Below are 66,675 nucleotides of genomic sequence, written 5' to 3'. Positions count from 1 at the left end.
AAATATGTCATAAATTCATAACAAGGTAGATAGTTTTGAGGTCTCTTTGGGGAAATCATTCAGATTGTGATTTGTGAAGCTCTTTAATTTTGTCACGGTAACATTTCAAAATGCATGCCATATTTTGCTTTCAAGAGGAGATAACGAAAAAAACAAATAGCAAAAAGCCAATTTCAATGAAACTAACTAGAACCTGCATTCTTGAGATCTTGCCCACTTGATGAGCCATGTGTAGAACGTGTTGGTTCACAAGTCTTTGGTCATTTTAAGGGTGCACAAAAAGTTGGGTTGCAGACAAGATAGGTGTCCCCAGTCTAAAATGGCTGAGCTCTCAATTCTCAAATGCCTATCTATCCATCCAACAAGGCTTTAGATAGATGGATAGTGGGTGAACTCAAGTACTCAACAATCTAACTTCTCTCCGCAGCAACGTTCTTTTGCATATGCGCGCATTGCAATAGTGTTTAGGACAAGATAGATATATATATATATATATATATATATATATATTATCCAATATATGTATCATCGCTCTTGAAACATATAAATCTCACTAACATGTAAATTTCACGTAGTTGTAAAAAAAATAATGCAAACCTCGAATGTGTGAAATAAATATTACTGCTTTTGGGGAACCTATAATATTGTCACTTTCATATCTTATTCCTAGTTTCAGTTTTCCAAATCAGTCAATTTGTGCATGATTTTGTTGAGTGTGAATTTTGCTTTCCAGATTCTCCATCTACTTCGGCTTGAATCCAGGGAATGGTAGGATACTAAAAAAAGTTAGCTGTGGACCATTTACAAGAGGCCAAAGTCATATGAATATGACATTACAATTTTTTGGTGTTATTTATAGGACCGACCTTGTGGTTGGGTGAAACAAAAATAGGGAAAGAAAATAGACTAATAATCAAACTGAAACTTTAATCATATGCTTATTGGACAGGTGTGGGGTTAAGAACTATTTACACTCAAAATCAAACTGCTTTAATCAATCTAAACATAAAAATTCTTGGGCCACATAAAATGACACAATATTAGCCACAATTCTCTAATATGACGAGTTATGATTGGTAAAGAAGTGATAATGTGTCTATGTAAGAACACTCTTTTACAAACCATAACTCGTTGGGCAAGTTATGGCTAATATTATACGACTTTATATGGTATCAGAATTACTCTTCTAATAATAATTAGATTCCTGTTAATTCAGAAGTGATGCTTTTCAGTCTTTTGCCTCTCAAAAGTTTTTTTTGGGCAACTAAACTTTTGCGTAAATATCTCTCGAAGGATTTGCTAGTTTGGATTTTCATCATCAGGTGCGGAGTGCAATAGATTACAGTCAGAAAAGTCGAGTGTGCAAAACAACTTGGTTTGACCAAATAACACTGTGCATGAAAACTGTAAACCTCAAACTCAAGACCAACTGTTTTCTTAAAAAAAAAAAAAAAAATTATATATTCCATTTATTTTATTTCCTCACTTTACAATATATCTAGCATTAATAGAACTATATCTTTAGTTATTTAATTAAAATAATATAAGAAATTCATTAAAAAGAAATGTGAACACAACCAATATAACCACATTGCTATTTGATAAAATAGCACTAAAAATAACAATATAACCTTTTAGAGCACTTTCATCAGGTGTGTCAAATGCCAAAAAATTTAGCACATCGTTACAGTACCGTCTCAAATATGAGACGGTACGGACATCAATGCTATAATTTTTTTCTTATTTTATTCACTTTTCTCTCTCCTCCCAACACATCTCTCTCTCTCTCTCTCCTCTCTGGTCTCCATCTCTCCGTTGCCTGTTGCTCCCTATTTCTTTCTCAGTTTCATTTTTTTTTTTTTATCTCTCCATCTCTCTGTCTCTGTGCCTCTTTTTTTTTTTTTTTTTTTTTTTTTTTTTTTTTTTTTTTTTTTTCCTAAGAAGGCGATTTCGATCTGAAGCAGAGCTCGCCGATTGAAGCTCGTCAATCTGAACCTCTGCTCGCCGATCTGAAGCTCTGCTCGCCCAGGGGTAGTCGCCAATCTTTGCTCGTCGTCCTCTACAGTAGTCGTTCTTTGTTCGTCGTCCTCCACAGTCACCGTTCTTTGCTCGTCGTCCTCCACAGCTCTCGCCGCCGATCTTGTCGCGGATGGTTGGTTGAGTTTGGTCATTGATTGATCTGTTGGGTTGGGGTTTTGTTGAAGATTTTGAGTTTTTTTTTTTTTGGTTGAGGTTTTTGAATTTGGAATTTGTTGGAGGATCCGGTGATTGTGGTTGTAGTTTGTGGCGGTGGTGGTAGCAGTGGTTGTTGTTGTGACGGTGGTTGTAGCGGTGGCTGTTGGACCCGGTGGCGACTGAGCTGTGCATTTGTATATTTGCTGGGTTTTGGGTAAATATATTATTTTAATGTGTAGGAAATATTATTTTAATGTATAGAATTGAAGTATAGAACATCTGATAAATGGTATGTTGTAAAATGATGTGCTAAAATGATAAAGTGGGTTTTTAGTGTGTCATAATGGCATTTTTTTTGAAAGAGTTGATGGGAATGCTCTTAGAGTGCTAAAAAGTGATATTGTTATTTTTAGATAGAGTAAATGTGTAAAAGTTATTTAGTTAGTGTAAAAGGCTCTACTTTTAAATGTGTAAAGCAATAAAATTGTAGGAGAGTAATTTTTCAACGTAGAATAAACCCTGCTTAATAGCTTGGCTGAATAAGGATTTGATGCCCGGACTATACTACGATAGAAAGACTACAAAAAAACACAAAATCTTAGTTCACAAGTCTCAGATCTAGGTGGGTTGATCTTAAACTTTCCCATCCTTTGAATTACAAGAGAAGAGACTATCAATTAAGCCAATTGAAATCTTCAATTATTGATTCCTAATCCTAACCAACTTTTGGAGCCAAAATATTGGTTTCTTAAGAAGACCACACTATGTTTTTGTGTCTCAGTCTCTTTATGCCAAATTTATTTGTATAGAAACTAAGAAGTATGTACAATCCAAAACCCCCAACCTGTATGTCTTAAATGTTAGGAAGACTCCTTGATGTGTTGGGAGGGAATTTTTTGTTTAATTTTTTATAAAAAAAATAATTGGTTTTAGATATAATTTTGATAGTTGTATTTATTTTGAAACTTAAAATATACCTATCAATAAATAAAATACACAATTACACATAAATAGTAATTAATTAATTAATTGTTGTATTCTTGACGTGACCTATCCAAATATCATGAATTACCAAGTTATGCTTTGAATTGTGTTAGTTTTTAGATCCATTCTTCTAAGTATAGAAATATTTAAAGAAAATTATTCAAATTTAAGTTTTTAGTTTAAATAACTTGAATAGAGTATGAATAACAGTTTTTTTTTTTAATTTTATTTTTATTGATGAAATTTATGAATGGATTTAAACTTTAATAATTTGATTTATAATGATTAGATATAAGATGTAATTTTAAATTCATAAAATTGTTTTTGTTTTTGCAAAATCTCCAAAGCTCAAACCATGCATTATTAAATTTATATAAAACAATTTAAACTACTAAATGTTTTTCAAATCCGAATGCAAGCTATAAATATTTTTTTAACAAACTTTTTTTAATAAGTAAAAATATGATTATACATTCAAATGAGATATCAAATGTAGAATGCATTTGAACTGCTCCTAAAGAATTAGGAACCGACTTGCTTCAGTATATATGTGCACACGACAAGATTATGACATATATACGGTAAAATATGTCATAACTTTAAGGGGTCTAATACACGAGTACGGACTTCATCTATGGCCAAATTAAAATAAGAACATGAAGTGACACTAACTAAAGCAGTTTCTCAAAAAAAAAAAAAAACTAAAGCAGTTGTCCACTCAAACAAAAATCTCTGCAAAAGTAGTTTAATAATATGACTTGGGAGTTCGAAACTAAAGACGGCAAACTAAAGTTACTAAAAGTAAAGAACGACAGTAGCCTATTCTGATATTCTGAATACCAGTCTAATCCATGATTTTTTATTTTATTTTTTTTTTTCTGATGAATAATTATATAGATTGCCGGCAAAAGAGAAGCCGAAGATAATACACTTGATCTTATTTTAAATTCAGGTCCAAAAAAGAGAAGCTGAAGATAAGCCCATACCAGTGATATTATGAGCTTGAAAATTAACCTATTAAACCAAAATAAAATAAAAAATCCTGGTAGAGATAAGACTTGATCTTGGAGAAGATCTGTTCAGGGTCTAATTTATAAAAGTGTTACCTGCCCAGCCATCTTATTCCAGGCATGTATTTTAGACTTTTCAGTGTTTCTTGACTGAATACTGATACAATTTTCCCCCTTTTGACTGTAAATTAGTATGCAAGTAAAGCCATTTGGAGCTTACACATGTTTGACGAAATGCTCCAATCATTTTGAAGACCAACTCAGTAGCTCTCCCTGATTTCAACAATACCAATTTCATTTCAACTATAATTTGTAACAATGCATTAGTGAATAAGTCAATAAGGAGAGTGACATCCCTTAATTAAAGGAAGCCAATACATTTCTTTCTTCTTTTTCTTCTTTCTATTTTATTTTATTTTATTTTATTTTTTGAGAAGAAGTTCCGAGCATATTATAATTTTGGATTTTTAGAATAGGTTCTCTCAACTCAAACCTATCTTTTGCCATTATGTAAGTGCACAAAAATGGACCAAAGTAGATCAAAATGGGCCAAAGTAGACGAAAATAGACCAAAGTATACCAAGATGGATAGAATTGGATTAAATTGAACCGAATGGATTGAAGTTGATAGAATAGGACTAAAGTTGACCGAATAGGATGAAAGTGGACCGAATAGGGAGAATGGTTTGAATAGGACCAAAATGGACAAAATGGACCAAATAAGAGGACCAAATTGGATTGAAGTGGTCAGAATAGATTGAATAGAAACAATGTGGACTAAATAGGACCAAAGTGGACTGAATAGGACCAAATAATAATGCATGGGACCGATTAGAATTAAAGTAGACTAAATAGAACCGAAGTAGACTGAATACGACCAAATAAATCAAATATGACAGAATAAAACCAAAGTGAATTGAATAGGACTAAAATCAATCGAATAGGACCAAAATGGATCGAAGTGTACTGAATAAGACCAAAGTGGACAGAATAAGACCAAATAGGATTGAATAGAACCAAAATGGATTGAATAAAACTGAATAAGACCGAATGGACCAAATATAGATTTTTTGCATAATTAGATAGGAATGCTCTAAACCACAAATATATATCAAATAATGTCACATGTGGCTGAAAATTAGATGAAACTGAATTATTTAAATGGGGGGGGGGGGGGCGGAAGATTATCACATATATATTTTATATATGGGCTTGAGAATTTAACTTTTGGGAAATTTCAGATTGTAAATTCAATTATTGAATAATTGAGTTCTTCTACGTTAAATCTCATTCTCTCTAAGATAAAAGAAATCTCTCCTAGTACAACATGTGAGATAGAAGATTCAAACTCATGATAAAAATGCTGAGGCACATAAATGTGAGCGATCGCAACCTCGGCTTGCCAACGTTTTTCTCAAACTGGGCCTAACCCGTGCGAATGGGTGGGATCGTGATGGTCAAAATGTCGAATTCACTGTAAAATGTACTCCCCCCTAGATTGATTGTTTTACATGGAGTCGCCACTTATTTAATTTAAATGGAAAAAATAAGAAAGTAAATTACATTACTTTGTTTCCTAGTTACATTCTAAAAAAAATGTAAAATTGCATACACAAGAGCCTAGTCTTGAACCCTTGATTTTGGTTCGGAGGCTAATTTACGAGGTGGGAAGGGATTAAGAATCCATCTCGCCCGGTAAAACCGATCTCCTAGGTTGTGGTGGCCAATATCATGTCATGTCAAAGAAATACAAAATAATATATCATATAAACATGTTAATTTGCTAGAACTGTAAACAAATATGTGTTGGGAATTTGACATAAACCAAAACAAAAAGTGAAATTTGTTAGATATCAATGTAAATGTAAAGAAAGCATGAAGGTAATGACATGTTCACCAAGAAATTAATGAAAACAAAGAATTCCTAGCCTAGACATGTTCATCTAATAACGTGAAGGAAAAAAAAGTCGTTATGTTATTTGTCATCAACATAATTGCAAAAGAAAGTTTATTTTTAGTCCTACTAATCATCCCAGAAATCATGAGAAGAACAAAGAAAATCACCTAGACAGGTTCATCAAAGTATTTAAGCGAAAACCATAATGTTAATTAGACCTGTTCATCTAAGCATTTAAAAAAAAGAGAAACAACTACCTAGACAAGTTCAACTAAGCATGTTATGAAAAGCAAATAATAACTTAGAAGTGTTCATCCAAGCATGTGAAGGAAAACAAAGAATTTTCATCCTATTTATCATTAAAAAGTAAAGAAAAATTTCTTAGACATGTTCATCTAAAGAAAATCAAAATACTTAGACATATTCGTTTAAGCATTTAGAAAAAACAAAACAACTATCTAGACATGTTCATCTAAGCATTCAAAAGAAAGTTGTGCATTAGCCTAGAAGTGTTCATCTAAGCATTCAAGAGAAAGTTGTGCATTAGCCTAGAAGTGTTCATCTAAGCATGTAAAAGGAATATCAATGAGATATATAGGCATTTTCATCCAAGCATATCATGAAAGAAACAAATAATGACTTGAAAGCATTTATTCAAGCATGTGTAGAAGCTTAAAGAACACAATTAACTACTTACCAACATAGATCATAAATTAAAGGGGATAGTGATCACTTAAAGAGCTAGGGAGAAAGCAGGGAAGTATTAAACTACAACCAAAGTAAGAACAATGGTTGCACAACAGCTTTTCTTTTATGCTTTCTCCCTAACTCTCCAGAGGGAATCCCTGTCCAGAAAATGGAAGAGGTCTTCTCTACTTATAGGGGAATGGATGACTTAGCTTTAAAGCTAAGTTATTAGCTTTCTTCTGAAACTAAGGGAGGAGATAAACCTGTTTAAATAAGTTGGAACGGATTTGGTGTAAAAGGTGTTAGTTTTTAGACCCCTTAAAACACAATTGGATTAACCTAGGTAATTAGCCAAGTTGTTACTTAGTCCAAATTCCAAATCTAGGTTATCACAATCAAACAATCATATCATGTAAAATAGCGGAAAAATAAATAACACAACGATATGATAACCCAGGAAAACCAAACCGGTAAAAAACCTGGGGAGAATTTAACCTAGCTATCCTCAAGGTAAAAAGCAAATCCACTAGAAAGAATCAAAATTCATACAATAAGACTTACAAGCCCCCACGCTCGACTTCTTATTGCTACCCACCAGTAGAACTTACTGGCATGACCACGTGCAAGCTCCGAATCCACGGACTCCTTCTTTCTTTGGCCTTTACAAAACACAAACACCCCCGTTTGTGACTTTGAGATCCCACTCAAAGGTTTAGCAACACAAACTCTCCTGTTTGTGACTCTAAGACCACCCTTGAAGGTTTAGATCATCAGCACCTTTGATAACTAGAGAAGACAACAACTTCTACAATACCGGATCTTGAGATTCTTCAAGGAATAATACTGGTAGAAAACATAAGAGAGCTTTTTAGGAACAAAACCCTAAATACAAAAGAGGCACACTCTTTTCTCTCTGAAAAGCCACATAAAAACGTGCTTAGGGTTTCCTTTATATACTGTGAGAAGTAGATTAGAAACCCTAATCCTTAATGGGCTTGAACTGCTGTTTGGGTTTAATTAAAATTCTGCAGATACAACTTTCGATCGATCGAGCCTGTCTTTCGATCGATCGAACCAGATAGATTGTGAAATCTTCTTCTGCAGCTTGTATGTTCTTGAATCTTGACTTGAATCACCTTGAGCATTGTCTAATAATACCTATAGACTCTAAGATCTATATCTAGACAAGTTTGTGTTCAAGATTTGCCAATTGTTCTAAACATTTAGAACCTAACAAAAGGCTCTATTTTTGTATTAAATAAAGGGCTCTATTTGTTTAACTTAAAATGTTAATTTATTCTTAAGGTATATTTATATTTATATTTTTAAATAATATAAATTAATATAAACAAAATAATAATTTAAAAAAAAAAACCCTCCAGCTGCTAGCATCAGCTTCTCAAGCCTCAACTATTAAGAATCATACTTAAGTGGTTCTCTCTGTCTCTGCCGTGCTCACATTCTCTTGGTTATTTACAATACTATGATTTCCAAATACTCAATTGTACCTAAAACTATTTAGTGCAGTTTGGTGTACACACCTTCTCTTATATAAGAATGAGTTCCACGTGTAAATATTGCACATCGAATTCATAATTATGTAAAAGAAACGCATAGTATATTAAGGGTCTGTTTGGATTGAGCTTATTTTTGCTGAAACTGAAAACTGAAATTGAAAATACTGTAACAAAATAATTTTTAAATGTGTGAATAGTATAGTGGGACCCATTTTTAATGAAAAAGTAACTAAAAAGTGGAATTTGTGGGTCCGTGAACAGTGCACGGATGCACTGTTTACAGTTGACTTGGTCAAATAGTGCGGCTGAAAAAAAGAAAAAAGAAAAAAAAAAGAGCTGAATTGTGATTACAAAACGCAAACGCGCATTTCAGCCAAATCCAAACAGTCACTAAGTGTATAAAATAATTTATGTAAGCTTCTCAATAGCTACACACTCAACTTTTCGTTAAAGGGTTTCTCACATTAGGTAATATGGTATAAGGAAGACACCCCACATGAGGCAATAATAATTGGGTTAACTTTGATCCAATTTGTTTTCTGAAATATTGTTGAGCTAGTTTAAATGTGTAAAGCAATAAAATTGTAGGAGAGTAATTTTTCAGCGTAGAATAAACCATGCTTAATAGCTCGGCTGAATAAGGATTTGATGCCCAGACTATACTTCAATAGAAAGACTACAAAAAAACACAAAATCTTAGTTCACAAGTCTCAGACTTGGGTAGGTTGATCTTAAAATTTTCCATCCTTTGAATTACAAGAGAGGAGACTGTCAATTAAGCCAATTGAAATCTTCAATTATTGATTCCTAATCCTAAACAACATTTGGAGACAAAATATTGGTTTCTTAAGAAGACCACACTATGTTTTTGTGTCTCAATCTCTTTATGCCAAACTGATTTGGATAGAAACTAAGAAGTATGTACAATCCAAAATCCCCAACATGTATGTCTTACATGTTAGGAAGACTCCTTGATGTGTTGGGAGGGAATTTTTTGTTTATAAAAAAAAAAAAAATTGGTTTTAGATATAATTTTGATAGTTGTATATATTTTGAAACTTAAAATATACCTATCAATAAATAAAATACACAATTACACATAAATAGTAATTAATTAATTAATTGTTGTCTTCTTGACGTGACCTATCCAAATATCATGAATTACCGAGTTATGCTTTGCATTGTGTTAGTTTTTAGATCTATTCTTCTTAGTATAGAAATATTTAAAGAAAATGATTCAAATTTAAGTTTTTAGTTTAAATAACTTGAATAGAGTATGAATAACAGTTTTTTTTTTAATTTTTTTTATTGATGAAATTTATGAATGGATTTAAACTTTAATAATTTGATTTATACTGATTAGATATAAGATGTAATTTTAAATTCATAAAATTGTTTCTGTTTTTGCAAAATCTCCAAAGCTCAAACCATGCATTGTTAAAATTATATAAAACAATTTATACTACTAATTTTTTTTCAAATCCGAATGCAAGCTATAAATATCTTTTTAACAAATTTTTTTTAATAAGTAAAAATATGATTATACATTCAAATGAGATATCAAATGTAGAATGCATTTGAACTTCCCCTAAAGAATTAGGAACTGACTTGCTTTAGAATTTATGTGCACACGACAAGATTATGACACATATGGTAAAATATGTCATAACTTTAACGGGTGTAATACACGAGTACGGACTTCATCTATGGCCAAATTAAAATAAGACCATGAAATGACACTAAAAAAAAAAAAAAAAAAAAAAAACCTAAAGCAGTTGTCCACTCAAACAAAAATCTTAGCAAAAGTAGTTTAATAATATGACTTGGGAGTTCAAAACTAAAGACGGCAAACCAAAGTTACTAAAAGTAAAGAATGACAGTAGTCTATTCTGAACACCAGTCTGATCCATGTTTTTTTTTTTTTTCCTGACTAATAATTATATAGATTGACGGCAAAAGAGAAGTAGAAAATAATACACTTGAGTCGGTTTAGATATCATTTAGTTGAAACTAATTATTACTAAAAGAATGGTAGATTTTTATTTTTATTTTATTTTTTATTTTTTCCTGATGAATAATTATATAGATTGACGGCAAAAGAGAAGTCGAAACTAATACACTTAAGTTGGTTTAAATATGCCAAATGCCTTGTAACTAAATTGACACTTTTCCATGTACAAAGTGCTTGGAGGTCTAGAAAAAAAAAAGATTCAAATTGCAGGGTTAGTAGCATGTTATAATTATTTCTAAAAAAAAAAAAGTTGGTTTAAATATCATTTATTTTATTGAAACTAAAAATTTATTATTAAAAAAATTGTAGATAAAAATAAAAATGACAAACAAATATCTTGGCAAAAGTAGTTTAATAATATAACTTGGGAGTTTGAAACTAAAGACGGCAAACCAAAGTTACTAAAAGTAAAGAATGACAGTAGCCAGTCTAATCCATGAATTTTTATTTTTTTTTAATGAATAATTATATAGATGGACGGCAAAAGAGAAGTAGAAAATAATACATTAGAGTCGGTTTAGATATCATTTATTCTGTTGAAATTGATTATTATTAAAAGAATGGTAGATTTTTTTTTTTTTGATGAATAATTATATAGATTGACGGCAAAAGAGAAGTAAAAAATAATACACTTGAGTTGGTTTAGATATCACTTATTTTATAAAAACTAAAAATTTATTTATTATTAAAAGAATTGTAGATAAAGATAAAAATGACAAACAAAAATCTTGGCAAAAGTAGTTTAATAATATGACTTGGGAGTTCAAAACTAAAGACGGCAAACCAAAGTTACTAAAAGTAAAGAATGATAGTAGCCTATTTTGAACACCAGTCTAATCCATGATTTTTTTTTCTTCTTCTGATAAATAATTTTATAAATTGATGGCAAAAGAGAAGTCGAAGATAATACACTTGAAGCTATTTGGATATCACTTATTTTGTTAAAACTGAAAACTTATTATTGAAAGTACTATAAATAAAGGTAAAAACGACTAAAAAAATCTTGGCAAAAGTAGTTTAATAATATGACGTGGGAGTTCGAAACTAAAAAACTAAAGTTATAAGGGCCCGTTTGATAAAAGAGTTTAAATAATGTTGTTTGAGTGTTTTTGATATACGTGTGGGTGAAAAAACGTGTAATGTTGTTTAAAATGTGAAAATGTGTATTAGAACTTACTTGCCAAACAAGGCCCTAAAAGTAAAGAATGACAACAGCTTATTCTGAACACTAGCCTAATCCATGTTTTTTTTTTTTTTTATATGAATAATTATATAAATTAACTGCAAAAGAGAAGTAGAAGATAATGCATTTGGGTCATATTGTTTATTTTGTTAAAATTGAAAATTTATTGCTAAAAGAACTATATAAATATAAAAGTTAGTTGAAATAGTACAATGTAACCCATAAATAGTATTAAAAAGTATAGTGGACCAATGAATAATAGTAAAAATAAATAAAATAGTGAAATAATTTATAATTTTTATTGCTTTCCAAAAGCACACGTGATCTTATTTTGGTTTCATGTCCAAACTTTTTTGTATTTTTTTTTCTCCTATTTTAGGTTGAGTAATAAAGTATTTATTAAAAAAAAAAAAAAAACAGAAGCTGAAGATAAGCCCATTCCAACTACAAAACAAGGCCCAACCAGTGATATCATGAGCTTGAAAATTAAAATCCCTATTAACCAAAATAAAATAAAAAATCCTGGCAGAGATAAGACTTGATCTTGGAGAAGATCTATTCAGGGTCTAATTTATAAAAGTGTTACCTGCCCAGCCATCTTATTCCAGGCATGTATTTTAGACTTTTCAGTGTTTCTTTGACTGAATACTGATACAATTTTCCTCCTATTTGACTGTAAATTAGTATGCAAGTAAAGCCATTTGGAGCTTACACATGTTTGACGAAATGCTCCAATCATTTTGAAGACCAACTCAGTAGCTCTTCCTCATTTCAACAATACCAATTTCATTTCAACTATAATTTGTAACAATGCATTAGTGAATAAGTCAATAGGAGAGTGACATCCCTTAATTAAAGGAAGCCTACATTTCTTTCTTCTTTTTCTTCTTTCTATTTTATTTTTGGAGAAGAAGTTCCAAGCATATTATAATTTTGGATTTAGAATAGGTTCTCTCAACTCAAACCTATCTTTTGCCATTATGTAAGTGCACAAAAATGGACCGAAGTGGATCAAAATGGACCAAAGTAGACCAAAATAGACCAAAGTATACCAAGATGGACAGAATTTGATTAAATTGAACCGAATGGATTAAAGTTGACAGAATAGGACTAAAGTAGACCGAATAGGATGAAAGTGGAACGAATAGGAAGAATGCTCCGAATAGGACCGAATTGAACAAAATGGACCAAATAAGAGGACTAAATTGGATCGAAGTGGATAGAATAGATTGAATAGAAACAATGTGGACCGAATAGGACCAAAGTGGACTGAATAGGACCAAATTGGACCAAATAATAACGAATGGGTCTAAATAGAATTAAAGTAGACTGAATAGAACTGAAGTGGATTGAATATGACCAAATAGACCGAATATGATAGAATAAAACCAAAGTGGACCGAATAGGACTAAAATGGACCGAATAGGACCAGAATGGATCGAAGTGTACTGAATAAGACCAAAATGGACAGAATAAGACCAAATAGGATTGAATAGAACCGAAATGGATTGAATAAAACTGAATAAGACCGAATGGACTGAATATAGTTTTTTTTGCATAATTAGATAGGAATGCTCTAAACCACAAATATATATCAAATAATGTCACATGTGGCTGATAATTAGATGAAACTGAATTATTTAAATGAAGGGGGGGGGGGGGGAAGGAGATTATCACACATATATATATTTTATATATGGGCTTGAGAATTTAACTTTTGAGAAATTTTAGATTGTAAATTTAATTATTGAATAATTGAGTTCTTCTACGTTAAATCTCATTTTCTCTAAGATAAAAGAAATCTCTCCTAGTACAATATGTGAGATAGAAGATTCAAACTCATGATAAAAATGTTGAGGCACATAAGTGTGAGCGACCACAACCCTGGCCTGCCAACGTTTTTCTTAAACTGTGCCTAACCCCCACGAACGGGTGGGATTGTGATGCTCAAAATGTTGAATTCACTGTAAAATGTACTCCCCCCTAGATTGAGGGTTTTGCATGGAGTCGCCACTTATCTAATTTAAATAGAATAATATGAAAACCTTCACTATAAAAAAAAAATGCTTTTGTTGTATTAATGTATATGACAATTTACATCAATTTTGTAACAAAATTTACAATGCTTTTTTATCCTAGATACAATCTAAGAAAGTAAATTACAATATTGCTTTGTTTCTTAGTTACATTTAAAAAAAAAAAATGTAAAATTGCATATATAAGAGCCTAGTCTAGAACCCTTGATTTTGGTTTGGAGGCTAATTTATGAGATGGGAAGGGATTAAGAACCGATCTCTCCTGGTAAAACTAATCTCCTAGGTTGAGGTGGCCAATATCATGTCATGTCAAACAAATACAAATAATATATCATATAAACATGTTAATTTGCAAGAATTGTAAACAAATATGTGTTGGGAATTTAACAAAACCAAAACAAAAAGTGAAATTTGTTAGATACCAATGTAAATGTAAAGAAAGAATGAAGGTAATGACATGTTCATCCAAGAAATTAATGTAAACAAAGAATTTCTAGCCTAGACATGTTCATCTAATCATGTGAAGGAAAACAAAGTCGTTATGTTATTTGTCATCAACATAATTGCAAAAGAAAGTTTATTTTTAGGCCTACTAATCATCCCAGAAATCATGAGAAGAACAAAGAAAATCACCTACACATGTTCATCATAGTATTTAAGCGAAAACCATAATGTTAGTTAAACCTGTTCATCTAAGCATTCAAAAAAAAAGAGAAACAACTACCTAGACATGTTCATCTAAGCATGTTATGAAAAGCAAATAATAACTTAGAAGCGTTAATCCAAGCATGTGAAGGAAAACAAAGAATTTTCATCCTATTTATCATTAAAAAGTAAAGAAAAATCCCTTAGACATGTTCATCTAGAGAAAATCAAAATACTTAGACATGTTCGTTTAAGCATTTAGAAAAAACAAAGCAACTACCTAGACATGTTCATCTAAGCATTCAAAAGAAAGTTGTGCATTAGTCTAGAAGTGTTCAACTAAGCATTCAAGAGAAAGTTGTGCATTAGCCTAGAAGTGTTCATCTAAGCATGTAAAAGGAATATCAATGAGATATATAGGCATATTCATCCAAACATATCATGAAAGAAACAAATAATGACTTGAAAGCATTTATTCATGCATGTGCAGAAACTTAAAGAACACAATTAACTACTTACCAACATAGAGCATAAATTAAAGGGGATAGTGATCACTTAAAGGGCCAGGGAGAAAGCAGGGAAGTACTAAACTACAACCAAAGTAAGAACAATGGTTGCACAACAGCTTTTCTTTTATGCTCTCTCCCTAACTCTCCAAAGGGAATCCCCATCCAGAAAATGAAGAGGTCTTCTCTATTTATAGGGGAATGGATGACTTAGCTTTAAAGCTAAGTTATTAGCTTTCTTCTGAAACTAAGGGAGGAGATAAATTTGTTTAAATAAGTTGGAACGGATTTGGTGTAAAAGGCTCTATTTTTGTATTAAATAAAGGGCTCTATTTGTTTAACTTAAAATGTTAATTTATTCTTAAGGTATATTCATATTTATATTTTTAAATAAAATAAATTAATATAAACAAAATAATAATTAAAAAAAAAACCCTCCAGCTGCTAGCATCATCAGCTTCTCAAGCCTCAACTATTATGAATCATACTTAAGTGGTTCTCTCTGTCTCCGCCGTGCTCACCTTCTCTTGGTTATTTACAATACTATGATTTCCAAATACTCAATTGTACCTAAAACTATTTAGTGCAGTTTGGTGTACACACCTTCTCTTATATAAGAATGAGTTCCATATGTAAATCTTGCACATCGAATTCATAATTATGTAAAAGAAACGCGTAGTACACTGTATAAAATAATTTATGTAAGCTTCTCAATAGTTACACCCTCACCTTTTCGTTAATAGGGTTTCTCACATTAGGTAATATGGTATAAGGTAGACACCCCACATGAGGCAATAAAAATTGGGTTAACTTTGATCCAATTTGTTTTCTGAAATATTGTTGAGCTAGTTTAAATGTGTAAAGCAATAAAATTGTAGGAGAGTACGTAATTTTTCAGCGTAGAATAAACCATGCTTAGTAGCTCGGCTGAATAAGGATTTGATGCCCGGACTATACTTCAATAGAAAGACTACAAAAAAACACAAAATCTTAGTTCACAAGTCTCAGACTTGGGTAGGTTGATCTTAAAAGTTTCCATCCTTTGAATTACAAGAGAAGAGACTATCAATTAAGCCAATTGAAATCTTCAATTATTGATTCCTAATCCTAACCAACATTTGGAGACAAAATATTGGTTTCTTAAGAAGACCACACTATGTTTTTGTGTTTCAATCTCTTTATGCCAAATTGGTTTGGATAGAAACTAAGAAGAATGTACAATCCAAAATCCCCAACATGTATGTCTCACATATAGGAAGACTCTTTGATGACTTGGGAGGGAATTTTTGTTTATTTTTTAATAAAAAAAAAATGGTTTTAGATATAATTTTAATAGTTGTATTTATTTTGAAACTTAAAATAAACCTATCAATAAATAAAATACACAATTACACATAAATATATATTAATTATTTATTTATTTTTAGAAATTGATTAATTAAGTAATTGTTGTATTCTTGACGTGCCCTATCCAAATATCATGAATTACCAAATTATGCTCTACATTGGGTCTGTTTGGATTGAGCTTATTTTTACTGAAACTAAAAACACTATAGCAAAATAATTTTTAAATGTGTGAATAGTGTCGTGGGACCCATTTTTAATAAAAAAGTTGCTGAAAAATGGAATTTGTGGGTCCGTGAACAGTGCACGGGTGCACTGTTCACGGTTGACTTGGTCAAATAGTACGGCTGAAAATTTGCGTTTCTCAACAGCCTTGCTTTTCCTCCAGCTTCAGTGTGCGCGTGGGTCCCAGCTTCAGCAAAACGCAAACACAGATTGAAAACGCTGGATTAAGTTGAATCCAAATGCTCACATTGTGTCAGTTTTTAGATCCATTCTTCTTAGTACGTATAGAAATATTTAAAGAAAATGATTCAAATTTAAGTTTTTAGTTTAAATAACTTGGATAGAGTATGAATAACAGTTTTTTTTTTTTTTTTAATTGATGAAATTTAAGAATGGATTTGAACTTTAATAATTTGATTTATAATGATTAGATATAAGATGCAATTTTAAATTCATAAAATTGTTTTTGTTTTTGCAAAATCTCCAAAGCTCAAACCATGCATTGTTAAATTTATATAAAACAATTTTTACTACTAATTGTTTTTCAAATCCGATTGCAAGCAATAAATATTATTTTAACAAACTTTTTTTAATAAGTTAAAATATGATTATACATTCAGATGAGATATCAAATGTAGAATGGACTTGAACTGCTCCTAAAGAATTAGGAGTTGGCTTGCTTTAGTATTTATGTGCACATGACTTGTCATGATTATGACATGTGGTAAAATATGTCATAATTTAGATGGGTCTAATAAACGAGTACGAACTTAATCTGTACGTTTTTAGATCCCTTAAAATATAAGTGAATTAACCTAGATATTTAGCCAAGTGATTACTTAGGTAAATTATTCAAAACTAAGGTAACACAAGTATATCATATCATGTAAACAATGCGTAAAATAAAGAATACAACGATATGATAACCCAGAAAAACCAAACCGGTAAAAAATCTGGGGAGGATTTAACCTAACTATCCTCAAGGTAAAACAGATCCACTATGAAAGAATTGAAATTTTACAATAACGACTTAGACCACTAAAATCTTATTGCTAGACCACTAACATCTTATTGCTACCTCGAGTAGAAAACTTACTACTATGACCACGTGACAGTTCTGAGTCCACAGACTACTTCTTTCTTGGATTCACAGCAACCACAAGTACTCCCACTTGTGTTTTTCTTTAAGCTCTTTATGCAACAACTGAAGCAATCACCAAGCTTTCAACATCAATCTTGATCTTGATAACCCTAAGTATTTATGAAGGCAAACACCTCTAGATCTCACAATAGATTCACACACACAGCATCAACAACCTAAAAACGTGGCTAGGGTTTTTCCTTTTATACTTAAGGCAAAACATAAAACCCTACATGTCATATGGGCTTGGGCTGAGTTGGAAAATTTTGCAGAAAAACATTCTGCACGAGTTTCGATTGATCGAGTCTAATTTTTGATCGATCAAGCCTTGTAGAAAGTGAACAGTAATTTTCTACAATTACTTGATTCCAACTTCGCAATAAATATACTTTGAGCAGCCTAAATCTAGACTCTAAGTGTTGATCTTGGTTTGCCAATATTACATATTGAAGTTCTAAAACATTTAGATCCTAAATCCTTAGAACCTAACAAACTCCCCATTTGGCAATCTATGACAAAACACATAATAAAACAAAATGCTCAAAGTTACAAAAACAACCCATTACAATAAAATTGCCCAACCAAAAACAATTCAACCTAACTACTATCTATCAGTTGCAAGTGTAGACAGTAGCATGACTGAATCAACCTGTATATTCTTGAAACACTTCAACAAACACATAAACGCATGTGTGGAAAATACAAGTAAAACAAAATAAATTCTTGATTTCACAAAACATAAAATAAAAGACATATATCATGAATAACCTTATGCTATAAATCAATAGCCAATATAGCACAATGTGAAATAAGAAACAGAAATAAAAAAATAATGTTTCCCCTTAACATATACATCACATAAAAATAAATACATCAAGACAAATACATCATGAGCCAAGAAAAATAAATACAAGATGAAGCACCTAGATACAATCTAAAGCTCCAAAGCTCCAAAAACTCAAAAATCTCCCCCTATCTCCATCCATATGTACTCTCCCCCTTTTTGTGACGAATTGCCAAAGGGCAATCAAGACTTATCATCAAAAGGAGGCAGTGGAGGTGTCCGCCTAAAGCTCGCCAAATCCGCACGCAGGGCCTGAAGCTCTGTGAGTACATCCACCAAATCTAACCATGAGCCGCCTGAACGGTCATAACAGTGTCCAACATACTCCAAATACTAGAATCACCCGAAGTAGAAGGTGGAGGATCAACAACGGCCATCGGATCAACATACTCCTCAGCTGTGGGATCACTTGAAGAAGAAGGAGGAGGAGGTGCAACACTTGAAGAGGACTCAACACAAGGACGTTTAGAGCTAGCTCTCATCTGAGTAGCTCTCTACCGAAGGAAGGTGGCATCTATGGGAGCTATAATATGTACGGGCTCAGATGCAGGAAATTCATCTAATCCTAGATGTAACAAAATCCGATGAATAAAAATAGGGAAGAAAAGACCATCTGCAGTAAAACTACTTCTATGAACCTCAACCAAGGAATGAATGAAAAGAGTGGGAAAACTCATAGAAGCATCTGTCACAAGGGTATATTAAAATGCACATCTCTCTATAGGAATGGTGTGCAAGTGAGATGGGCCAAATGGAATGATAGGAAATCCGGGAAAAAAAATTAATAAATCTCGATCAACTCATGAGAAGTAATCTGAGGATCAGTACTCCACTAAATGGAAGTACCAGTGAGATATGACATAATGTCATCAAGAGGAGGGGGATCATCATAAGGGTACACAAGCTGCTATACCTTAGGCACCCTAAAAGCAGAGACCACTATCGAAGGAGTAATGACGTACTTTTCACCCCATATCCAACTCTTCACAAACTGAGTGTTGGAATCATTGGAGTGGACAGAGCGGTTCGAGTAGAACTCTCTAATCAAGGTAGCCAGAGGAGGATGATCAATATCCAACAAAGGTAATTTGCCCCTATGCTCAAAGTTCCTCCTAATTTTCGGATCTAGCTCATCTAACACTACCTTCCTCTCAGCCCAAACTGATCTAAAGATGTTCAGCTTCTTATAGGTTTCTTGGTTTTTCTTAGTTTGAAACCTATCGCAATCAAAGGTTGGAGTAGAAGAGGAGGTAGATGTCCTATGGGCTCTAGTCTTCCTAACCATGATGCTAAGGGTTGGAAAGAATAGACAGAAAAGAAACCAAAGAAAACCAAAGGCATACTGCATCAGACAAGGTTAGAGAGAAAAAAAAAATAGAAAATATGACTCTATATGATGCATGAACAGAATAAACAAATGATGCATACTCTAATGCATTGAGAACAATCCAATTATACTTTAAAAACCAAGAATTGACTTGAACATAGAGTTTATAACAAAAAACCCCAAATTTTGAAAACCCACTTTCAAAAATTTAACCAAATTGAGTAATTGATCATTACACTGGATAGAAATCATCATATAATGACATAATCAATCAATTTCACAAGTCAATTTTACCAAATTAAGTCCAATTGAACAAAATCCCCAAATTCGTGTAGTTTCAAGCCCTAGAATTTCAAATTGATCTCAAATCACCAAATTAATCGAATTAAAGCAATGGAAACATGTTTACATCATCTTAGAACAAAAACCCATTGATCAATTTGGACAGAAACTAACTCAAAAATCAAAAACCCCAAAAATCATTAAGTCCGAAAATTACACCTAAAATGCATGAAAAATGCATGAAATATGTGAATAAAATGAAAAAGAAGGGGTAGAAATGTCTTACCGGCACAAGAAGATAAAAACCTTGAGAGAATTTAGGAAAAAAACAGCAAAAAAATGCTAAGATTGGATCGGTCAAGCAAGAGAAGTCAAAGAACTTTTGAAAAAGGTATGAACAGTGTGATGAACATGTGAGAGAAAAACCTTTTTTAAAAACTCATTAACCGATTTTTGATTGGTCGAAAAATAGATTCGATCGATCGAAAATCACATTCGATCAATCCAACATCAATTGAGCAGTGATCGAGCCAGGTAGATTCAAACCAAGTTTTTTATCGCAATTTCAATCGGTCGAACAACAGGATCAATCGATCAAAAATCTGGAAAAATCAATTTTTTGAAAAACAGAGCATTTTAATGTAGAAACTCCTCAAAGCACAATGTTTTATGAATGGAGTGCATGGGTATGAGATGAAAAGTTTTTCAAAAACCCTTGAATTTAACCTAGATCTTCCAAAAACAAGATTATCAATCAATTTGTCCTCAAATCTCAAACTTTAAACACATTTTGCATTAAAATCAAGGAACTTTTAATTTTAGATGGCCATAACAAGATCACACACAATATAATGTACTAAGTTTAGCAAATAGTAACTTGTGTAGTGTGTGCAACTAGAATAGCTTGAGATACATGTGAGGTGATAAGTAAATAGTGATCAATCACAATTTCTACAAAATTCATCACATAAGTTTGAAAGTGACTATCACCTAAAGAGTTGTATCATATAACTCCCACATCTCCTAGAAAATAAGCTTGCAATCATGTAAGTTTTTTGATTTGCCTCATAATGTACACACCAATTTTATTTGATTTGAAACTTATTAAGATAGTCCAGATAATGTACACACCAATTTTTATTTCAATTTGAATTTTATTTTAAGCCGAGGCTACACCTTATGTTCTTTTTGTACATGTGCTACATTTTCTCGAGTACAAAATCATATGATATGCACTAAGGTGTTCATGATTGGCTAGTAAACAGTGGTGAGATGGTTATTTATGCCTTTCTCTTAGGATTTTTTAGTCCTTACAATCAAAAGCATGTGACTTCAAAATCAAGATCATGTGATAAAAAACTATAAACAACTCCCACACAACATGCACTACAAAGCTCAAACTAATAAAGTGCAATAAAATAAGCTCATCCAAACTAAACAAAGTACATAAACATGTTATGTAAAGATAATATGACCAACCTTGATTTCAAATCCAAGAAAAATAATGTAAAACACATTTTTCTTTCCTTTTCCTCCTTTTTTTTTGTTTTTTATTTTTTATTTTTGAAAATAATAACAAAAACAGCCTAGCATGAAATGCATAAATGTTATGCAATGCAAATCCTAGAAACAAAGAAAACAAAAAACAACAAAGAAGAATGGTCACAAAGAATAGAAAGATGAAGCACAAGGAACATGTCAGAAAGACTCAATTAGGTCGAGCCTTTTGCATCTAAAACTTTTTAGATGCAACTTTTGCATTTAGATGCAACTTTTGCATTGGAGTTATTATTCATATTAGAATGATGAGCAACTCCAAGATTGGAATAAAAGTTTAAAACCTTTACCAACTCACCAATAAGTACCATGGGATATTGTGCTTAAGGTACAGGTATTTTTGACTTATTTGCTCGCTTAACAGCTTGCAACTTGAAATAGTTTGGACAAATGTGCCTAGACATTCCACAAAAATGACAAACCCATGCAGGTCTAGCATGCAACTTATCCTTAGGAAGGGTGGAATTCTTAAACTTAGACTCTTTAAGATCAACCATAATCTTCCTAAGTGGTGTAACTTCTACTGATTTGATAATCTCACTCATGGAAGGCTTAAAAGAAAAAACAAAGTTTGTGGAATGAGTCTTAGGCACAAAGATGCTATCTTCAAAACCTAGACCAGTTTTGTTTAAGGGAGACTTCTGAATACTCAACATGTGTTCAAGTTTGGAACTAGCAGACCTATTTTTTGTTCTCTAGCAACAGATAATTCAAGTTCCAAATTTTTAACTTTATCAAGCAATAACATGTTCTCAGTCTTCACCTTATCAAGCAATTCATTAGCATCAAACAATTTCAAGAAAAAATTTTTCTTATCAAGTTTAAAAGAAGCAATTTTCTATAAACCTAAATCAACATTCATAGCATCCTTTGTAGCAACCTTACAAAGCTTATTATAGGCTTCTTGCAAATCATCATTCTCAGAGAGTTCTCCATTAGAAGGGTTCTCATTAGCCACAACACTTTCATCAACTACAACAGTAGCTGTGAAAGCAATGAAGTTTTCATCCTCATCACTACCAGACTTATGATCAGAAACTTCATCATCACTAAGGGTTACAGCTATAACCTTACCATTTGATATCAAAAATGTAGGACATTCTGATTTACATGATCATACCCTTGACAGCCAAAACATTGTTGACCCATAAAATTATTAGAGGTGTGACTTACTTTCTCTTTAGATTTTTCAGTATTGTTTACTTTAGTGGGATCATTCCTCCTAAAATTTCTAGGTTCAGCATTGTTTTTACCTCTTACCCTTATGTTGTTGTTCCTAAGAAAGTTTCTAAAATTCTTGGTAAGATATGCAATCTCTGTAGTAGAGAGTTCATCATCAAATCCATTCCCATTAACATCATCAACTGACTTGAGAGTCATTGATTTGGATTTGTTTTCCTTGGATAGGTCTAACTCATAGGACTGGAGAGATCCTACAAGTTTATCAACAGGGATGAAGTCCATATCCTTGCTTTCAGTTATGACAGTCACTTTGGGTCTGAAGTCCTCAGTCAAAGATCTAAGTATTTTCCTAACAATCTTGGGTTGATCATAGATTTCACCCAAATTATAAGCAGAGTTAACAATATCATTCAGTTTAGCATAGAATTCATCAAAACATTCATCATTAGACATTCTAATACTTTCAAACCTAGTAGTTAACTGCTGCAATTGTTAATCTTAACTGCCTTTGTGCATTCATGCACAGTTTGGAGAATATTCCATGTAGTATGAGCAACCTCCACATTAGAGATTCTCTTGAATTCCTCCATAGAAACAGTATTATAAATAGCATTCATAACTTTGCTATTAAAAGTGACTGCTTCTTTCTCAGAAGTTTGCCACTCGCTAATTGGAGTAGTGGACTTTTCCCATTCGTATTTAGTGGAATTCCAGACTCTCTCATCAATAAATTTCAGGAATGTTTTCATCCTTACTTTCTAGTAGGCATAATTGTTCCCATCAAAATGAGGTGGGATCACAAGAGAGTGACCGTGTTCCATGACAACAGGGGTCAAAGATCAACTCTTAGATCAAAGGATCTAAATACTAGAGCTAACCCGCTCCGATATCACTTGTCCGTTTTTAGACCCCTTAAAACACAAGTTGATTAACCTAGATATTTAGCCAAGTGATTACTTAGGTAAATTATTCAAAACTAGATTAACACAAGTATATCATATCATGTAAACAATGCGGAAAATAAAGAACACAACGATATGATAATACAGGAAAACCAAACCGGTAAAAAACCTGGGGAGGATTTAACCTAGCTATCCTCAAGGTAAAACAGATCCACTATGAAAGAATTGAAGTTTTACAATAACGACTTAGACCATTAACATTCTATTGCAACCTCGAGTAGAAAACTTATTACCACGGCCATGTGACAGCTCCGAGTCCATGGACTACTTCCTTCTTGGATTCACAGCTACCACAAGTACTTCCACTTGTGTTTTTCTTTAAGTTCTTTATGCAGCAACTGAAGCGATGACCAAGTTCTTGACATCAATCTTGATTTTAATAACCCTAAGTGTGTATGAAGGCAAACACCTCTAGATCTCACAAGAGATTCACACACACTGCATCAACAACCTGAAAACGTGGCTAGAGTTTTTTCTTTTATACTTAAAGCAAAACATAAAACCCTACACGTCATATAGGCTTGGGCTGAGTTGGAAAATTTTGTATAAAAACATTCTGCACGAGCTTCGATCGATCGAGTCTAATTTTCGATCGATTGAGCCTTGCAGAAAGTGAACAGTAATTTTCTGCAATTACTCGATTCTAACTTCACAATAAACATACTATGAGCAGTCTAAATCTAGACTCTAAGTTTTGATCATGATTTGCCAATATTACATATTGAAGTTCTAAAACATTTAGATCTAAATCCTTAGAGCCCAACATAATCTATGACCAAATTAAAATTAGACCATGAAGTGACACTAATTAAAGCAGTTGTCCACTCAAACAAAAATCTTAGCAAAAGTGGTTTAATAATATGACTTGGGAGTTCGAAACTAAAGTCGTCAAACTAAAGTTACTGAAGTAAAGAACACTAAAAGACCGACAGTAGCCTTATTTTGAACACCAGTCTAATCCATGATTTTTTTTTTTTTTTGATGAATAATTACATAGATTGAAGGCAAAAGAGAAGCTGAAGAGAAGCCCATTCCAATTACAAAACACGGCCCAACCAGTGATATTATGAGCTTGAAAATTAAAATCCCTATTAACCAAAATAAAATAAAAAATTCTGGCAGAGATAAGACTTGATCTTGGAGAAGATCTGTTCAGGGTCTAATTTATAAAAGTGTTACCTGCCCAGCCATCTTATTCCAGGCATGTATTTTAGACTTTTCAGTGTTTCTTTGACTGAATACTGATACAATTTCCCCCTTTTTGACTGTAAATTAGTATGCAAGTAAAGCCATTTGGAGCTTACACATGTTTGACGAAATGCTCCAATCATTTTGAAGACCAACTCAGTAGCTCTCCCTCATTTCAACAATACCAATTTCATTTCAACTATAATTTGTAACAATGCATTAGTGAATAAATCAATAAGGAGAGTGACATCCCTTAATTAAAGGAAGCCTACATTTCTTTCTTCTTTTTCTTCTTTCTATTTTATTTTATTTTATTTTTTGAGAAGAAGTTCCGAGCATATTATAATTTTGGATTTAGAATATGTTTACTCAACTCAAACCTGTCTTTTGTCATTATGTAAGTGCACAAAAATGGACCGAAGTGGATCAAAATGGGCCAAAGTAGACCAAAATAGACCAAAGTATACCAAAATGGATAAAATTGGATTAAATTGAACCGAATGGATTGAAGTTGACAAAATAGGACTAAAATAGATCGAATAGGATGAAAGTGGACCAAATAGGGAGAATGTTCTGAATAGGACTGAAGTGAACCGAATAAGACCAAAATGGACATAATGGACTGAATAAGAGGACCAAATTGGACTGAAGTGGATAGAATAGATCGAATAGAAACAATTTGGACCGAATAGGACCAAAGTGGACTGAATAGGACCAAATTGGACCAAATAGTAACGAATGGGACCGAATAGAATCAAAGTGGACTGAATAGAACCGAAGTGGACTGAATACGATCAAATAGATTGAATATGACAGAATAAAACCAAATTGGAACGAATAGGACTAAATTGGACCGAATAGGACCAGAATGGATCAAAGTGTATTGAATAGGACCAAAGTGGATAGAACAAGACCAGATAGGACTAAATAGAACCAAAGTGGATTGAATAAAATTGAATAAGACTGAATGGACCGAATATAGATTTTTTGCATAATTTGATAGGAATGCTCTAAACCACAAATATATATCAAATAATGTCACTTGTGGCTAAAAATTAGAGGAAACTGAATTATTTAAATGGGAGGAGATATTATCCATATATTTTATATAAGGGCATGAGAATTTAACTTTTGGAAAATTTCAGATTGTGAATTTAATTATTGAATAATTGAGTTCTTCTACGTTAAACCTCATTCTCTCTAAGATAAAAGAAATCTCTCCTAGTACAATATGTGAGATAGAAGATTCAAACTCATGATAAAAATGTTGAGGAACATAAGCAGAGATAGGAGTTGAGGGGTGAGGCTGAGAGGTGAGGGCTGCAAAGGGGGGGGGGGGGGGGGGAATTAAAAAAAAAAAAAAAGGCTTATAGGTATATCTGACAACTTTTGCTCCTTCCACAATTATAATTAGATTTTTATTTTTTATTTTTTATTTTTTTTTAAATTTCTTTAATGTATTTCTCGTTCATATGTTAAAATTTTATTATACTTATAATCAATATCAATACACTAATTTTTAATATCAAAAAACGCATTCAAAAAAGAAAGAAACTGTTTCATATTTTATCAGTGTTTTAAGGTTGAAAACATATTATAAAAATTAAAGGAAAATAGGGAAATTGACAAATTAAGTTAGAGTTTTAAAAAAGGAAAAAAAAAAATTCTTTATGTATAATTTTATTAATTCATCAAATTTGTGTAATAAGTATTAAAAAAGAAGAAGAAGAAGGATAATCATAACAAATAAAGCTTTTCATTCATAATTGAAATTTTGACTTAATCGCAAAATTTTTTTGGCTTCATTAATATATACCCACCCAAATGACTTTTTATATTTTATATTCATCTCAAACAATCTATATATATGTTCAAGTACATATGCATATATACTTGTGTATAAAATTTTGTTTCCATAAAGTCAAATCATGGCTCTACTAAGAATGAATGCTTTTAGGAAAGGGTTATTTGACTAAAGAATACTTACACAAGTCATTGCCTTCTATTAGTTTTGGGGGGTAAAGGTACGTACAGGTAGAACTCATTAATTAGCCTATATTCTTTTCTTAAACTGTGCACCATTAGCATCGCGTGTGTTCCCATTTAAGCTAACATATTCCTTGTTTTCTTTTTTTTCTTTTTGTCCCCCTCTGGCCCTCTCACACTTTTTTTTAAGGTAAGGTTCTACCCTTTTTTTTTTTTTGGGTGTGATATAGACTAAAGAAAAAGCTAAATTCTTGTTCAAAGGATGACAAAGAGCCCATGCTAGCCACGGTTTTTCCCTGTTGAAGTAGTTTGTTACACAAGAAATGTTACTGCACAGTAACTCGAGCAATTTTTTTAATTTTTTTTGGGTGTGGTACAGACAAGAGAAAAAGCTAAATTCTTGTTCAAAAGATGACAAAGAGCCCATGCTAGCCACGGTTTTTCCTTGTTGAAGTAGTTCATTACACAAGAAATGTTACTACACAGCAACTCGAGTAATTTTTGAAAAATTATAACTTGAAATGATTGGTACGATAGTGGTCTGAGATGGGTATGATACGGGTATGTCACCCTAAATGAAGTATCCATATTTCCTAGGTTGGCTTAGAGAGGCGTAGACAAAGAGGGAAACCATTTGTGTGTGTGTGTATGAGAGAGAGAGAGAGAGAGAGAGAGAGAGAGCTTTTATAATCACTAATTTCTATAATGTTGACATGGTTAGTGTTAGAGATATATATTAGATATATTAGCTCAATGTAATAGGCCCAAGCTCATTCCTGCTTGTACTAGTAGTCTAGGGTTTAGTAGCCTATATATACTCATGTTAGGGTTCATTGTAACACAGGAGGTTATTGTACTACACTCTCAGATAATAAAGATGTAGCCCTTAAGGGATTCCTCCGTGGATGTAGGCCGTAAGGCTGAACCACGTAACTCTCGTGTTCTCAATGTTCCTCCTCTATGCTTCCTCTTCCGCATCTACTCTAACATACACAACATGATATAACACATCAATATACAGACTATTCAGTCTTTCTCACACTTTATATTCTTAACATGGTATCAGAGCCAAACTTCGTTCTTGGCATCAAACAAAACATCTCTAGCAAGCAAAGAAGATTCTCACGTGCATACCACCATTTGAAATCACACATGTTTCTCTGCTGGATCTAGAATCCATGGCATCTCGCAGCCACCGTGGCGCAGTGCTGTGTCCAAGATCCACAAACTCAAGCAAAGCTGGGACTTAACTTATCAGATATATGCACATCAAGCCTTCGCCTGATGAAACCAACAAGACATACATGCTCCACGGCATATCGCGACCAAAACCCAGAAACCCGACCTCCAACGGTAGCTGCACGCGCCCCCACGCGCCGACAACAGCTACTTGGAACACTCACACGCGCCGCCTCATATTCCTGACTTCTAGATCGTGTTCTTGGTACACGCGCCGCCATGACGGCCTCCTCGTCCACCGATCTACAGAACCTGAGATTCCGGCCCTCATCCGACATTACACGCGCCACCACGCGCCTCCCTAGTTTCTAGCTTCTCCTCCACGCGCCGATGGAACAGCCACGCGCCTAAACTGATGCTGCTGTCACCTGATGACGACATCACTCCACATCAGCATGACACATCATCAGACACGCAAGCCCTAGTACACGTCAGTGACACGTCATCAGTCACGTCAGCAGTGTCGTCTCGTCAGCACCATGTCACCTAGCTGACCGTTGACCCGGACCGACCCGACCCGAACCACCCGGATCTGACCCGTGAGCACTTTGACTGTTGACTTTGACTCTGGACCAGTTGACTTTGACTTTTGTGTTGACCTTTGACCAAAAGTCAAAATTTCCAAAAGGGCCTATCTTACTCAGTTTTTCGCGTAGATTCCGATTTTGGCCTCCGTTTCTTCATTTGAAACTCCGAAATTGGACAATTGGCACATTCTTCATTGTGGTTTCTTCAAAGGCATTCTTTAAGGCATCTCCAAGTGATCTTCTCATACTTATCCAACCTCAAGTCTTCATCGAGCTTCCGCCTTGAGTTTGAGGGAGGGTGTTAGAGATATATATTAGACATATTAGCTCAATGTAATAGGCCCAAGCCCATTCCTGCTTGTACTAATAGTTTAGGGTTTAGTCGCCTATATATATTCATATTAGGGTTCATTGTAACACAGGAGGTTATTGTACTACACTCTCAGATAATAAAGATGTAGCCCTTAAGGGATTCCTTCGTGGATGTAGGCTGTAAGGTTGAACCACGTAACCCTCGTGTTCTCAATGTTCCTCCTCTATGCTTCCTCTTCCGCATCTACTCTAGCATACACAACATGATATAACACATCTCTATGCTAATATTTAACAGTTAGTATTGGTCACTAATAATGATTTAGGTTTGGCTTTTTTTTTTTTTTTTAATCAAATGAGGATACCCAAACTTTTTTGAATATGTGACTATTTTATCGAATGTATGCAGTCTTCATGTTCACTCTTGTTGAAATTTGAGAAAAATATAGTTAGGCTATAGTGTCATTAGGAGCTGGATTGCCTAGAAGGTTGCACCCATTATCGGACATCCAGAAGACTTTTACTCTCAACTATGCACATCTCTTATCATCAGGTTTTTACTTACTGAAACAGTTTATAGTTTGACCATTACGTTCTCCAAATACAATACGTCAAAGCCAACCTTAAGGTAGTTCATTGTAGGAAAGCAAATCTTAGTGGTTCAAATCAAAAGTGGTCTACTCATAACTCCTTAAACTCCCCAAAAATAATGAAGAAAAATGATTCAATTCCAAGTCTCCTTTCAGACTCATAAGTCATATACATATATAAGTATGGGAAAGGCCTCGAATGGGGTGGGTGAAGCTAAACACGAATGGGTCAGCTATTGGCAATCCTGGTCTAGCTGTGTATGGAGGCATTATCAGAGATGAGAATGGTCACTGGGTAGCGGGGTTTTCTAGGAAAATTGGAATTACTAATAATTTTGTTGCTGAATTGTGGGCCTCCAGGATGGATTAATTATGTGTTGTAGTCTAATCCTGTTTTCTCTAGAAGTTGAAGTTGATGCAAAAACTATTGATGATTGTCTTAGGTAACTCAACTTATGTGAATAATGTGGTTTCTCCTATTTTGGATGATTGCAGGCAGTTGGTTTCCTGCTTTTATTGGATTCATTTTAAGCACTATTATCGTGAAACTAAATGGTATGCGGACAGCCTTTCAAGAATGGGAGCTAGTTAGGATTTAGATCTAAGTCTTTTGATAGTCCGCCTGTGAACTTGCTTAATGTTTATGAGGAGAAACTCAACGGAATGTACTTAAAAAGGCTTTGTTTTGAACCTGTTGTTGTTTTTTAAGCCTCATTAATGATTCGTCAATTTCCAAAAAAGAAGACGTATATATGACTAATATCAATCTGGTCCCCTTTTGAACTAGAAACAAATTAAGCGCACCACATCATGACACACATGATCAGTCTATACATCACAAACAAGTCCAGTTGTCGTGTTCCGTGATGACTTGAATAAATTAAAAGAGAGAGCGAAGAGTATAAGCCATGACATGAGAAAGAAAGGAAAAATAAGCTTTTGTACTTGTCATTTAATAAATTTATATTGTAAATAGTATTGTTTTTATTTATAAGTATTTTATAATTTATCATTTTTATAGAAAATACTAATCTTGATTCTTGATACAATTTTTTTTTTAAAATACTAAAAAATATATATTTATTAGAATATCTAAAAAAAATTGGTTACTAGCAATATAAAATTTATAGCAGAAAATTTAGATGAAGATATTTCGAATAGAGAATAAGTTAAGAGATAATGAAATAATGCAACTTAAAGATAATATAAAAAATAGTTATAAATTTTTTTCAATTATAAAATTTAATGATTTTGATATATAGAATATTGAATTTTTTTTTCCAAACTTTGTTAAAGTTGCTTTTGCATAATTTTTTTTTTCAAAATTAAAATTGATAAAATCCTACTTAAATTCCATTATATAACAAGAGGATGTGAATTAGTCTTATTATCATTCAAAAGAGAGATGTTAGAAAAACTGAAATACAAATGTGAAATGGCCTTTAGTTACTAGTTAGTAATTTTGTATATAAAAAAAGCAAGAATATATAGATTTTAAATTAAAAAACTATAATATGAAAAGTTAAAATAAATGTTATATAAATATTATTAAATTATTAAAAATCTGACTTATAGTTGTCGTACTTCAAATTTATTAAAGTAGGCCAGATATGGCCCCATCGGTACTGTATGGTGTATAGTACTCTAGCTGCCTATTCATTTCTCAGATATCAATTCTTTACTTTAAAGTATGACCCCTATTCATATCACGTGTTCTTCCTTCCCCTTTATTTTATTTTTATGAGAATCTCTCTCTCATTTAGGTTCTAGTTCTTTGTTTTTTCTTTTTCTTTTTACTATTTTGGAAAAGTAAAAGGTTTAAATTCTTGTTCAAAAGACGATGGATTTGGAGAGAGAACACTCATTAGGGGAAATGAAATGGAATATAAATTTAATTAAACTCCAAGTCTTTGGTGGACCCGGTTTTACTGCACAATCTCAAATTTCATTATAAATAGTTGCTCAAATCACCAACATATGATGCACTAAATAAACTATTAGGTATATATCAAGTGTGTAGAGACATTTTTTCTTGTAAGTAGAACCGTCTTTCTGTAAGTGGCTAGAAATATTGATCCAAAGTAATATGTGCTCTCTCAAATTATTACATTGATGGTTTCTAGGTGGCTTAATTTGTAAAATTTCTTATAATGAGTAAGAAGACTTGTAAGACTTCTAAACAAACTAGAAATATAATGTAATAGAAATCATTTAGTCTACTAAAAGACTAACATGAAAACTAATTTAAATAAAATCAATTAAGAATGTAATTTATGTTGCTTTCCCAATTATACTATTAGAGATTGACATTATTGTCTTCTTGATTGCAGGTGAACCCTAATCTATCAGGATTGGTCTCATTGAATCCTGGGAGGATTGCCGTTGAATGTGTTAAAGTGGCTTCAAAAATAGAAATGCTGGAGGCTCCTGCGACAACAAAAGACATGATGGAAACAGAAATAAAAATATCGTCGCTGCCCTCGCCTCTTAAGGTACTCGGATGCATAAATTTTTTGATAGAAAGCTTCAAAATATATCATTAACCAGCTGGATTAATAACATCATTAGAGAGACTTTCCTGCAGAAACGCAGGAGCCTCTTATAACCAAACTGCATAGCTACAATCAGATCTAGCCATACATAATGATTTAGCATTTCGAGCTAATGAAAATCTCTCTCAGCCAAAAAAGTTATTATTATTTTTTTTATTATAAAATATAGGGTGTTGATTTAGTAGGAGACTGATCATTTTTAGTATAAAATGATGGTACAAAGAAATCCATTGTTGCAAACTGGCTCCACGACGGTAATCCTAATTTCTTTTTCCATTTTCACCTTCAGTGTTCGGAGTCGATGAAAGACTTTTTACACTGGGTAAGGGTTGATGAAAACCGGGTAGATATTGAAGTTCATTCAGGTTGGATAGATAAACAGTACACACAATGCGAAGATTTCATTATCCACCCCGAATTGAAAGACTTCAAAGGTTATAAAAGTTTGTATCCGAGTGCCGTCAAAGGTCAATGGGGAGATGTCCTTGACATATGTCATAACGAAATGTTTTTAACTACAGTCCCAATCACCAATTCCTTGGACACGGTATTCCACCTAGCAACCTCTGATGACCGAGATGATATTTTTGAACAACTTCTACAACTATTACCTCAGGAAAGTTTACGCATAGCAAGTGCTTTAAGAAGGAAAAACAAGAAAGGAAATAATCTTCTCCACATTGCAGCATCAGTGGGGAGTGTGTCGCTATGTCGCTGCATCATTGGCATCTCAAAATCAATGATAAATACTTATAACAATGAAGGTGAGTCCCCTCTCTTCGTAGCAGCACTTCATGGTCACAAAGACGCTTTCCTTTACCTCCATTCTGAATGCGGCCCTAAAGAACACTACTGTATAAGAAGAAATGGTGACACCATTCTCCACTGTGTTATCGCTGAAGAACACTATGGTGAGCATTTTGATGCTTTTAAAAAAATAATAATAATAAGCATTTTAATGCTTTAAGACTTAAGCAACACACACGCTTGTGTGTGTGTGTGTGTATATATATATATATATATATATATATATATATGATCAAGTTAAGTACTTGGTTTTTTTTTTTTTTTTTTTTTTTTAAATTTTTTGTAAATATTACCACTACTTCATCATTTTTGCATAAAATTTAATTACAAAATTGGTTATAACCTAAAACTACAACTTTATTCAATATTTTTTTATTGAAAGTAAATTTTAACAAATCTATCATTGAATTTCATCTTCTTTATATATTTTTTGTACTTGAAAAACTTCTAGAAAGTTAAAGATTAATAGTAATATCATCAATAAATTGTTTAAATTGCAATTTTTTGTAATTTAAAATTATGAATAAAATATAAGCTTATAGAACATATAGTAAATAGTATTCAATTAACACAAAATTTAATATGCATATTAACAGTGTAAAGAATATATAATTCAACAGTTGGATTTTCAAAATATAGAGTAATTTTTATTTTATTGAGTAAGGTTGTAGCATTAAGTTACAACCGCTTTTGTAGCTAAATTTTGTCCATCATTTTTTATTAGATTAATATTTTTAAAAATATGATTGTTAAATTATACTCTTTTGTTAGCTTTATACTCATATCAAATTTTGTGTTAACTAGCTATTATCTATTCAATTAATAAATCAATATTTAGTATATAATTTTAAAATATAAAAACAAAAATCCTAAAATTTAAACAGAAGTAGTTATTGATCTCTTTTCATCATAAAATGTAATGCATGTAGAGATTTGTCAAAATGCATATCCAAAAATAAGATATTAAGAAGTGTAATATATATATATATATATATATATATATATTAGGACAAAGTTATATTTATTGTAACTTTAAAAATATTATATAATCTAATGATTTTTAAATAGATTAATATTTTGAAAATTCGTTGTTGGATTATATGTTTTCTATATTCTTAATACACTGCGTGCAAATTTTTGTGTTAATCATATGTTATTTATTATTTGATCCATTCTATTATCTTTAGTTCATAATTTTAATATAAAAAAAGTTAAAATTTTGATAGAGTAGACAGATTTTGCAAATATGGAAGTTATAAGAAGAAAATGTAATTCAATAAGAGTTGTTAGAATATTACACTACTCAATAGTTTTATTTTATACACACACATATATATATATATATATATATATATATATTTTACTGTTTTATTCATCAGCTACTTGGGTTTTGTTTGAAATTTGGAAGTAAATTATTATTTTTGTTTTTGATAGCATAGAAGTGGATTATTAATCTTTCAAATAAATTTAACAAACAGTTTATGAAAATTGGCAAGTTGTGCAATATTTACGCTGTTGTTAATTATTATTATTATTATTTGGAATCAGATAAAAGAATTATTAAGTCACGTTTGGTTATTGTGCTTGGCAGAGTTGTCCTGCAAAATACTTGATTTGTATGAAGAGCTGGTAGATTTTACGAATAATAAAGGCATAAGCCCTCTCCATCTCCTAGCACATAAGCCTTCCGCCTTCAAAAGTGGCAGCCATCTTGGATGGTTTGAAGAAATCATTTATCACTGTGAGTGTACTGTAAATTTTTTAAGATTGATAAGAGTATCTCAAGTAAATAAACATCAAATCACTATTATGTCTTTCTTTTAATTAGCTCCTACCCACTCCCACTTTTAATATTGTATTTCAAATCAATTTAAAGAAAAAAATGATTAGTGTCACACTATGACACTGTCACTGAATTAAATTATCAACTCTTCCAGAACTCAACTTCTGCAAAAATTTTAGATACAGTTATTTCCAATTAACCATTACTATATGTCCGTATCCATTATTAATTGTGTTTGGAAGGCACAAAGAGCTTGGATGGATTTAAAAGAGGTTATGAATTCTTGTTTAGTGGAATAGTTGCTTCTTATTTTAATAAGAAATAAAATTGGGTTTGTTAAGTAAACAATTTAAGCTATGAATATAACATATAGCACAATGGTTAGTAAGGCAATATCGATAAAATGTTAGGTTGGCAATTTAAAATTAGGTATACTTAGGAGATCTCAGATCTGTCAAGGTTTTCTGCAACAAAAATATCGTTATCTTACATTCATGCTTATGAAGAGTGGAATGAACTGGTGCAAGGACAAATACATTGATGTTAGAGTGAGTCATATATTTTAATTGTTCTTCATTTTCTCTATCGAAGGCAAAAAATTTCACGTATGATTAACAATCTCCTATAAAAGAAATCACCAAATAATAGTGCAACAAGAAGAGTACGGAAGATTATACTCTGTTTCCATGTGGTATGTGACCCGATCTATATATCTTCATCATCTTGTGGCATCAAAAATTCATTTACGATGTGGTTTGTGACCTAGCTGCTTTCATTTCAGCAATTGTCGGAATAGGGGAACAGGAACTAATTAGCGAAGCAGAAAAGAAGAATTTAAGATCAAAAGCTATCCACGGAGGTATGTGCCAAAGCGAGAAATGTTCACAAACACATCACAATGTGTTAACCAAAAAAGAAAAGAAAAGAAGATAAACTAGCATTAGTATGTTCAAGTAGTTTTTTTTTAATTTTATTTAATTTAATTTTTTTATTTTAGAGGAAAAGTGTGTTCAAGTAGTTAGAGATAAAAGCAAAGGGAAAAAAATTGATGTCATGACTAGAGCTTCTATTGTTATTGGCCAAGACAATGATTATAAACGACGGATTCATATTGATTAATTGTCTTTTGTACAGGATCCAACGGGGCTCTATGGGAGCAATTTCCACCTAATTACACAGCCTGCTTTGAGTTTGTAAAACTTGTATTTGAGGCCGTGCCATGTATATTTTTGTTTTATTGTCTTCGTAAGCTTAATATACTAAGAGTACAATAATATGAAACTTCCTCCCCTCATATAATAATATAATAATAAATTTCAATAATTAAATTCATAATAAAAATTATTATTCATGCGAATGGAGAGAGTATTATGTTATTATACTTTGAGAATATCTAATAATTTTCCTTTTTGTATATATCCACCTATTTACCAATAAATGACACTTTGATTGAGATATACTTTATAACTAAGCTCTTTTTCATTTTTCAGCAATCTTTAGAAAATGCACAAGGAAGAAAGCTGATATAGAGAACCCTGGACCCGATGTTACCCAAGAAGGTAGATTTCAAAGCGAGAGATTAATGTTGACACCGTTATATATATGTTATAACTTATAAGGAAAAAAAAATGTTCGCTAATTGTTTGAGAAGCTAGCACACAAATACAATTCACAATTTCAGTGATTTGACTTGAGCTTGTTGCTATTGGTCTATTCAAGAGAATGATATTATTAAATGGATTAGTACTGATCAATTTATTCTCATTCTTAATTTTGTGCTGCAGGACACCCATCACCCTATCGAGTTCATGAGGGGCATCGATTACAACTTCCACCTAATTACAGAACCTGCTTTTCGCTTGTAAAAGTTGTCTGCAAGGCAGTGCTCATAATACTCGGTATTTATAAATGGATTGATATCTAGTGCAATTGCATCATGCAATCAATCCCTCCCTCTTACGATAATTTTTTACTCTTTTTTTTTTTTTTTTTTTACTTTTACTCTTTTATTGTTTTTTTCATTTTTTTTTTTTAATTTAATGATTTGCAACTTTAAATCTCAGTAATTCATAACAATTGCATCAAGTGCAATGCCTTACGTATTGCATTTGATCTTAATCCCTTATAGGCGGTCCATTATTCTCTGTTATATATGTTTCCTTTGAGTAATGCCAGCTATGTATGTACATAATAGATTTCACGACAAATTTAGTAGTTGTCATACTATTATTGATTTTCACATAGGTCTACCAACATTATTATAAATATTCACCATTAACAATTTGTTACTCTAGGTTGTTGTGGAATTCATTTTTCACACAAAAAATTCTTTGCTTGACTAGAGAGAAAATTTCACTATGTGCAATTGCATATAACCTTAGTAAACACTACTAAGTCTGTCCATCTTGTAACTCTAGACTTATTGTAATGCTCCAATTATTACAAAATTTAGTACATAAGTTTTACTACAAAAATGGCATATCATTTTTTAAGCATAAATTAAAAAGGTAATTCTAAAATTTATTATAATTGTTGTTGATGTCATATCAACTACATTCATTGTTCCCCCTCAAAAAAAAAAAAAAAACTATGTTCATTGTTATATTAGCTTGTAAATTTATTATTATAAAATTAGTAATAACTTCAGTATTTTCCTTATTCAATTACTTAAAAAACATCTGTGAGTATATATCAGATTTAATTGGTAACTTAGTGGTGGTATGGATCTTCAGGAGCTCCGGAGACGGTAAGGAAGGTAAGGACGATGAAGGTGAGGAATGAATGGTCTATTCGGATCATGAACAAACTTTTGAAGAACACTTCAATGTATCAATTTTCAAAAGACATACCTTCATTTTCGAACACTTCAATGTATCAATTTTCAAAAGACATACCTTCGTTTTCGTCCCTCTATCCAATGGTACCTGATCATGCAAAATCTCAAAAAGATGATGAGGGTAACCCTTATGGTGTCATAGAAACTGAACTCGGTTTAACTGAGAAGTATCAGCGCACTCTACTTGCCAACTTAAATGAAGAGCGTGGAAAAGGTAATCATCTAATTCAACCTTAATATTTTTCAAGAGATAGTCAATTACACAATTTATTTATTAATTTGTATATTTTATCACGTTCGAATTATTTACTTAATATGATTTAATTAAATAATTATAATTTACGACTTTACATAACTAATATTTAATTTCTTAATTAAAAAGCCAAAAATTGATAATAATATAATCTTCCAATTACGTTATTTGAAAAGTAAACTTATTTAAATGGAATAGCGATCTCATTATCACAGGCATGTATTAAATTCACCAACAAAAAAATAAAATAAAAAACTTATGTGAATAAAATATAATAATTTTTCGAACCACAAGTTGGTAAATAGAATTAGAGCTAAACCACGTGTATAAAAGGTAATTGTCGTTAGAAAAAAAAAAAGTATTAGCCATTTTGATTTAATGGAAAGACATTATCCTTAAAACTCCAACAAAGAACTTGAAGAATGTAGGAAAATTATAAAATTCACTTTTAATATTGGGATTAAAAAAATAAAATCATGAATGTTGTAGTGTCCACAATTAAATTCTAATCTATCATATGCGGAAGTAGTTTAGGAGTTTGGGAGTTGTGAGTTAGAATAGTGGTAAACTCTACCATTACTCAGAGACTCTCACGTTATGCTTGAGTCGTGTTTAAACTGGTCAGGAACAATAACTTCACTTGCAAGACCCTTTTTTTTTAAGTTGTAAAAAAAAAAAATGTTACATAAGAAATATGAATGAGACTATGAAGGGATGAGAAAGTTAACCATGTATGAGACTATGAAAGGATGAGAAAGTTAACGACAAGAGGAAACAAGAGATACACACATATAAGATTATAAGTACATATTTAATCATTACATAACATAAAATAAAGGAAAAATCTTAGTTTACAATATACTAACAATATAAGATTTACATTGAAATTAAACAAATGTATACAATATTGTACACTTTTTAAAAATACATATTGTACACATTTATTTAATTTACAATATAATATTTACATTATTATAGTATAATAAATAAACCAATAATCACCTTAAAGTAACCAAAATCTAGGAGATAAGTAGATAACACGTGTAGTGGTGTCGTTTCTAAACCCTCAATTATGGGCAAGGCCAACTTGGACCACGGTTTAGTAGTGGATGGGTTGCCTTGTGAGAAAGCCCGCAGGGCATGGGCCTAAGGATTCGCGCATAGTAGGCCTTTAGAGCCAATGGATTACGACTGTGGCCTGGAATCTAGCCCACTTGATGTATCATCTTGGCAACGCAAAGCCCATAATCTAACTCAGTCCATCACAAGTCCAGCACCATTAGTTATAAATCTAGGGCTACAAATATTTCATAACTGACATGTAATTATTGGTAAATAATAAAATGATATCATTGATGAGTCTAAACAAGAACTAATAAAATTATATAAATTGAACCACTGTGAAAATTGTTATAGAAATTAATAAAACTTTGTAAATCCAACTACTGTGAAAATTGTTATGTAAATTGTTGTGTCTATAACATTACTCTAGTTATAAATGATGATTCATCTAAAAAAAAGTTATAAATGATGATAAGAATCCACATTGTTATGAGGATCAATGATGGATATAGGGTGAGTAGGTCTTTTTCGTTGTAATTTCCTTTGGGTGGCCTCTTTCTGAAGTAAATTCTCACGCAGGAGCAGGTATCTTCTGTCGTAAAATCTTGTGTAGCAAATCTCCATTTTTGTGAAGTAAACTTGTATAGCGAGTGGTCCTTTTTTAGTGTAGATGCTCTGAGTGGTCTTTTTCATGATGAAATTATTGTATAGTGAGTGGTCTTTTTTGGTGTAACTTCTTAGTTCTTACATAGTGAATGACCTTTTCTTGACATAAATTCTCACATGACGAGTAGTCTTCTCATTGGCATAAATTCCTACCCAATGGGTGGCCTCCAAAATCTATTGTAGGAAGTAATGCTCCTTTATTGGTTGCGGGAGGGATAATTATTCCAAAATTATTATATCCCTTGTGGATGGGATATAGCTACTTCTTTTTTTTTTTTTTCCGTGTAGAAAGGATGGATATTCCAAACCATTATCCCTTGCAGGGGAGATAGACCCAAATTCTCATCTATACGGTATACACCTTTCGTTGAATCCATATTTCTATCTTTGCTTGCTTGGACTAAAATTTACATTTACATGTGTTTGGACTAAAATTTATTAATTTGCAAAATAGTTCTTATTTTAAGACTTTTGACTCCACTTTTAGTTGCTAGTATAGTCAAAAGAACGTCAAATATAAATACCTAATTTTGTACCTGTTATTAATCTTAAATCTATGCCCAAAGAGGAGATTGCAATTGTCACCCATGCGTGACTGAGGTATTCTTGATATATTTCGAAAGGAATCACAAATCAACAATGCTCAAAACTGCTTAATAGGCGATGGTGAAAAATGATAGTTGCTCACTCAATTGACCATATCTTTTAATTATACTTTTTTTTTGAGTGGACCTTGCTTCATTGGAACATAGGCATCCCAGATTTCAAAATAAACATAAGTTTGACATAAGTTTGATTTAAAATGAGTAAGATAAGTCCATTTGACGTTGGAAAAACAATGTTGTCAATGTGTATGGAATGCATATGCATTTGCAAAAGTATGAAAAGTGCTCCAAAAATTTATTTGTCCATAAATAAGCCTAAAAAAGGTTCAATCTCTAGAAAGCTATAGAACCCTTTACAAACCTCAAAATGGTTCCACCCAATTGTCTAGAAAGCTATAGGACCTTTACAAATCGAAACAATTGTAATTTGAGCTTATAAATATCCACTACATGCCTCGAATCCAAATAATTTTCTGGAGAGAGAAATTTAGCTACTATTATCACAAAAACTTTCTTGCTTTCTCTAATATTCATCACACCAAAACTCTAGCACATTTTTTAGTCTTCATAATCTTTCTTTAGTAATCAGTTTCATTGAGAATTCATTTTTAATCTTGCTTCTAAACCTTTTAAGTGTGTGAGTTTATATATATATATATATATACACGTATATGTATATGTATATTATCTTTGAGTGTTTATTACTATGTTCTAAAGAGATTCTCTCAATTTCAATTCAATTTTGTTTTTGTAGATATTGAAGAGCTTGATAAAAGCTTAAAACCTATGATGCCCGTGCAAGGTTTGGATAACAGTGATCAGTCAAAGGCAAAAAGCGTAGAGGAGGAAGACATTAATCTGTCAGAGCTAACACCCATACTAGTTGCAGCTTGGAATGGAGTTACTGAAATGGTTGAGACAACCCTCAGGAAATATCCCATGGCCATGTATGACATGGATAAACACCAAAAGAACATAGTGCTATTGACGGCGGAGCATAAGCAACCTTGTGTATATAAGCTCCTACTCTCGCTCAAGGAAGAGAAAATTATTAAAAAAAGTGTATTTTGTGAAGTGGATAATAAGGGGAATAGTGCATTGCATCTTGCCGCAAAGAGCACAAATTTTAATTGGCCAGTTCCTGGAGCCTTATCCCAAATGCAATGGGAAATCAAATGGTACGAGGTAAGATCTCATAATGGCCAAGTGAGAGAGGACTTTTATTTATCATTGATTCCAAGACTCCTATATTATATATTGGAAAATAATAAAATTACTATAAAATATTTATAAATTAGTGATATTAGGGATGCTAAAAATTTTACAAATACATAATTTTTATAAACTAATTTGTCTAAAATAACAAAAAAATTAATTTAGGCATTTCATTTATTATTTTTACAAATTCACAAATTATATTTATTATTACATCAGTTTGCCAATGTTATCCATTTATTATGCTTTTTAAATCCAACTTTCACATTTGTAAAGACTTAAAATTTCCTTTACAAACTAATGTGACAATCTTAATAAATAATTACTTTTCTGCAGTGTTATGGGTACTATAAATTTTACTACATTGAACTTATAAATCAATGTATCACTAATCGTAGAAAAAAAATTCAAACCTTCATTTAAGGGTCTTCTTTAAAAAATCCATTTAAGAGGTGGTTGAAGTTCATCAATTATATTCATTATTATATTAGTTTGTAAGTTTTATACAGTAAAACTCGTAGTATATTTAGCATTTTTTTATACGTTTTTGTAATTGGCATCATGTTAATTTGTAAGTATTATATAGTAAAATTTATAATAGTTTTAACATCACTCTCATAATATTTAAAGTAATGCTAGATATATTAAAATTTTTACAAATTGATGTGTAACTAATTAATAAAAAGATAAGTAAATTTGATATTAATTTATTATGTTTTTTAAAATTCATAAATCATATATTCATTGCTTCATAAGTTTGTAGATGTTATATTATAAAATTTTTAATAATTTAGCCTTTTCTTATGTTAAATCTTAACTAGGTTTACAGAATACTGTGAGGAGTATGAGACAAACTATTTCTCAGCACTTGATTTTTGTTACACGCACACACAAAAAAGCTTGTTTATCTTGGATGAATTATCAACCCATTACTCGATCAGATCAGCATATCTGAAACTAGTACAAATTGTTACAATGGGGTCACCGATTGGACCTTGCTTTTAGAAAGAAACTAATGCTTTCCTCAGTTTATACTTTGCACCATGCTTGGAATAAGGTTAATGTATACGACCATTTATGTAGTAACAGAATGCATTAGGTCCTCTCCATTGGAAATAGATATGAAGTATAACCTTATCTTTCTACTTCGAAATGCATGCAGTATATACAGAAATCATTGCAAAGAAACTTCCATTTTCTTGACAACGATAATAGCCAAACCCCAGAGGAGATCTTCACTAAAAACCACCAAGATCTTGTTGGAAAGGGAGGGAGCTGGCTAAACAACACATCGAATGCATGCTCAGTTGTAGCAGGTCTCTTTGTCACAAGTACCTTTTCCACCGCAACCAACTTACCTGATGCTATTAAAAACGAGGCTTACGATAAGGCATCCAAAATTTATGCTGGCTCATCCTTTGTGTCCTTCTATTCTTCACTCATAGCAGTTGTCATGTTCCTTGCAATTCCCACATCTGGGTGTAGAGAAAGAGATTTCCGCCACGCCTTACCACGGAAGCTTTTGCTGGGTTTAACAGCATTCTACATTTCCATAGCTTCTACCTTGGTGTCCTTCACAACCGGACATTTCTTCATCTTTAGGGATCAACTAAAATTTGTGTCTTCCACCTCGTATATAGTGACCTACGCATTGGTGACCGTGTCTTCTATGGCAGTGTTTCCACTCTACTTTCATTTGGTGTGGGCTACCTTCAAGAATGAGCTACAACGTAAATACAGGGTTAATATTCCTCACTGGCTTTTGGAAGATTAACTAGTATTTACATACCTATCTTCTTCAAGAGTCTGATTGATACACTTTCTCCAATAATATTTATGCTGAACTTGTATTGTGTATTCTATTTCAATAAAGAAAAACATATTTATTTGGGTGAATTGAAAATTATCTACCTTCTTGGTTAAGTTGTTTAAACACAATTTATCGTTGGGAGTTCAATTTGTCTGAATCTTTTATTTTTTATTATCATTATGAATTTGAATGTTTTGGGTTCAACTTTAAGTATATATAGTTTGTGGGAAATAAAGTTTTATAGAGTTGGTATTATCATTTAAATTTGTTGGATTAAAGACAAAGTTTAGCTACAAAAGGCTACAACTTTACTCAATATCTTTTTATTAGAAGTGAATCATGACAAATCTAGCTACTATTGTATTACATCTTCTATGCTTGCAAAATTTCCAGAAAATTAAAGATTACTAGCTATATCATCAATAAATTTTTTATATTGCAAGTTTTTGTAAGTTAAAACTATGCATAAAATATAAGTTTATAGATCATACAATAAATAATATCCGATTAACACAAAATTTGACGTGTATTAAGAGATTAAAGAACACGCAATTTAACGGTTAGATTTTTAAAATATGTAGTAATATTTATTTTATTAAGTGAGCTTGAAGCAATTCAACCAATTTTATAGCTAAATTTTATCCTTAAATTAATTAGTCATTGTCTAAACAACTATGTTGATGCTTTAACATGTAATTCCATCTCATCTTTTTAAGCAATCTCCCTGACCTAGTTAGACATGGGACTATAAATGAACCGGGCTATTTATGCATAACTTGAGATTAACTCGGGAAAATGTTTGTTTATGTTCTTGTATTTAGCAAACAAGCTGATCTCATACTCATATTTAAACTTGACTATAAAATGAGTCAAGCTCAAATATAATGAAGGCTCATTAGTATAAGTACTAGAGCTAGTTTAGACCCCCAATTTTTAGATTACGACTAGATTGATTTTAAGCTACTCAATCAAATTTAGAACAAGAGTAATAGATGCGCAATCAACAAGAGTAATAGATGACAATTAAGCTTGGTTTTAAAAACCGGACCATAATGGTCAATTCAACGAGGAACTGGACCTTAATCCGGTTCGGTTATTAGTTAAAACCAGAAATGAAAGAAAAACCGGACAAACAGTACAAACTACCAGTTCAATCTGCATAATCGAAAATCGGTGCAGTTAAACCGGTTTTAGTACTTCTTCATAAATACTTCAGCTATTGTGTTTTTTAACCCAAAAAAAAATAAAAATAAAAAGAGAGATCTAGTTTCAGATTTAAGAAGAGGGGTTTTGATTTTGAAAATACTCTCTCAAGTATGAAGTGGTGAAGCCTAAGACACCCACAATGACCCAAAAACATCAGATTTACTTTACTTACCTTTTGCTCAAAAGGAAAAAAAAAAAAAAAAAAAAAATCAAATTCACTATATTTGTGTTGAGGAAGAACCAAAGAAGCCCAAAGACAAGCAGATTTGTAATGATCTGTTTGCTTCGGTTGAGGCTTATTTTTGCTGCTCTTGCCTCTTGCACATGCACATATTCACGAGAGAGAGAGAGAGAGAGAGCAAAAGGTGAGATGGGAAAATGTAAAGAAGTATTGTTGAAACTTGAACCAAATGTGTGGTTGTATAGATTTCAAAATGTGTGGTAGTTGGGATATTGACATGTAGAATGTGTGAAGGGGAAAAAATATTAAGTGGGCAATGATATTACTACCTATTGGTGCACTTACTTTTTAAAAAATAACTAAATTATTTTATAGTGGGCTTGTGGGTGCTTGTATATGTTATTTTGTTTTTGTTTTGATTGAATTGTGTTGAGTGGTGTCTAAAAGTTGGTAAGCTAAAGTTTAATGTTTTACTATTATTTAATTTTTTAGTTAAAATGACCAAGTATAAAACCACACCTACTTACGAATTCTAAACAAACTAGGAAATATAATGCAGAGATAAATTAATTAGGAAAGGATATTCAAATTCTAAAAGATATCATTATGTCTACTAAAAGACTAACATGGAAACTAAATTAAATAAAATCAATTAAGAATGTAATTTATGTTGCTTTCCCAATTATACTATTAGAGATTGACATTATTGTCTTCTTGATTGCAGGTGAACCCTAATCTATCAGGATTGGTCTCATTGAATCCTGGGAGGATTGCCGTTGAATGTGTTAAAGTGGCACCAAAAATAGAAATGCTGGAGGCTCCTACGACAACAAAAGACATGATGGAAACAGAAATAAAAATATCGTCGCTGCCCTCGCCTCTTAAGGTACTCGGATGCATAAATTTTTTGATAGAAAGCTTCAAAATATATCATTAACCAGCTGGATTAATAACATCATTAGAGAGACTTTCCTGCAGAAACGCAGGAGCCTCTTATAACCAAACTGCATAACTACAGTCAGATCTAGCCATACATAATGATTTAGCATTTCGAGCTAATGAAAATCTCTCTCAGCCAAAAAAGTTATTATTATTTTTTTATTATAAAATATAGGGTGTTGATTTAGTAGGAGACTGATCATTTTTAGTATAAAGTGATAGTACAAAGAAATCCATTGTTGCAAACTGGCTCCTCGACGGTAATCCTAATTTTTTTCCATTTTCACCTTCAGTGTTTGGAGTCGATGAAAGATTTTTTAGATTGGGTTGATGAAAATTGGAAAGAAATTGAAGCTTGTTCACGTTGGATCGATAAACATTACACACAATGCGAAGAATTCATTATCCACCCCGAATTGGAAAGCTTCGAAGGTTATGAAACATTGTATCCGAGTGCCGACAAAGGGGAATGGGAAAAAGTCCTTGAAATATGTCGTAAAGAAATGTTTTTATGTACTGCCCCGATCATCAGTTCCTTGGACACGGTATTCCACCTAGCAATCTCTGATGACCAAAAAGAATATTTTGAAAAACTTCTACAACTATTACCTCAGGAAAGTTTACGCATAGCAAGTGCTTTAAGAAGGAAAAACAAGAAAGGAAATAATCTTCTCCACATTGCAGCATCAGTGGGGAGTGTGATGATGTGTAGCCTCATCATTAGCATCTCAAAATCAATGATAAATACTTATAACAATGAAGGTGAGTCCCCTCTCTTCGTAGCAGCACTTAATGGTCAACAAGACGCTTTCCTTTACCTCCATTCTGAATGCGGCCCTAATGAAGACTACTGTATAAGAAATAACGGTGACACCATTCTACACTGTGCTATCGCTGAAGAACACTTTGGTGAGCATTTTGATGCTTTATTTTTTGGTAATCGGTAATTAAACTTCTATCCTTTGAGGTTTAGAGAGATCCTCCTCAAATCTGAAGAAAAAAATAAAAACACTTTTCCCCTCAACATCTATTTAACCAAAATACACTTTAATTAAACATGCAGAGTTTAGAAATGTTGTATATTAAGTTCAAGGGTAGGTTTTCAAAATTACCCTTCATACATACTAAGTGTTAATTTTTTTTCTTTTTTTCCAAGGAATGTGGAAAGATTTGTCCCTGCAAGTATTTTGGTGCTTGATAAACTTTGCATTTTTATTCTGAATTTATCAATTATGTTTATACTAAATATGGATAAACTTTTGTACGTAAAGAGATTTTTATAGAAATTTAGAATATTCTGCTGTTAATATAAATAGAGGGGGGTTGTTAATTTCTTCAAACCCTAAGAAATAAGAGTGTTTTTTTATTTTTATTTTTTATTTTTTATTCTCTCTTCAGGTTTGGATAAAGTGTCATTTTCCAAAATCTCAAGAAAGAGAAGTGTAGTTACCCTTTTTATTTATTTATTTTTAAATAATAAGCATTTTAATGCTTTAACAATTAAGTGACAGACACTTGCATATATATATATATATATATATATATTATATGATCAAGTTAAATACTTCGTATATATATATATATATATTTTGTAAATATTATCCCCCACTAAATAATTTTTTATTAGATTCATATTCCAAAAAATCTTATTGTTAGATTATACCTTTTCATTATTTTTAATACAAATATCAGTTTTTGTGTTAACCAATCATTATCTATTTATTTAATAAATTTATGTTTTGTATATAATTTTAAAATACAAAAAAGCTAAAATTTAAACAATTGATATATAAATGAGGTAGTTATTGATCTCTTTTTATCCTAAAATGTAATGCATATGAATATTTGTCAAAATATATATCCAATAACAAAATATTAAGGGTAAACATATAAATATATATATATATATATATATTACAATCAAGTTGTATTTGTTGTAATTATAAGTAATATTATGCCATCTAATAATTTTTTAATAGATTAATATTTTGAAAATTCATTGTTTAATTATATATTTTCTATGTTCGCAATATATTACGTGACAAATTTTGTGTCAATCATATGTTATTGCTATTTGATCTATACTATTATCTTTAATGCATAATTTTAAAATAGAAAAAGTTAAAAATTTGATAAATTAGATAGTAATTTATCTATGATGATCTTGAAATTTTGCAAATATTGAAGCTACAAGAAAAAAAATGTGATTCAACTGAAGTTGTTAAAATTTGCATTCAAAATAAAATTATTAAGTAGTGTAATGTTATTTAAAATTTTATTCATCAACTACTTGAATTTCGTTTGAGTTTTGAAAGTAAATTATAATTATTGTTTTTGATAGCATGGAAGTGGATTATTAATCTGTGGAATAAATTTGTTGATATTGTTATTGTTATTGTTGTTATTACTTAGAATCAGATAAAAGAATCATTAAGTCACATTTGGTTATGTGCTTGGCAGAATTGTCGTATAAAATACTTGGCTTGTATGGAGGTCTGGTAGATTTTACCAATAAGAAACGCATAACCCCTCTCCATCTCTTAGCAAATAAGCCTTCCGCCTTCAAAAGTGGCAGCAATCTTCGATGGTTTGAAAATATCATCTATCACTGTGAGTATATTGTAAAATTTTAAAGATCAAATAAATAAACATCATATCACTATTTTGTCTTTTTTTTTTTTTTTCTCCACCCACCCCCTCTTTTAATATCGGATTACAAATCATTTTAAAGAAGAAAATGATTATTGTCACCGAATTAAACTATCAACCCTTCCAGAATTCAAGTTCGCAGAATTTTAATTTAGTTACATTTATTTCCAACTAACCGTTACTATATGTCTGTATCCATTGTTAATTGGAGAGAATATCTAACGGGTTAATTATTATGCATATCTGTAAGATCCTCTGGACTATGTAAAGCTCAGTGGCAAGCAGTGACGCAAATTGTCAGATATTTGAAAGGCACAAAGAGCTTGGGTGGAATTGTGTTTTGGATTAAGTGACTTAAATGATAAAAATTTAAAAGTGGTTATGTAAACATTGGAAGCTATGAATATAACATGTAGCACAATGGTCAGTAAGGCAATATAGATAAAATGTTAGTTTGGCCATTTGAAATTAGGTATACTTGGGAGATCTCAGATCTGTCGAGGTTTTCTGCAACAACAATATCGTTATCTTACATTCTTACTTATAAAGAGTGAAATGATTTGGTACAACGACAAATACATTGATGTTCATATATTTTAATTGTTCTTCATTTTCTCTATCGAAGGCAAAAAATTTCACGTATGATTAACAAATCTCCTATAAGAAATCACCAAATAATAGTGCAACAAGAGTACGGAAGATTATACTCTGTTTCCTTGTGGTATGTGACCCGATCTATCTTCATCATCTTGTGGCATGAAAAATTCATTTACAATGTGGTATGTGACTTAGCTGCTTTCATTTCAGCAATTGTCGGAGGAATAGAAGAACAGGAGCTAATTAACGAAGCAGAAAAGAAGCATTTAAGATCACAAGATATCCCTGGAGACAGACACCAAAGTGAGAAATGTTCACACACACACACATCACAATGTGTTACCAAAAAAAAAAAAAAAAAAAAAACTAACGTGTGTGTTCAAGTAGTTTTTTTTTTTTTTAAATAGAGGAAAAGTGTGTTCAAGTAGTTAGTGATAAAAGCTAAGGGATTTTTTTTTTCTTTTGATATCATGAGTTGAGCTTCTATATATTGTTATTGGTCAAGACAATGATTATAAACAGATTGATATTGATTAATTGTGTTTGTGTATAGGATCCAACGGAGCTCTATGGGATAAGTTACAACATCCACCTAATTACAGAACTTGCTTTGAGTTTGTAAAACTTGTATTCACGGCAGTGCCATGTATATTTCTGTTTTATTATTTTTGTAATCTTCAATACACTAGGAGTACAGTGATAAAAACTTCCTCTCTCACGTCATAATAGATTCTACTAATTAAATACTAATTAAATTCATAATAAAATATATTATTCATGTGAAAAGAGGGAAAATGAAGACTTTGATTTGAGATATACTTTATAACTAAGCTCTTTTTCATTTTTCAGCAATTTTTAGAAAAACCACAAGGAAGGAAGCTGATATAGAGAACTCTGTAAGACCAGACCACGTTAACCACGGAGGTAGATTTCAAAGCGAGAAATTAATGTTCACACCATAATATGTTATAAGAAAAAAAAAATGTTCGCTACTTGTATGAGTCTGTTTAAGAAGTCAGAGAAGCCTGAGTAGAAAAAAAAAAAAAAGGATTGAGAAGCTAGCACACAAATACATTTCACTATTTCAGTGATTTGACTTGAGCTTGTTGCTATTGGTCTATTCAAGAGAATGATATTATTAAATGTATTAATATGGATTCAATTTATATTTTCTCATTCTTAATTTTGTGCTGTAGGAGACCCATCACCCTATCGAGTTGAAAGGCATCAATTACAACTTCCACCTCATTACAAAACCTGCTTTGAGTTTGTAAAAGTTGTCTGCAAGGCTGTGCTCATAATACTTGGTACTTATACGCGGTCCTTTATTCTTTGTTATATATATATTTCCTTTGAGTAATTCCAGCTATGAACACACATAGTAGATTTCACAACAAATTTTATATCGGTTGAATTGTCATATTATTATTGGTTTTCACGTAAGTTTGCCGACACTATTTTAATATCTACCATTAACAATTTGTCATTCTAGGAAGATGTGAAATTCATTATTCACACAAGAAAATATTTGCTTGTCTAGAGAGAAAATTTCACTATGTGTAATTGTACATAAGTTGAGAAGTAAATTGCATTATGAGTCACAGTTAGCTTAACTGGTAATAAGTTTTTTGTTGTCGAAAAATGAGAAATTAAAAACTAACTCCTAACAACTATCATACCTGGACTAACTCCACATTATAAGCTTAAGTACAACACTTGTTGCTTAGTTCTTTTAGTGTTAACTACTTGTAGCTTAGACAGTTAACACTGCTATGTCTGTCCATCTTGTAACTCTATACTTATTGTTTTCCTTTATATATATGTCCAAAATATCTATCAATTATTGAATTAGTAATGCTCCAATTACTACATATTTTAGTACATAAGTTTTACTACAAAAATGGCGTATCATTTTTTAAGCATACAATAAAAAAGTAATTCTGAAATTTATTATAATTTTTGTTGATGTCATATCAACCACGTTCATTGTTACATTAATTTGTAAATCTTTTATTATAAAATTAGTAATGACTTTAGTATTTTCATTATTCAATTACTTAACAAATATCTATATGTCAGATTTAATTGGTAACTTTATTGGTGGTATGGATCTTTAGGAGCTCCGGAGATGGTAACGAAGGTGAGGAGGACGAAGTTGAGGAACGAATGGTCTATTCTGATCATGAACAAAGTGCTGAAGAACACTTCAATGTATCGATTTTCAAAAGACATACATTCGCTTTCTTCCTACGATCCAGTGATACATGAGCATGCAAAATCTGAAAAAGTTGATGAGAAGAGCCCTTATGGTGTCATAAAAACTGAAGACGATTTAACTGAGAAGTATCTGCGTACTTTATCCAGCTTAAATAAAGACCACGGAAAAGGTAATAATCTAATTCAACCTTAATATTTTTCAAGAGATAATCAATTACACAATTTATTTATTAATTTGTATATTTTATCTTATTCAAATTATTTACTTATTATGATTTATTTAAATAATTATAGTTTATGACTTTACGTAACTAATATTTAATTTCTTAGTTAAAAAGCCTAAAATTAGTAATAATATTAATTGGAAAGTAAATTTATTTGTAAAGTAAACTTATTTAAATAAAGGAAAATTCTCAGTTTTCAATGTAGTAATAAATGTAAGATTTACATTGTACAACAAACATATGTGTACAACATTGTATACTTTTTACAAATATGTATAGTACACGTTTATTTAGTTTGCATTTTGCAATATAAGATTTACATAAAATATAATAAACCAATAATTACCCTATAGTAACCAAAATCTAGGAGATAAGTAGATAACTCGTGCAGTGGTGTTGTTTCTGATTCCTCAACTACGTGCACGGCCAACTTGGACGACGATTTAGTAGTGGAAGGGTTGCCTTGTGAGAAAGCCTGCAGGGCATGGGCCTAAGGATTCGAGCATAGTAGGCCATTAGAGCCGATGGATAACGACTGTGGCCTGGTTTCAACTAGCCCACTTTATGTATCATTTTGGAAACACAAAGCCCAAAATCGAACTCAGCCCATTACAAGTCCAACTCCATTAGTTATAGATCTAGAGCTACAAATATTTCACAACTGACATTAATATGGGCAATCAAGTGACATTGTTGATAGGTCTATACGAGAACAAATAAAACTTTGTAAATCGAATTATTGTGAAAATTGTTATAGAAACTAGTAAAACTTTGTGGATTCAACTATTGTGAAAATTGTTATATAAATTGTTATAGAAACTAGTAAAACTCTGTGAATTCAACTATTGTGAAAATTGTTATGTAAATTATTGTGTTTACAACATTACTCTAGTTATAAATGATAATTCTTCTATAAAAAAAAAAAAAAAAGAGGTTATAATGATGATAAGAAACCACATTCTTATGAGAACCAATGATGGAGGTAGGGCATGTAGGTCTTTTTTGTTGTAATTTCCTTTGGGTGGCCTTTTTCTTAAAGTAAATTCTCACGCAGGAGTAGGTATCTTTTGTTGTAATTTCTCGTGTAGTCAATAACCTTTGTGAAGTAAACTCACATAGCGAGGAGTCATTTTTAGTGTAGATCTCACATATTGAGTGGTCTTTTCCATGATGTAAATTATTGCATAGCGAGTGATTTTTTTTGGTGTAACTTCTTACATTAGTGAATGACCTTTTCCTGATGTAAATTCTCATGTGATGAGTGGTCTTCTCATCGGCCTAAATTCCTACTCAGTGGGTGGCCTCCAAAATTCTATTGTAGGAAGTAATGCTCCTTTATCCATTGCGGGAGGGATAAATATTCCATACTTATATCCCTTGTGGATAGGATATAGCTGCTTTTTTTCCCTGCGGAAAGGATGGATATTCCAAACCATTATCCCCTGTAGGAGAGATAGACCCACATTCTCATCTATACACTAAACAGTATACCCATTTCGCTGAACCCATGTTTCTATCTTCGCTTGCTTGGACTAAAATTTACATTTACATGTCTTTGGACTAAAATTTATTAATCTGCAAAATGGTTCTTATTTTTAAGACTTTCGACTCCACTTTTAGTTGTAAGTGTAGTCAAAAGAACGTCAATTATTTTATAAATACCTAAATTTGTACCAGTTATTAATCTTAAATTTATGCCCCAAGGAGGAGATTGAAAGTGTCACTCATGGATGATTGAGGTATTCTTGATATAGTTCGAAAGTAATAAAAAATCAACAATGCTCAAAACTGCTTAATAGGCGATGGTGAAAAATGATGGTTGCTTACTCAATTGATCATATCTTTTAATTATAATGGTTTTTTGAGTGAACCTTGCTTTATTGGAATATAGACACCCAAGAATTCAAAATAAACACAAATTTGACATAATTTTGATTTAAAATGAGTAAGATATGTCTATTTGACGTTAGAGAAACAATGTTGTCAATGTGTCATGTAATGCATATGCCTTTGCAAGAGTATGAAAAATGCTCCAAAAAATTTATTTGTCCATAAATAAGCCTCAAAAAGGTTCAATCTCTAGAAAGCTATAGAGCCCTTTACAAACTGAAACAATTGTAATTTGAGCCTATAAATATCCACTACATGCCTCAAATCCAAATCATTTTCTAGAGAGAGAAATTTAGCTATTATTATCACAAAAATTCTCTTGCTTTCTCTAATATTCATCACACCAACACACTAGAACATTTTTTAGTCTTCATAATCTTTCTCTAGTAGTCAGTTTCATAGAGAATTCATTTTCAATCTTGCTTCTAAACCTTTTAAATAAATAAATATATATATATATATATATGTATATTATCTTTGGGTGTTTTATTATTATGTTCTAAAGAGATTCTCTCAATTTCAATTCAATTTTGTTATTGTAGATATTGAAGAGCCGATTAAAAGCTTAATACCTGTGATGCCTGAGCAAGGTAAGTTCATTCCCCGATTACTCTTATATTGCTTCAATAGGGTTGAACATGATTTATCAATGAAACTTTTTCCTTTTTAGAATATCCAAAAAAATGAAAAGTGTAATCATACCCCTCCCTACTTATCGATCTCTTACCCTCCAACCACCCCCTCATTTCTTACGCAGGGTAGAGAAAATTATGTATTTTTCTTTAAAAAAAAATTAAATTAAATATGTTGCACTTGCACAATATATTTTATGCTCACAGAAAAGGAAATGATAATAGTTTTGGATAAAATTGAGTAAAATTTATTGTCTTGTGCAATAACAGAGGAAAAAAAGAAAAAGGAAGACAGTGATCAGTCAAAGGCAACAAATGTACAAGATTCTACCAAAAAAAAGAAGAAAAGAAGCAGACAAAAAGACATTGATCTGTCAGAGTTAACACCCATACTAGTAGCAGCAAAGAATGGAATTACCGAAATGGTTAAGGAAACCCTCAAGAGATATCCCATGGCCATGTATGATGTGGATAAAAACCAAAAGAACATAGTATTATTGACAGCGGAGCATAAGCAACCTTGTGTATATGAGCTCCTACTCTCACTCAAGGAAGAGAAAATTATTAAAGAAAGTATTTTTGGTGAAGTGGATAATGAGGGGAATAGTGCATTACATCTTGCAGCGAAGAGTACAGATTTTAGTTGGCCAGTTCCGGGAGCCTTATCCCAAATGCAATGGGAAATCAAATGGTATGAGGTAAGAGCCCAGAATGACCAAGCTAAAGAGGACTTTTATTTATCATTGATTCCTCCTATATTATATATTGGAAACTACTAAAATTGTTACAAAATATTATAAATGAGTGATATTAGGGATGCTAAAATTTTTACAAATACATAATTTTTATAACTAATGTGTCACTAATAAAAAATAAATAATTTAGACATTCTTTTATTATTTTTAGAAATCCACAAATTATACTCATTATTATATCGGTTTGCCAATGTTATTCATTTATTATGCTTTTTAAATCCACCTTTCATATTCATTGCCACAAGATAGAGTTCGTAAAGACTTAGTAATTCCTTTACAAACTATTGTGACAATAGTAATAAATATATAATTACTTTTTTGTAGTGTTATGAGTACTATAAATTTTACTATATTGAGTTTACAAACTTATGTGTCATTAATCATGAAGAGGCAATTCAAATCTTCATTTAAGAGTCTTCTAAAAAAAAAAAAACCTTCATTTAAGAGGTGGTTGAAGCCCATCAATTATATTTATTACTAATTAGTTTATGGCTCATGCTAATGAGTGCCCTTAGGACACTGGTTAAGAATCCAGTTAAAGAAAGTTTTTATAGGAAAAGAAAAAAAGCAAATTAATATTTTGACAGCTTTTTTTATTTCTCATAAAATTGATGTCAAAATTTACTTTAATTGGATTATTAAACAGTGCCCTAAGGGCACTTGTTAGTATTTCCCTTAGTTTATAAGTTTTATGTAATAAAACTTGTAGAATGTTTAGTATTTTTCAGACTTTTTTGTGATTGGTGCCACATCAGTTTGTAAGTGTTATATAATAAAATTTTTAGTATTTTTAACATTACTCCATAATATTTAGAGTAATGTTAGAGATATTATAAATTTTGCAAATTGATATATAACTAATTAATAACAAAAAAAAAAAAGTGGGTTTATCCCACATTGGAAAATGAGTGTGAGTTATAGAGGTTTAAAACTTGTGTTGTGTATCAAAGAGTTGGACCCTTTTGGATATATACCATTGTTAGTTTTTTTAAAACTTGCTCCCCTCTCCCCTTGTGTGTGTGTTAATATACTTAATATTCTAAAAAAAAAAAAATCAATAACCAAAACGACTAATTTTGATATTCATTTATTATATTTTTTAAAATTCACAAATTATATTTGTTGTTGCATCAGTTTTGAGATGTTAAACTATAAAATTTGTAGCAGCTTTAGTATTTTTCTTAGGTTTGGCTTGTTAGATCTTAACGAGGTTTATTGGATACTGTGACGAGGATGAGATAGACTATTTCTCAGCACTTGATTTTGTTACACGTACACACAAAAAGCTTGTCGATCTTGGATGAATTATCAGCCCACCACTTGATTAGATCAGCATGTCAGAAACTACTACAAATTGTTACAATGGGGTCACTGATTGGACCTTGCTTTTAGAAAGAAACTAATGCATTCCTTAGTTTGGACTTTTTTTTTTGATAAATTGGAAATTGCATTAAACTTAAGCGGCTAAGACCACTTCATTACAAGTACGATCCTAGGTCGTGCCCAGTTTGTCCAAAATTAAAAGGGGGGTAATTACAGAGGGAGGGGCTTCAAAAATAACAAAATCTTCCTCCATTTCAGTACCAATTCTTGCAAGTCTGTCTGCACACTTGTTACCTTCCCTGTAACAATGCTTGATTCGAGCTTGAGGAAATATCTTCAGCATGTCCCTGCAGTCATCAACAAGAGAAGCAATCTCACTATTAGTTTCAGCTGCATTAGCTAGTAAAGAGACAACGGATGAGGCATCCACTTCAACTTCTAATGCATTTATCCCAAGACTCAAGCAAAGCTTTAGACCATCCCTTAATGCCCAAAACTCTGCTGCAAAACTAGTGGTAAAACCGATAGATCTAGCGAAACCACTGATCCAATCTCCATGGCAATCTCTGATAATTCCTCCTCCACCTGCAAGACCCGGGCTGCCAAGCGCTGACCTATCAGTGTTCAGTTTTGTCCACAATGGCTGCGGTTTGGTCCATCCCACTGCTATCCGCATTACTCTTGAGCCATTTACATGATTCAACACACAGTAAAAATACTCCGCTACCTGATTCTCCACTGCCTTGCGAAGATTATAGGATAATGGCTTAGCAAACAATCTTTTATTTCTAAATAACCAAAGATTCCATATTCCAAATAGAAAAAAGGTGGCCCATTGTTGTTCCTTACCCGGTACTTTGGAGGAGTAGCAGGCATTCAACTTTAACCAATCTGCAATATCAAGGTCAAAAGAATACCGGAGATGAGAAGGGCAGTCAGCCTCTGCCCAGAATCTAGATGCAACTGGGCAGTCTCTGATAATGTGAATAATGGTTTCTTGATCCTCATGACACCAGTCACAGGATGTGTCTCCAATAAAGCCTCTCAGAGCTAATACTGTCTTTGTGGGAATGCTTTTCAAAAGGCATTTCCAAATAAACAGTTGAATTTTGGGCAGGATTTTAAGCTTCCAAATCCAGTTGCCTAAAAATTTGGGATCATTTGGGTTTAATCCTGTAGCTAGCATATACGCATTCTTAGCATCAAACTCTCCTTTCGAACTAGATATCCAGCAAATATGATCTTCCCTTCTCGAAGCAATCCGGATAGGGATGGCTCGGATAGAGTGAACCAAAAGGGGGGGGCAGCTCAAAAGAAACACTATGCAAATCCCAAATTCCATCCTTTTGTACATTAGAGACTCAAAGCTCCTCCTCACCCTTGTTCAGGGGTCCTTCCACACAACTCCTTAATGACCCAAAATCAAGCCACTTATCTGCCCAAAAAGATAGTTTACTATTGTGTCCAATAACCCATTTCATACCTTTCTCACACAAAGTGGCTCCCTTAATGATTGCTGCCCAGGTTCTTGACTTTGGCTCCCTTAGTTTGGACTTTGTACCATGCTTGGACTAAGGTTAATGCATGTAACGTTCATTTATGTAGTAACAGAATGCATTAGGTCCTCTCCATTTGAAATAGATATGAAAGTATAACCTTGTCTTTTTATTTTCAAAATGCATGCAGTACATTAAGAAATCTTTATTGCCAAGAAGCTTCCATTTTCTCAGCAACAATAATAGCCAAACCCCAGAGGAGGTCTTCACCAAGAACCACCAGAAACTTGTTGAACAAGGAGGGAATTGGCTAAACAACACATCGAATGCATGCTCAGTGGTAGCAGGCCTCTTTGTCACAAGTACCTTTTCCACCGCAACCAACGTGCCTGAGGGTTTTGAAACCACAGTCAATAAGGCATCCAAAATTTACGCATGCTCATCCTTTGTGTCCTTCTACTCTTCACTCATAGCAGTTGTCATGTTCCTTGCAATTCCCACATCTGGGTGTAGAGAAAGAAATTTCCGCCACGCCTTACCACTAAAGCTTTTGCTGGGTTTAACAACATTCTACATTTCCATAGCTTCTACCTTGGTGTCCTTCACAACCGGACATTTCTTCATCTTTAGGAATCAACTAAAATTTGTCTCTTCCACCTCGTATATAGTGACCAACGTGTTGGTAACGGTGTCTTCTATGGCAGTGTTTCCACTCTACTTTCATTTGGTGTGGGCTACCTTCAAGAAGGTGCCACAACGTACATACAGGGTTAATATTCCTATCTTCAAGAATCTGATGGCTCAGGTTATTGATTGATACACTTTCTCCAATAATATTGATACTATACTTGTACTGTGTGCTCTATTTCAATAAAGCAAAACAAATTTTATTTGGGTGAATTGAATATTATCTACCTTCTTAATTACGTTGTTGAACCACAATTTATTGTGGGGAGTTCAATTGGTTTGTATGTTTTATTTTTTATTATCATTATGAATTTGAATTTGAATGTTTTGAGTCAACTTTAATTATATATAGTTGTAGGAAATAAAAATGGTAGGAAATAAATTTTTTATAGAGTTTGTAATTTCATTTAAATTTGTTGGATTAGTTATTGTCTAAACAAATATGTTGATGCTTTAACATGTAATCCCAATGTTCTCATCTTTTTTTAGTAATCTCCCTAAGTTAGTTAGACATAGGATGTCTATAAATTACCCAGACTAATTTATGGATGACTTGAGGTTGACTTAAGAAAATGTTTGTTTATGTTAGTGTATTTAGTAAACAAGCCAGTCTCATACTCATGTTTAAGTGTAACTATAGAATAAGTCAAGCTTAAACATAATAATGTGTTCGTAAACAAATTTGTATGGATAAGACTTGATTTAATGTGTACATAAAAGCAAAATGTGTTTGAGCTTTGCATTTAACTGTCAATTTCATTATATAGTGAGGAACAAAAATTGTTAGCAAGTTGATTGTCCACACTTGCACCAATTAGGGTACTTGAAGAATAAGGGAACAAAGAACCAAGAAAGAACACCAGTGAAATACCGGCCAAAAACTCTCTGAAGGTTAAATCAGTGATAGAAAAATCTCTTAAAACTCAAGAATGTGAGAGTTAGGAAATTTCATGTACCTTAAGGAAGAGAAAGTTTGATTCTTACATAGTGGTGTAGAGCTGACCAAGATCTCTTGAATGTAGTAGCTTTCCTTGTAGAGGAGATTTGGAGTTAAGGTTCTGAGATCTTAAGGCTTTTCTTCCCATAGGAAGATACGAACGTGTAGTAAGGTTTTTGGGCGTGGTGTGCAAGTTATTACCATATAGGGACACATGCATTGAGAATACGTGAAGGATTGCGGGACTCAGTGTACTCAACCGTTGGTATGATCATTCATTCATTGGTATGATCATTCATCTGTCGGTATGCAAATGATGAGGTGTGAATCATCATTCAGGCATATACACGAGCTACCCAATGGGTCTCTGAGTTGAGTGGAACATCGATCTGTTGGGACTTTAAGGGATCGAATGAGGCATTTATCCTGACAGATCCTTGGTTGGTAGGTCTCGTTGGAGGAGGCATTTATCCTAATGGGCCAAAGACAAGGTATTTCATCTTGAAGGGTCAAAGTGCCAAAAAGACTTTCTAAGGCAAAAATACCTCTATCAAGTAGAATTTTTATCTTGTATTAAAAAAAAAAATGCTATTTTTAATTAATTTTTAATGCTCAAATATGTGGGATGACAAAAATTTCTTATTCCACACTCAATCCCTCCTGTATTGCGCGGATTGGTCATGTCATATCATATGTGCCTAATATTACGCGTCTGCAGCGAAAACTTGGGACTGAAATCGAATAATCTTCTCCTTAATTTTCATAGAATTGAATGAGTTAGGCCCACTTTTGATTTGGACCATTGAGTTGCTTTCCAACACCCACTTGATTAAGGTGGGCCTTATGAACTTCGGCCTTGATGTTACATTTGAAAAACGTGGTACATGAGCAACATTTTGGCATCAGAATTTAATTTTTTACTCCTACTATTGTGTCGGTGGGAGTAAAAAAATTTAAGACCAACTCGTTCCATAGGTCTCATTCTATACATGAGATTCAAGTCGCTTCGATGAGTTTTAAGGATAAAGCTCTAAATTTTTGTGTTACAATATTAATTGGATCATTGTTAAATTTTGCTAAATTATAAAGTTATCATTTCTAACTTGAATTTCTGCACATTTAATCTTGTATGATTTTCTAATTATCAAAAACATAAACCTTGCATTATTTTCTACTTACTAGTAAATTCAAAAATATGTTTGACTGCCAAACATCCAAACCCTCACAATTGGCCAAACCCTCCACTACACCCAAACCAGCAATTGAGCAACACAATTAGCAAAATTGGCTTACAAATCACCAAAAAAAGAAAAAAAAAAATCCAGATTTGGATGAGAGAGAGAGAGAGATCACGAAGGTTTTTGGCAACTCTTCAAGGATCTTAGGCAGTAGCAATGATTCGTCATGACTCGTCATTGGTTGCGGAGTGGTTCTTGTATTGGCCTGTCCATTTATGGTTTTTATGGCGGTGTGCCTTAAGCCACACACGCATAGATGACCATTATAAAATAAATAAATAAAAATTTGATTTTATTTAAAAATTTTCAAGGAGGACCTAAATTGAATAGAAAATACTTTTGGGATATATATATATATTTTTTGGTTTTGCATAATGATTTAGAGAACACATATAGAATAGAAAATTGTTTTTTAGAGCATTTTGCTAAATAAGTGAATAGAGACTATAATTTCAATGGTTACATTCCCTTTCTCTGCGCTCTCCCCAAAACACTTTGGGCCAAGGAGGAAGATGACACCTTCTTGTCTTGTTGTTTGATTTTTACAAGTACTTCATTAATTAGCGTGCCCTAACTACCAGTTAATACTCTAACCTAACAAAAGATATTTTGACTTATAATATTTTTGCAACTTGTTAATATCGTCGTCACATTTATAACGCTATAATCATTAACATTATTTTCATCGTGCAAGAAGAAAAGGAGAAAGAAGAAGAAAACAGAAGCCAAGATTCTCCTTACTTTATAGAACACAAGCTCTCTCTCTCTCTCTCTCTCTCTCTCTCTCTCATATACACACACAAAGAAATACACGTACAAGGTACAACGCTGAGTGAGAGCCATGGCAGAATTGGAAGGTAGACCAGCTTTGGCAACAACTACTACTGTTTTTGATCAAGGAAAACTTCCTTTCATAAGCAAGAAAGTGGAGACATCAAACGGTGATGATAGCACTAGTAGTCCACCTCCAAAGCCATTGCTAATTGTTACACCAACTACTAGTGGCCAATACCCTGTAATCTTGTTTCTTCATGGCTTCTACCTCCGGACTTGCTTTTACTCTCAACTCCTTGAACATATTTCCTCGCATGGTTATATTGTTGTTGCTCCTCAGGTATTTCGAATCCCAATTATTTGCTATACATTGATTTGGATCACTTAATTTCTTTCTCTCCTTTATATTTGTACTTTTCTAATTTAGTTTACTAAGAATATTAATTGAACTAATATCTTTCTCCCTTTTTTTTGTGTCTCGTTTTTATGTTTATGCTTGTTACCTTATTACTTGTGATTATAAAATTGGGAAATTTTGTTGTTGTTGTTTTTTTTTTATTTTTTTTTATTTGTGTGAAACAATTTCCATATATTAACTTTTATTAAAAGTTTATTTACTTATTTACTAAATATTGTTTAAAATATGTTGTACATTTAAAAAAAAAAAATGAAGTTTTAAAAAGTTGTATAATAAACAAATAAACTAAAAGTTGTGTCAAAGATACTTTTAAGATTTTTGTGAATAGTACTTGTATTGACAAAACTATGGTCTTGTGGGCACTTTTCATTCTTGTTAGGACGTCACTTATTTTGACATATATTGGTTGAATTTTTGTACCAATTTAAGATATTTTATATGTTAATCATTGTTGTACAAGAGATGTTTGATGAGATGACTAAGTAAAAATATATAACAGGGCGCCCTTTCATAGTTGTCGTATTTTATATAATGTTTTCAGTTCAAAATGCAATTATGGTCTATGAACTATTGTTAGTTCATCATTTATGAATTATTCAATATTGTGGGGGTTTTTTTCTTAACAAATTAAAGATTTTACTAACCAAAAGAAGGGACAAAGCTATATAAAGGAATATTGTGGTACTTTTTTATTTTTTATGAAAAGGAGTATTGTGGTCCTTTTAAATTTTAAAAACAGGTCAATATCATCCGTACTGTTCCTTGTCTATATCTTTATGCTGATCTGATCAATAAATTAAGGTTTTGGGGCTACAAATATATATTTTTAAATGGAATATTAAATTCATGTGTTTTCATACATTTTGATCTTGTAATACTGACATGCAGTCTAGTGTGCAACATATGCATTGAGAACATTTATAGCCAAAAAAAAAAAAAAAAAAACATTTGTCATGTCAATAAATTGTTATTAGTAATGGAAAGAATGGATAATTAAAACCTTATTAAAGCTTAGGGATTAAGTGTTCATTTGGCATTGGTTATAAAAGCCATTTTTTTTTTTTTTTTTTTTTTTTTTTTTTATACTATTTAGGTCCTACTGTACTATTTCAGTTACCTTTAGTTTTATTTACAGTACTTTCCGCAAAAAATTTTCAGTTTCAGCTAAATAAAGTGTTCCCAAATAGACACTATTTTTTTTTTTTTTTTTTTTTTTTTTTTTTTTGTTTTGAGAGAAAATAGACACTAAATTAATACAATGGTTAAAACATTCTATTCAAGGATAAAATTGAAATACTAGACTAAAAATGATAATTTAATCATGGTTTTAAATAAAGTACTATAGGGTAAATCACATAAACCATCATCGAGATTTAAGGAAATTCAAAAATTGTCTAATATTTTTCAAAAATGACACAAACTCCCTGAAGATACTCTTATTTGATTTTTCTTATTATATAAACATTTTGATGAATTTTTACTTTAAAAAACGCATGTTTTGATTTTATTAATTATAATGGCATGTAATTAATGAAGAGGTTGTAGAAGGTTATCTATTATCTATATCAAAACTTGGAGGGATGAAATATGGTTTATCAAAATAAGAACATATATATGGGTTTCTAACATTCTCCCAAACTTTAAGAAGGTTAGTATAATTTATCCAAAAACTTAATCACATTTCAGGAAATGGATGAATATATATTTAATTTTTTTAGTATAGGATATGGAAATTGTATGAAATGTGAAGAAAAACAGGTTATCTAATGTAAATTATTTTAAGGAAAGAATGGATCTCCCACAAGCCATTTTAGAGTTATTCAATGGTCACAAGAAGTTATTCTTCTTGAAATTGTTACAGAACTCTCTCTCTCATTCATGTTTGTGTCATCTTCTTTTTAAGCTATACCTCTACATACCATCGAGTGGACTCGAAGAAATTGAATCAGCAGCAAAAGTGACAGATTGGTTATCAAGTGGACTTCAACCTCAGCTTCCTGAAAATGTTGAAGCAAACCTACAAAAGCTTTCTCTAGCAGGCCACAGCAGAGGTGGAAAAGCTGCATTTGCACTAGCACTGGGTTACGCCAAAACTTCCTTAATATTTTCAGTATTACTAAGCATAGACCCCGTGGCTGGATGTACTAAATGTTGCCGAACCCAACCCCATATTCTCACCTATGTTCCTAGATCTTTCAACTTATCAATTCCAGTGACAGTAATTGGCACTGGGTTGGGTCCAGAGCAAAAGAATTGCTTATCGCCACCATGTGCTCCAGAGGGTTTGAACCACGACGAATTTTTCAATGAGTGCAAGCCTCCATGTGCACATTTTGTTGCTAAGGACTATGGTCACATGGACATGCTAAATGATGATCCGTCGGGTATTGTTGGGGAATTGAGTGGTTGTTTGTGTGTGAATGGGAAGGGTCCAAGAGACCCCATGAGGAGGAGTGTAGGTGGGATTGCTGTGGCGTTTTTGAAGGCTTATTTGGAAGGTGAGAGTGGGGATTTTGTAGCTATTTTGGCTGATCCTAGTCTTGCTCCTGCGAAGCTTGAACCAGTTGAATTCATTGAAGAATAAATTCATGCATGCATAATGCTCAAGTTTATTGGGAATGAAAACATGGATTGTGGAGTACGTATTTGGTGAAAAGTAGCTCAATTTATTGTTCTTTTTTTTTTTGGGCTGAAATTCTATTGTATTTTAATGTGTAAGAACTTATGTTTTAATCTAAAGGACTATTAAGTATTTAAATTATTTTGGTTTGTGACTAGATAATTAACCTCCCTCTCTCAATTTATTTACCATTTGGATTTATTTATTTATTTTAATTTTTTATAGTTGAGAAGATAGAATTTAAAGTCATATCCTGATTGTAAGCACAATTTTATAATTTGGAAGGAAAGTCAAATTCCCCTCCCATATAGGACATCAATTTAGAAGGAAATTCTCTCACGCTGTAGCTTTGTGAGAATGAGCTGAGAAAGGCATACACTGCATGTATAAACATATAGTACACTAATGTAGCACATTGTATTGATTATGTATGTATGTATATTGGTGAGGAATATGTAACTTTGGTTTTGTTTCTTGTTTTTAAATTAAATAAGCACAAAAGAGTGTCCTTGAACCTAATTGGATAGTAAAGCATAAGAGTTTTGTTTCTTCATGCAAGGTTAGACTCCATATAACAAACTATGTTATTTGATACAAAAGATAGAGTTTCCCCTAAGCTATCCAAGCATTTTTGGTTTTATCTATGTAGTTGACGGGACTGACGAAGTCAACCTCCTTGGGCGAAGTCATAGATACTGACGAAGTCACCTTAACAAACGAAACAACTAAGCATCCCTGGCGATACAACCACACCTCTGACAAAGGTAGAGAAGTCATTCAATACAGTCAATAAATGAGTCGGGCAGTTAAAAGGCCAGCTATTGGAAGCCCATTAAAATCCACATTACTGGGGGTGAGGCGTTACCCAAAAGAGCATTAAAACCATCATAACAACCACAATGGCTAGGAGCTAAGAGAATGTATATATATAGCCCTCACCCCTCCAACAGAAGGTACATTGACACAAAAACAGCATCCCTAGTTATTTTTATGCTCTGTTATTTACTATAAGCTTCTTATACTGACTTTGGTATCAGAGGCGTTGTGGCAGGCACCACACTGGTAACTATCGTGAGGGGTTGCTACTTCTACGGCGTCGTAGGCGAATATCTGACTCCATCTGAACATGTTCATTACGACTGATGAATTTATACTTCATCAGTAGTACTTCTTAATTTTGGTTCTACGACACTTAAAATCGACCAAAAAAATACAAGACAAAACAAAGAATAGAGAGAGAGAGAGAGAGAGAGAGAGAGAGAGAGAGAGAGAGAGAGAGAGAGAGAGAGAGAGAGAGAGAGAGAGAGAGAGAGAGAGAATTAAGGTTGTGCTTGCAACTAGCACAGCTAATTAATAACATATACATCAGGCTCGAATAACATGCATGCATATGTCCATATATATATATATATATATATTTTTTTTTTTTTTGATAAGAAACATGGATAACTTTTCAATTGACCGAAACAGAGAACATGTTTGTTACATCTTTGAGCACTTGGTCTACAATATTAGGTGGAATGTCTTCCACCCAAATCTTACACGTTGATAGAGTTTTGGCCATTTTAGCCATCAAATGAGCTGCTTCATTTCCACACCTGCGAACATGAGAAGCAGACCACGCCCTAAAATAGCTAAGACTTCGCAAAGATCCCTCAACAACTTTCTGCACAGGCCACGGGCAAGACTCAAAATTCTGCAGGGCTTTTATGACTACTTGAGCATCCCCTTCAATTATGATTTCCCTTAAGCCCAACTCCCCTGCTAATTGAATACCTTCCTGCACAGCCCAAGCCTCTGCCTCCAAAGCCTTCAGTGGTAGCTCCACCCACTTGCTCATGGCACCCATCAACAGCCCCTCTTCATTCCTTATGACCACCCCCACTCCGCAACTTCCAGACTCCTTAAAAACAGCCCCATCCACATTTATTTTATACCAGCCACACCTAGAAGGAGACCAATGAGACTTTGGTAATTTAGAAGGCTCTTTCAGGCAGAGATTTTCCTGCCTAAATTCCTTTATATATTTTGCTACGTCTTTTATAATTCGGCCTGCATCTTTACGTTGCCCCCCATGTTTGAGAGCATTTCTGTGGTTCCATATGCTCCAAGCCGTGACTGCAAAAGTCTCCCAATCAATGTCAAGTTTCCTCTCTCTAATTTCCCACACTAAATCAAGGAACTCTTGTGTCTGGTTGGGTATTGCAGGGAGCTTAAGTCTTGAAGCACCCCAAACATCAGCAGCCACCTTACACCCCCATAAGACATGCCCCACAGATTCACACATCCCACACTGTTCACAGTCGTCCTCAATGTGAATTCCCCTAGCTCTCAATCGATGTTTTGTTGGAAGTATGTCTCTACAGGACCTCCACATAAATTGCTTTATTTTGTTTGGGCATTTTAACTTCCAAATCAAATTCCATAAGGATCTCATCTTATCACTTTTTGAGGCACTTCCTGCATTCACATTGTGGCCACTCACCTTCAAGCATTTTTGAGCAACCTTGTATGCACTTTTAACTGAAAACCTCCCATTGATTGTCCATGCCCAAATTAAAGAGTCCTTTAACAAGCACGGACTGATGGAAATCCCAAGGATTGTATCGGCTTCATGAGGGAGGAAAGAACTTCTTACTTTACTTACATCCCACGATCTAGTCTCCTTATCCAGCAGCTAGGCAACCTTGCATGATTCCAAGCTGGTCCTCGGGCTAATTACTTTGAAGGAATCCGGAGTGGGCAATCACCTGTCCTCCCAAATATCAATTTGCTCACCATTCCCAACCACCCACCTTGACCCTGCAAGCACAACATCCTTCGCTGCAAAAATGCTACGCTAAGCATATGAGGGGCGTTTTCCTAGGATGGCCTCCTTAAAAGGCCTATTCGCAAAATATCTTGCTTTGAATACCCGGTGCACTAAGGAGTTATAATTCTGTTGGA

The 66,675-nt window shown here is 32.4% G+C and overlaps 3 protein-coding genes across 3 annotated transcripts; all 3 read left to right on the top strand.

Annotated features, from left to right (window-relative positions):
* Positions 1–31,346: 31,346 nt before the first annotated feature.
* Positions 31,347–43,023, top strand: LOC126709950 (uncharacterized). Its single transcript, XM_050410329.1, has 11 exons — positions 31,347–31,391; positions 31,688–31,849; positions 32,199–32,820; positions 34,308–34,457; positions 35,281–35,358; positions 35,634–35,720; positions 35,990–36,058; positions 36,284–36,397; positions 37,232–37,549; positions 40,676–41,106; positions 42,299–43,023. Exons 2-11 carry the CDS (start codon positions 31,772–31,774, stop codon positions 42,908–42,910), a joined length of 2,559 nt encoding a protein of 852 aa, XP_050266286.1. The 5' UTR covers positions 31,347–31,391; positions 31,688–31,771; the 3' UTR covers positions 42,911–43,023.
* Positions 43,024–45,150: 2,127 nt separating this feature from the next.
* Positions 45,151–57,947, top strand: LOC126709949 (uncharacterized). The gene is made up of 11 exons (XM_050410328.1): positions 45,151–45,219; positions 45,566–46,181; positions 47,733–47,882; positions 48,729–48,821; positions 49,072–49,164; positions 49,368–49,442; positions 49,715–49,825; positions 50,636–50,905; positions 53,392–53,439; positions 53,752–54,179; positions 57,246–57,947. The coding sequence occupies exons 1-11, from the start codon at positions 45,172–45,174 to the stop codon at positions 57,870–57,872; spliced, it is 2,559 nt and encodes an 852-aa protein (XP_050266285.1). The 5' UTR covers positions 45,151–45,171; the 3' UTR covers positions 57,873–57,947.
* Positions 57,948–60,602: 2,655 nt separating this feature from the next.
* LOC126709943 (chlorophyllase-1) lies at positions 60,603–63,870 on the top strand. The gene is made up of 2 exons (XM_050410323.1): positions 60,603–61,031; positions 63,013–63,870. Exons 1-2 carry the CDS (start codon positions 60,759–60,761, stop codon positions 63,691–63,693), a joined length of 954 nt encoding a protein of 317 aa, XP_050266280.1. The 5' UTR covers positions 60,603–60,758; the 3' UTR covers positions 63,694–63,870.
* The last annotated feature ends 2,805 nt before the right edge of the window (positions 63,871–66,675 follow it).

Source organism: Quercus robur, chromosome 12 (assembly GCF_932294415.1).
Source record: "Quercus robur chromosome 12, dhQueRobu3.1, whole genome shotgun sequence".
NCBI classification, from domain to species: Eukaryota; Viridiplantae; Streptophyta; class Magnoliopsida; order Fagales; family Fagaceae; genus Quercus; species Quercus robur.
The sequence above is the reverse complement of the archived record's forward strand: the minus strand, read 5'-3'. Positions and strand labels throughout refer to the sequence as shown.

Bases quoted from the DNA above. Each gene is read 5' to 3' on its own strand.
- LOC126709950 (XM_050410329.1), top strand. From the start codon at position 31,772: ATGCTGGAGGCTCCTGCGACAACAAAAGACATGATGGAAACAGAAATA. The intron at 32,821-34,307 runs GTGAGCATTTTG...TGTGCTTGGCAG, and splicing joins TATCGCTGAAGAACACTATG to AGTTGTCCTGCAAAATACTT. The intron at 37,550-40,675 runs GTAATCATCTAA...TTGTTTTTGTAG, and splicing joins AAATGAAGAGCGTGGAAAAG to ATATTGAAGAGCTTGATAAA.
- LOC126709949 (XM_050410328.1), top strand. From the start codon at position 45,172: ATGATGGAAACAGAAATAAAAATATCGTCGCTGCCCTCGCCTCTTAAG. The intron at 45,220-45,565 runs GTACTCGGATGC...TTTCACCTTCAG, and splicing joins CGCTGCCCTCGCCTCTTAAG to TGTTTGGAGTCGATGAAAGA. The intron at 46,182-47,732 runs GTGAGCATTTTG...TGTGCTTGGCAG, and splicing joins TATCGCTGAAGAACACTTTG to AATTGTCGTATAAAATACTT.
- LOC126709943 (XM_050410323.1), top strand. From the start codon at position 60,759: ATGGCAGAATTGGAAGGTAGACCAGCTTTGGCAACAACTACTACTGTT. The intron at 61,032-63,012 runs GTATTTCGAATC...CTTCTTTTTAAG, and splicing joins ATATTGTTGTTGCTCCTCAG to CTATACCTCTACATACCATC.